General features: G+C 44.8%; 1 long non-coding RNA gene across 1 annotated transcript; it reads left to right on the forward strand.

The window, feature by feature from the left end:
- The first annotated feature begins 32,476 nt into the window (after nt 1-32,476).
- On the forward strand, nt 32,477-40,800 carry LOC141086130 (uncharacterized). The gene is made up of 2 exons (XR_012231513.1): nt 32,477-33,103; nt 38,616-40,800. It is a non-coding gene; the product is annotated as an uncharacterized lncRNA (long non-coding RNA).
- The last annotated feature ends 31,289 nt before the right edge of the window (nt 40,801-72,089 follow it).

Here is a 72,089-nt window from a genome sequence, read left to right on the forward strand (position 1 = left end):
CCTCCGTTTTTCGGAGCGCGGATTGGAGCGTGCTTACTCCAAGCAGAGAGCTAGTCCGCCTCTCAAATTTTTTTGAGCCTCTTGAGCTGTCTGAGCCAGAGGTTCTACCCCCAGAGCCAATGGAGGTGTCTTGTACTAGTTTTGATACAGCTCCGGCTCAAGAGTCCATTTGCGGTTGTCATCATGTGTCTGCTGCTTCTTAGGAGGCCAGCTCCCCGCAATGGTCGTACTCTGAGCCGGTCGATGAGTCCTTTGTTCCTCCTCATCTTAGGGCTCAGGTCCTTGACTGGGCACACGCGTCCAATGCGCACAACCATCGGGGCTATATGCAAACCACGAAGCTATTGGCCAGCGCGTATTGGTGGCCCCACAGGGCTCGGGACATCAAAAAATGTATTCAGGCCTGCGCCTCATGTGCTCAGGATAGCCTTCCTAGGTGCAGAGTGGTGACGGCCATCGACTCATGGCAGCGCTCTGTTGCATCGCCTGCTCCTGCTATCTCCCAGGTGTCCCTTCTGAAACCTGGTGACCTTGCCTCCACTGACGCCTTCAATGTGTCCCGATTCACTGTATCACCCACCAGGACACCAAGCTCGCCTTTGGGTGAGTTTGAGCCCTATGCCACTGTAGGGCACAGGCTGATGGTCCGGAAGGCTCAGGACGGGGCCCTAGGAGGGGGGGTAATGTTAGGAGTCAGATTTCTGCCTCTCCTTTGCTGAAATCTAGATCCTCACATTCTGCAGTCTCCTGCTCCTCATCTGCTGTAGAGGAGACTGCAGAGGAGATTGCCTTGTGGCAACTCTCTCCAGAGGCTAAGTCCTCTACTCCTTCGTCTGAGCATACTCATGGGACAAACTCCCATTGGAGTTCGGGAGTCAGGTGTTCAGGTCCTGTGTCGGATCCCATTGGCTCCTCTTGGAGACCTGGAGATTTCCGGAAGGTCCCATTCGCTATAAAAAGCGCTCATGGCTGTTCCGCCATGCACTAGTATAGCCATACTGCTGCTGTATGTTTGTTTGATGGATGCATGGACTGGTGAATGACTCATTGGAAACCCCTTCCCTCTGATACTACGTTTGTGAGAGTGCCTGAGTTATTGCCAGTATCAGCAATAACCTTGAAATGCTTCTTACGAAGCCACTCCTTCGTTGCCCTGGCGGTGTGCTTTGGATCATTGTCATGTTGAAAGACCCAGCCACGTTTCATCTTCAATGCCCTTGCTGATGGAAGGAGGTTTGCACTCAAAATCTCACGATACATGGCCCCATTCATTCTTTCATGTACCCAGATCAGTCGTCCTGGCCCCTTTGCAGAGAAACAGCCCCAAAGCATGATGTTTCCACCACCATGCTTTACAGTAGGTATGGTGTTTGATGGATGCAACTCAGTATTCTTTTTCCTCCAAACACGACAAGTTGTGTTTCTACCAAACAGTTCCAGTTTGGTTTCATCAGACCATAGGACATTCTCCCAAAACTCCTCTGGATCATCCAAATGCTCTCTAGCAAACTTCAGACGGGCCCGGACATGTACAGGCTTAAGCAGTGGGACACGTCTGGCACTGCAGGATCTGAGTCCATGGTGGCGTAGTGTGTTACTTATGGTAGGCCTTGTTACATTGGTCCCAGCTCTCTGCAGTTCATTCACTAGGTCCCCCCGCGTGGTTCTGGGATTTTTGCTCACCGTTCTTGTGATCATTCTGACCCCACGGGGTGGGATTTTGCATGGAGCACCAGATCGAGGGAGATTATCAGTGGTCTTGTATGTCTTCCATTTTCTAATTATTGCTCCCACAGTTGATTTCTTCACTCCAAGCTGGTTGGCTATTGCAGATTCAGTCTTCCCAGCCTGGTGCAGGGCTACAATTTTTTTTCTGGTGTCCTTTGACAGCTCTTTGGTCTTCACCATAGTGGAGTTTGGAGTCAGACTGTTTGAGGGTGTGCACAGGTGTCTTTTTATACTGATAACAAGTTTAAACAGGTGCCATTACTACAGGTAATGAGTGGAGGAAAGAGGAGACTCTTAAAGAAGAAGTTACAGGTCTGTGAGAGCCAGAAATCTTGATTGCTTGTTTCTGACCAAATACTTATTTTCCACCATAATATGCAAATAAAATGAAAAAAAAACAGACAATGTGATTTTCTGGATTTTTTTTTCTCAGTTTGTCTCCCATAGTTGAGGTCTACCTATGATGTAAATTACAGACGCCTCTCATCTTTTTAAGTGGTGGAACTTGCACTATTGCTGACTGACTAAATACTTTTTTTCCCCACTGTGTATATATATATATATATATATATATATATAAACAGATAGCAGCACAAACTTGAGCAGATTTTGGGTGCAATACTTCCTGAGTAATGCGATTGTGCAACTCAAAAATATAAATGGAAAAAAATCAGGCAGCACTCCGGTTCAAAGAAAAATTGTGGACTTTAATCCAGCACCAAGTGCTGCAACGTTTCGACCTCACAGCACGGTCTTTGTCAAGCACCTTCTCAAAGGTGCTCCTTCTCTATACTTCTCAAAAAATAAAAGGAACACTAAATACAATGTATTGTTTACTGTTCACTTTATTTTTTGAGCAGTATATATATATGTATTCTATGTGTATATATCTATTCTTTCATTTCTATTTTAACCTGTCATTGGGCTCCATTATATGTCTATTTTGCACGCCAGGGAGAAAATCTCGCCATACATATGTCATACGGATGTCACACAGATGCTTAGATGCGAGAAAATTGCATCCTTGCATTGCACACGGATGACATACGGATCACTGTTCATGAAACATTTGTGCGATTCTTGTCCGTGAAAAATGGACCGATTTTTTTATACGTTGTGTGCGACTCCGGCCTAAGTGCAGTGATACTATGGAAATGTCTGCCACATCTCTTCTTTCTTTCAATGCTCTTTTTACTGAAAAGATTTAAATGTAACAAACAGTGCTGAGAAAGAAATCGTATCATTAGTATGAACAGTAATAAGTACTTCGATTCCAATTTAAGAGGGCAAATTTGCGTACAAAACTCGATCACTGCTAACAAGAGAGTTACGGTAATTTTCAGCATTTGTCAGAGAGAAAGAGAAAAATAGACCAAAGGAAAACAGAAGAAAAAAGAGGGAGGGGAGGCAGAAGAAAAGAGAGGGGTGGGGCGAGCCAGGGTAGGAATAGCACCTTGGGATATGTGCTTAGTGAGGACGGAGTTATTATGTAGTTGGAGAGTAGTAGGATGGATGAGATCTAAGATTAGTCCAGCGCCTCCAGATGCTATTAAAATTATTGGAGCAATGATTTAATCTTGGTGCTAATTCTTCTATGTGAAAAATTTGTTCAATTTTAGAGTAGAGCTGTTGAGTAGTGGGTGGTGTTGAGGAATTCCAGTTAATAGGTATCAAGGATTTTCCAGCTGCTAGGATATATTATGCAAGTTTAGAATCACCTTTATCGTTCTGCCTTAGTGGAAGGTTTAAAAAAATATTTTCTGGTTTCAAGATGACATGTTTGCCCAGCACCTTATTTATGATTGTGGATACCTCTTCCCAAAAGGGCAGAAGAATCTGGCAGGACCTCCAGATGTGAATATAGCTGCCATCTATCTCTCCACATCTCCAACAGTTTGCTGCCCTAGAATGATGCCATTTATGAGTCTGTTCGGGCGTAATATACCATCTAGTGACAATTTTGAACAAATTTTCCTGAATTTGTACACAGTGGGAGGGACCATAGGAATTCCTATAGATGTGTTTAATTTGCATTTCAGAGAAGGAGGTATCTATGTCTTTTTCCCATTGAGATAGATATGCCCGTTTTAGAGGTACATCTATGTTAAGTAGAGAATGATAAATTGTTGAAAGCATTTTGGTGGGTGCTTTTTTTGGTGCATAAGACTTCATAGGGGGTTAAGGATTTGTCAAGGTCAATCGAACGGTGTTGTTAACATATGAGATAGGAAAGTTTTCCATGCTGTAAGAATGTAGGGCCAGATAACCCAGGCATCTTACGCATTTCTTGTAGGGGGAGGAGAGTTCCATCCGCAAGGAGTTGCTCGATCGGGATGTGTGTAGCTTGGTGGGATGGGGTTTCTAACAAATCAGTGATTCTAGTTAATGGTGAGAGAGGGGGAGCCAGAGCAATGCTCAACTTTCTCCAAATTTTAATTGTGGCCAGTGTGTGAATATTTTCGCAGTCAGCTCTGATTGGGTCATCAGTGTGACCTAATAAGATAGATCGCAGGGGAAGTGGAGATATTGATCCTTCTATTCTAAGCCATTGTTTATCCACTGAGCCTCTGATCCAATCCACTGTTCTGGCGAGGTCTGCAGCCTGGTAGTATTTTGCAATGTCTGGCGCCCCCATCCCGCCCATATCTAGTCTGCCACATCTCTAAAGCCCCCGTTACAAATAGCGATGTCCCAGCGATCCCACAAATGATCCGACATGATGGGATCGCTGGGACATCGTTAGGTGGTGACCTGTCACATAGACAGCCCCAGCGATCAGGACCAGCGACGCTGGACGCTGGTTTCTAATGTAAACATCAGGTATCCAGGAGTCACAGCTCCTGGATACCCACTGTTTACCTTGGAAACCAGCATGTACGCCAGTTTCCAAGGTAAACAGCGGGTATCCAAGAGCCGCGGCTCCTGGATACCCGATGTTTACATTAGAAACCAGTGTCCAGCGTCGCTGATCGCTGGTCTCTCGCTGCCACATGCAGCGATGAGCGCTGGCCGGCGGGAGACCAGCGATCGAATAATGGCCCAGGCTGATGCTGCATGATCAGCGATAACCGGCAGGGGGGCCGGTCACTAATCCCCATCACACACAGCGATCTCAATGGCGAGATCGCTGATGTGTCACAAAATCAGCGATCTCGCTAGCAAGATCGCTGTGTGTGACAGGGCCTTAAGTGATGGATAGTTGATTAACCAAGTTGAAGAATACCCTTTCTTCAAAGATATAATGTAAAAAACTGTGCTCTAATTATAATTTTTTTTTGAGCTTTTCTTCTGTTTTAAACTTCTTTTTATTAATTTTAAACAAGGAGAAATTACATTACATGCGACAAGTAAGATTCATTTCCATCAGATTCATAATTAATATGACCAATCTCACTGAACAATTATCAGCATTTTTCTAATTACTGCTTATTACAATTTGCTTTTGATTGATCAAGTAGTTGCAATGCTTCAGAACCTTCTGTGAATAAGTCCAATACAAGTTCATTGACATAAATTTCGAGTAAATATGTCTGCAGGGCCGGCCCGAACGTATAGGCGAACTAGGCGGCCGCCTAGGGCGCCGACCCAAATGGGGCGCCAGAGAAAAAATAGAAAAAATTATAAAAAATCTTTTCACAAGGCAAAAAGTTTTAGGGATGGAAAGAAAAGTGTACATATTTAAGGGCAAATATGACGCAAGAGAGGTTGGTTGGGTTGGCAACAATTTCGATAGAATCTGAAGTTGCTAAACAAATTAATCTCGGTGACTTATTGTCATCCTTTTAAAAAAAAAGGCAAGGAAACAAAAATTGTAATTACCTATGGTCATTTTTGCTTTGTGTTGTTGATTACTTTGTATATATTTGTCCTATACAACTTCTCAGAAGATTAAAGAGTTAGGAGAGAGTTAATTAATCATTGTTGTTGTGGTTTATTTTGCTCCTAAATTTATATCCCAAGTTTTCATCTACTGCCAAGAATAGTAGGGGCGCAACAAAATAGTTTCGCCTAGGGCGCCGTAATCTCTCGGGCCGGCCCTGTATGTCTGTAGCTGTTGCATTAAAATATGAACTTTTAACTAAATAGACAGGATAGAAGAAAGGGATAGTGCAAAATCTAGAAAGGAAAAGATTTTGGGGGTAGGGTAGGGTGGGGAGAACAGTGGGGAGTAATGTCCAGTCAGCCACGAATTTACTTTATTCGCTCGAAAGAACAACCCAGTGCTACTTTCCGTTTGTTTCACCTTAAGATAAATTGAAGATATTTTACTGAGAGTTTAGTAGTTTTAAGCACTCATCTGTTTCTCTAAAGAGTATCCATGGCGCCCAGATCAAGTTGAACTTACTTGTCCCAAAGGTCGTGCTAGCTATTATTTCTTCAATATGGTATATGTGATTGACTTTCTGTAGCCATTCTGCCAGAGAAGGACGGTTCTGAGATAGCCAATATAAAGGAATTAGCATTTTAACTGCTGCTAATAAATACATAAGAAGTTTTTTATGTTTAAATTGTGCCAATTCACCAGACCAATTCAAAAAAATCAATTTCATGGATGGGGGGTTTGGGAGTTGACAAAGTTTTGTCAAAATTTTAAGCAAATCTCTCCAAAATGGCTGAATTTTATCGCACTGCCACCAAATGTGCATATACGATCCAGTCTCTCCAAGGCATCTCCAACAATTAGAGGATGCCTCAGGTTGCCACTTTTTTTTTGTGTCAGGGGTGGCATACCACCTAGTAAGGACTTTATAAGAGTTTTCTTGGACCTTCACACAGCCAGAAGGATCATGCAAATTTTTATATATCTTGTCAACCTCCCATTCTTACAATTCAACCTCAAGTTCTCTTTCCCACTTTAATATGAACGCTCTTTTAGCTGAGGTAGAGTGGGTCAAGAGCATTTGATAAAGCTTACCCAGCACGCCCTTTGGTTTATTTGTCTGGGTTTACAAGTTTTCGAAAGCAGTCAACTCTCTAAATGGGAATCCAGATTGTAAATATGACCTGAACGAATTTTTAAGCCTATTGTAATGAAGAAAGTTAATATGGTAGTGCGGGAATTTCATTTGCAAATCTTGCAAAGGGAGGATCGCTCCATCTTCCATAAAATCGTCTAGACTTTCGCTTATTTTATGTAATGAGTCTGTGTCTTTAATATAGGGACGGTCTAAATAGAGGCCCGGTAGGTCTCTTACTTTTATCAGAGGAGATGGGAGCGGCATCAGTGAGGATGAGAATTTAGACCAGGATTTAATCAAGTTCTTTGTTATTGCATTTTGGGAGAAAACTTTTTTTTAAAAAGACCGTAGATGAATGGAGTATAGTAGAGATTGGTACTGATAATGACTCATTCGCTATTCCTATCCAGAGTTGTGATTACTGTCCCTCATTCAGTCAACTAGTAGTGATAAAGTTGCTGCTGTGTGGTATTTTTGTGGATCTGGAATTCCCATACCCCCTTTGTGTTTAGGCAGGGAAAGTGTGTTATTGTTCTAATTATAATTATCTGTGAATAGGCCATTCATCCAGAGATTTCTTCTGATTTCCGTTTTTTGTTGTTGAGAAAGGAATTTTTCACTCTAACATGAGGAAAAATTACCTCATGAGTTTTTGCCGTCCTAAAAACACTATTGGGTGTGAAATTGGATTTTTTTAGCTTCATCAACTATTTTGCTCCAACTTAATGATTATTAAGACAGCCAGCATTGTGAAAAACATTTAATCAAAACTAGGAAACAATAATAGGACTGTTTCTGACTAGTAACAGCTAGGACATCGTTATTGAAACACTTTTACCCAGGTAAAGTAGGTAATTGTGGTTCCATTTGTGATATTTAAATAAATCATACAAATAGAAAATGCAAGTCAACTTTTTATTTTTCTGATTTTGATGACGATACAAGTTCAGAACTTGCCGGAAAAATATAAAAAATGTAAAAAATAAATAAATGTGATTTAAACAATTTAAAAGAGTTGTGTAGCACATCTCTCTGACATCAGGGGTAGAAAGATGCTCCTATATTCCAGGAGGGACAGTTGTGGTTGACAACCACTTTGGAACATGACACATAGGGTACATGATACTTGCTGCATGTCAGACAGTTACCTCGGGCAGAGGACAGAGGAACTGTACACTACTTTTAAATAAAAAGATTTCTAAAATATGGACAAAGATCAAGTTTAAAACTGATATATTGTTGCAAGATTGCACAATTGTATGGAAAACTCAGACTTGTTTATGAAATAATATTGTTACTAACCTCTTCCTTCATATTGATACCCAGATTTACCATGATTCACAATTCCGTAATGTCTCGGGGATAGCAGGAGAGTTATCCAAGGCACTGGGTATATTCCCACAGAAATTTTCTTTATTGTTGAAAACATAGAAAAGATAACAAAATTTAAATTTTTCAAGCCATAAAAATAACATTGAAATAAAAAGAGACACACAGTGCTATCTATGGGGAGAGATTAATAGGCCACTCTTCCTGTAATGTTCTAGAGTAACCATTCTTGGTAAATTATGGTGCAACCTTATTGTTTTTTAACTTGTATGCTTTCTTTGGTTGGCACCTGTTCACACTAGCTTAGATGTGCTGGTCTTTTTCTCTATTTGTATTAAGGCCTTTTTGGACATGTGCACTCCCACACCCATCAGCCACAGGTGATTTTAAGCAGTTAGTTGGTCTATTCCTGCCCCATAAATTGTAGGCTTTTTTGCCCAGGAGTGGTGACATATCAGGACAGGGACCAAATTTTCAAAGGACTCCTTGATGTGGAAATTGGGCTCACATATATTGATCGATCTATGTGCTAAGTACATTCTTTTTTTCATAGCAATTTTTGCAGATCAATATTTCATATACACATCATATAGTGCTTTTTTTCCCATTTTTCCCATTTTCTATGGCAGCAATGCAGCTTCAATGTTCTAGAGGAATTATTCTTGGTAAAATATGGTGCAACCTTACTGTTTTTCAACTTATTTGCTTCTTTGGTTTGCACCTGCTAACACTAACTTAGGCTACTTTCACACTTGCGTTTTTTTTTCGCTGCGCATCATGCGCATCATGCGTTTGTGTGCGTTTTTTTGCGGATTTGGGTGCGGGTTTTTTGCGCATACGTGCGCATTACCATGCGCACGTATGCGCACCCATAGACTATAATGGGTGTTTGGCTGTAAAAAAAACGCATTGCGTGCGCATGCGTTTTTTGGGGGCAAGTCGGACGCCAAAAAATGCAACAGGATGCATTTTGTGCGCCCGAGCGCACACTAAAAAAAAAACGCATGCGCATAGAAACGTGTACAAACGCATGTGTATGCGCACCCATGTAAAAGATAGGGGGAAAAAAACGCATGCTTTTTTTGTGCTAAATAGCAGCGCAAAAAAACGCAAGTGTGAAACCAGCCTTAGATGTGCTGGTCTTTTTCTCTATTTATATATTTTTTTAAAATAGGACATATTCACAAACACACCAGCTTTGGACAGTTGCCTTCATTTTTGTATTACCCAACATACAGAAGATGTCAGATAGTGGCTGAAGAAAGAGATGATTAATACTCCTTTTGTAACAATAACACAAATTACTCGCTAAGAGCTAACTTAGATTATATTGCTAAGGTGAAAATAAGAGAGTGCTAAATATTGTGCATCACATATCTCAAAAATAGAGTGAACACATTTACCAGTTATTCCTAGGATAAGTGATACATTTCTGGTCATTGGGGCCCTTAAAATCTCTTGTCTGCAGTCAGGAATATGAATGAAGTGGTGATGCAGCAAGCAGCTCCATTCAAATCTATTGGATTGTAGAGAACAACCAGACATTTTTCAGTGACAAATAACTGTTGCTATTATGAATTAACTCGCATCCAAGAAGAGATGCTAGGTATCCATCCTTGACCACTGTGCATCAGAATAGTTCAGTAGATTCAATGTTAAAGCAAAACTTAAAGTGGATATTGTAACATAGTAACATAGTTTTGAAGGCTGAAGGAAGACCTTATGTCCATCTAGTTCAGCCTATTTTTAGTGCAGCTGTTCTGCATTGTTGATCCTGGGGAAGGCAAAAAACCCACAGAGTAGAAGCCAATTTTCTCCATAGGGAAAAAAAATTCCTTCCCCAAAGCTAGGTCAATCATCTACCTATAGTATTATGTTATTCGTAACCTTCTATACTGTGCTAACAAAGTACACTTTAATCAATAGGTGTCACTAATGTGTTGTGTCTAGTGTTGAGCATTCCAATACCACAAGTATCGGGTATCGGCCGATATTCGCGGTAACGGAATTCCGATACTGAGTTCCGATACTTATATCGGAATACCGGAATCGGAAGTTCCCATAATGCTATGAGCCAGTTTGATTTGATTCAGCCAATGACAATCCTCAGAAGTGTGGGCACATCCTGTTAGGCATGTAGGCATGTTAACTAATGGCATGGCTGTGATTGGCTGCTGAAATGATGTCATGATGCACTATAAAAGCCGCCGCCACCATTTCGGGTTCACTCTGCTGTGAATTCAGTTAGTGACAGGCTGCTGTTCAAGACTGTGAGGGACAGTTAGACATTGCGATTGTCAAAGTCATATTGTGCTTTACCCAGGCTACATAATCAACCACTGTAGCCTTTTTTTGCCTTGCAGCAGTGTTCACAGCTGTCTGCAAGGTCTGTGTGAGTGCAGTTCACGCTGTGTAGTGTGTCCTGCAGACACGTCTGGTTGTAGGCCGCTCACCATGCGCCACTGCCTCAGACATATTTTTCTTTTATTGCTGCTGATATTTCACTCTCCTATTAGTGTGCATCCATCCGTATCCATATACGTTGGTTGCAAACACTATAGGAGTAGATAGCAGAGCCTCTCTGCAGCATTTCAGTGCTAGTGCCCAGTTATCTGCACTGTTAATGGCTGTCTGAGAGGTCTCTGTGTGTGAGCGCAACTCACGCTGTAGTGTGTCCTGCAGCTACGTCTGGTTGTAGGCTGCTCAGCGTGCGTCACTGCCTCATACATATTTTTCTTTAATTGCAGCTCATTTTTCATTCTCCTATTAGTGTGCATCCATATGTATCCATCTACATTGGTTGGTTGCACACACTATATAGGCGTAGATAGAGGAGCCTTTTTTCTGGCTTGTGCCCTTCAGCCGCAGCCAGAATAGTATTACCTTATTTTTTGGAACCTCATCTTTTGCATTGTAGGTTACCTTCCTGCATTGTAATAGCTCCAAAAAGTTTGTGATACTATTGCTTTCAAATCTTTGGTCACATACTTTTTGTTTTTTTGACAAAAAAAACCCAAAATAAAGTTCACCAAACACTCCACTTGACAGTTGTGTAGGCCACATTAGCTCATATTAAAGTGTAGTCCATACACTTTATAAAATTAGTGTTTCTTATACCTGTTAACAGCTGTTCAGGAATAAGCACACTAAGCCCCCCCCCTTTGTACTTTTCTGCCTATCTTTATCAGTCTACCAAGATGAAGAAGGCAGGGAGTAAGGCACGTGGTCATGGGCGTGGAGTTTCAGCAGGGAGAGGACGTGGGGATTCAGCAGGGAGAGGACGTGGGGATTCTGTGCCTGCTGCGGGCACCAGTGAGTCAGCATCTCCCAGTTTTACCAGGCAACAGTCCTTCATGCGCAGCTTTGTAGGACCTCGCCGTACCCCACTGCTGCGGGAGGAACAAATTGAAGCCGCTGTTGGATGGATGGCAGCTAACGCATCGACTTCAATGACTTCCACGTCCTCTCAGGGCCAGAGCACTGAAGAGCAACCATCTGTCTCTTCACCACCTGCCAAATTGCCCAGGCAGTCAGAGAGCCCTGTACAGGATCCATCACCGTCTCTACTTCTGTTCTCTGAATCTGTTGGCTTGGAAAGAGAGGACCAGCCAAGCAGCATTCAAGAATGTGAAGAAGAGGGAGTATGCAGTGATGCGCAACTGCTTTGTCCCTCTGAATCTGAAGAGGCGGGTGGGCCAGTGCATATGGTCAGCACACCTCAGTATGTATCAGATGATGACGAGACTCAGGTGCCACTTTCTGGTGCGTACGGTGCTGGTGAGACTACCCAGGAGAAGAAGGTGTTTGAAGAGGGGAGTGTAGATGATGAGGTCCTTGACCCATCATGGTGTGAGGAATAGGAAGGTGGTGGGAGCAGCTCTGAGGAGGAGATTCCCCGAATGGCCAAAACAGGAGGGAGAGGGAGGGGGCAGACTTGGTTGCCTGTAGCCTCCACTTCGGCACCTGTTAGGAGCATTCCTTTTACAAAAGCCAAAACAGGCGCTCCCAGGACTTGCAGTGCGTGGTCCTTTTTTGACACAGTTGCAGATGACATTTGCTTTGTCAAATGCAAGCTGTGTCATCAGAAAGTCAAAAGAGGGAAAAGTGTCAGCAACCTCAATACCACAAATATGTGGAAACATGTGCGGACCAAGCAAGTGGTGGAGTTACAAAGGCACACTGAATATGTAGGACAAACTACAGCACCACCTGCCACCTCTTCAGCTCGTGTTGTAGCCTCTTCCTCCAGCTCACACACAGCTGGTTCGGCTTCCTCACAGGATCGCCATGGAAGAACCTCTGGCACTGTTGTCAATAGACCTTGTGACATTCCACCCACAGCACCACGTTCCCGTTCATCCTCACACTTCCAGGCCACTCTACAGCCATCGGTAGCACAGGCATGGGAGAAAAGGCGGCCATACTCGGCAAACCATCCCCGAGCACAGGCTCTGAATGCTGGCATTGCCAAATTACTGGCCCTTGAAATGCTCTCATTCGGGCTGGTGGAGACTGAAACCTTCTGGAACTTCATGGCATTGGCAGTCCCACAATACACCGTGCCCAGCTGCTTTTATTTCAGCAGGCAAGCCGTCCCTGCCCTGTAAAAGCAGGTGGAGGCAAAAATGAAACATGCGCTACTAAACGCCGTAAGTAGCAAGGTCCACCTGACCACCGATGCGTGGACCAGTACCCATGGACAGGAACGATACCTTTCCCTCACTGCCCATTGGGTCAATGTTGTGGAGCCAGGTACAGATCTGGAGAGTGGCACTGTATGTGTTCTGCCAACTCCAAGGATTGCAGGAATCCAGTCTGTACACATAGACTCCTCCTCATACTCCAGTTCCTCAAAATCAGCGCAGCAGGAGCCTGTTACGACCGATAAGAGCACAGCCGTGGCCAAACGTCAACAGGCCATACTGAAATTAATTTCTTTGGGGAATCGAAGCCACACAGCGCAGGAGCTCTGGAATGCCATCAAGCAGGAGATCTACGTGTGGATTGTGCCAGCGAATCTCCAGCCAGGCTTGGTAGTGTGTGACAATGGCCGAAATCTGGTGGCAGCTCTGGGCCTAGGCAACCTCACTCACATCCCATGTCTGGCACATGTGCTCAACTTGGTCGTGCAGAGCTTTCTGAAGGACTATCCGGATCTTGATGCACTGCTGCACAAGGTCAGCATAGAGTGCGCCCACTTGCGGCGTTCCAGCATGGCAAGATCTCGCATTGCAGATCTGCAGCGCCGATTACGCCTTTCAGAACATCGCATCATATGTGGCTTACCCACCAGGTGGAATTCAACGTTACATATGTTGGAGCGGTTGTGTGAGCAGCAGACAGCAGTAATGGAGTACCAGCTGCATCAGGCGCAAACAAGTCGCACTGCGCGCCGGTCACACTTCAGCACCAGTGAGTGGGCCTCTATGAAGGACATCTGCTCCATTTTGCGTGCCTTTGATGATTCCACATGGATGGCGAGTGCAGATGATGCACTAGTCAGCATGACTGTCCCCCTTATCTGCCTGCTCCAAAAAGCACTGCAAGCACTAAGGGAGGAGATTTTGGAAGAGGTGGAGGATGAGGAGTCACAAATGCCATCTGCTTCTGGACAGTCTGCGCTATGTTGTTCCTCACAAAGGTCTAGGCAGGGGACACTTTGTGAGGAGGAGTCAATGGAGGAGGAAGACATTTCTCCAGAGGAGGGAGGTAAACAATGCTCTTGTCAGTATTTACAGCGAGGGTGGGGTGATGCAGAGCAGGCAGAGATGACGCCTCAAGCAGGGGACAGCGCTCCTTAGGCAGTTGGGAGTCTGCAGCACATGGTTGATTTCATGCTGCAGTGCCTGAGAAATGGCCGCCGCATCGCCCACATTCTCAACTCGCCTGATTATTGGGTGTACACCCTCCTAGATCCTCGCTACAGGGACAAATTACAAAGCCTCATAACACCGTTGAACCGGGAGCGTAAAATGCGGGAGTACCAAGAGACACTGATGCATTCCATCATGTTCTCCATTCCACCCGAGAGCAGTGCTGCTAGTGCTTTACATAGCAGCTCTGTGCGTCGAGGCATTGGAGGAAGCTCTGCACAAAGAGGGAGCAGAGGCAGCGCCTCAGCACAAGGCAAGACCAGTATGGCCCAAATGTGTCAAAGTTTTGTGTGCCCGCCACAAATGTCTACACCATCACAGACGGCTCCAGTCAGCAGGAGGCAACGTTTCCGTCAGATGGTGACAGACTAGATGTCTTGCCCTGTCAGTGTACTCCCAGACGGGTCTTCCCCCTTCAAGTTTTGGGTCTCTAAGCTGGATACATGGCCAGAGCTTAGCCAGTATGCATTGGAGGTGCTGGCTTGCCCTGCTGCCGGTGTGTTATTGAAACGCGTCTTTAGTGCCGCAGGTGGTGTACAAACAGACCATCACACGTGACTATCCACCGATATCATTGACCGGCTTACTTTTCTGAAAATGAACAAGGCCAGGATCTTGCCAGAATTTGCCAGTCCTTTTCCAGAATAAATAACTGGCTGGCAACAGTATCCAGGTCTCCTGTTGTGTTCATGTTTCTACCACCTGAACTGTAATCCCTGGGCTTCAACACAGCCAGTTGTTTCTCAGAAGTGCCGTTTGCACAGAGAAAAACACTAGCTCCTGTGTTAGTGGGGTTCAGTAACGCCAGCTGCTCCCCTGCTGTGTGGAAGGCAAAGTCTCCTGCTCCCTACACATTCACACTACTAATGATTTTTAACCGTGCTACACTTAGGCATCTGCATGCTGCATGATTGATCCTGGGCTTCAACACAGCCAGTTGTTGCTCGGAAGTGCCATCCGCACAGAGAAAAACACTAGCTCCTGTATCAGTGGGGTTCAGTAATGCCAGATGCTCCCCTGCTGTGTGGACAGCAAAGTCTCCTGCTGCCTACACATTCAAAATACATCCGATTTTCTACTTGCTCCAAGTAGGCCTCAGCATGCTGCATGATTGATCCTGGGCTTCATCACAGCCAGTTGTTGCTAGGAAGTGCCGTCCGCACAGAGAAAAACCCTAGCTCCTTGTCAGTGGGGTTCAGTAACGCCAGCTGCTACCCTGCTGTGTGGAAGGCAAAGTCTCCTGCTACCTACACATTCAAAATACATCCGATTTTCTATTTGCTCCAAGTAGGCCTCAGTCTGCTGCATGATTGATCCTGGGCTTCAACACAGCCAGTTGTTGCTCGGAAGTGCCGTCCGCACAAAGAAAAACACTAGCTCCTGTGTCAGTGGGGTTCAGTAACGCCAGCTGCTCCCCTGCTGTGTGGACGGCAAAGTCTCCTGCTGCCTACACATTCAAAATACATCTGATTTTCTACTTGCTCCAAGTAGGCCTCAGCCTGCTGCATGATTGATCCTGGGCTTCAACACAGCCAGTTGTTTCTCGGACGTGCTGTCCGCACAGAGAAAAACACTAGCTCCTGTGTCAGTGGGGTTCAGTAACGCCAGATGCTCCCCTGCTGTGTGTCCGGCAATGTCTACTGCTGCCTCCACATTCACACTACTACTGATTTCAAGCTTGCTCCAATTAGGCCTCTGGCTCCACTCCGTCTCTAGTATTTCCCCTGGACTCCAACCCCGCCAGTTGCTGTTTAGAAGTGGCGTCTGCACAATCCACACTTGTTCCTGTATTACTGGGGTTCAGTAACATCAGCTGATCCCCTGATGTGTGTCCGGCAATGTCTCCTGCTCTGTCCACATTCCTACTAGTAGTAGAAATGTGGACAAAGCAGAATATATTGCCGGACACACATCAAGGGATCAGCTGACATTACTGAACCCCTGTAACACTGGAACAAGTGTTGATAGTGCAGACGCCACTTCTGAGCAGCAACTGGCGGGGTTGGAGGCCAGGGAAAATACTAGAGACAGAGTGGAGCCAGAGGCCTAATTAGAGCAAGTTTGAAATCAGTAGTAGTCTACAACAGATATTAAACTTTATGAAATTAGGCCTCAGCCTATACCCTGATTTACCCTGGGCTCCAACATTGCCAGTTGCTGCTCAGAAGTGTCTTTGGCCGAGGTGCCTCCTTCTCGGTATCCGAGTTCCAGCAACGTCTACTGGTCCTTGGTAGTGCTTTGTAGCACAGGTACCTCCTGCTTAGACTCCGGGTTCCAGCACCGTCAGCTGGTCCTCGGTAGTGCCATTGGCTCTTGTTCCTTCTGCTGCCACTCCGAGTTCCAGCACCGTCAGCTGGTTCTCATTAGCTCCATTGATTCTTGCAGCTCCTGCTACCCCTCCGGGTTCCAGCACCGTCAGCTGGTTCTCGGCAGTGTCTTTGGCACGGGTACTCCTTCCTGCCCAGCCTGGTTCCAGCACGCCTGCTGTTTCCGGATAGTGTCAACGTCACTTTGCCACCAATACGTTGTCCGGTCGTGGTTCCGTAGTGCCAATAGGACAAGCACCCCCTGTAGGACTGTGGGTTTCAGTAACTGCGGCTGGCTCGCAGCCTTGCAACTTGGTTTTTCATGGGTAGCTTCTGCTACCTATCCGGGTTCCAGCACCGTCAACTGGTTCCAGGCAGAGCCTTTGGCCTAGGTGCCTCCTTCTCGGTATCCGAGTTCCAGCAAAGTCTGCTGGTCCTTGGTAGTGCTTTGTAGCACAGGTACCTCCTGCTTAGACTCCGGGTTCCAGCACCATCAGCTAGTCCTCGGTAGTGCCATTGGCTCTTGTTCCTTCTGCTGCCACTTCGGGTTCCTGCACCGTCAGCTGGTTCTCGGCAGTGCCTTTGGCCGAGGTGCCTCCTTCTCGGTATCCGAGTTCCAGCAACGTCTGCTGGTCCTTGGTAGTGCTTTGTAGCACAGGTACCTCCTGCTTAGACTCCGGGTTCCAGCACCGTCAGCTAGTCCTCGGTAGTGCCATTGGCTCTTGTTCCTTCTGCTGCCACTACGGGTTCCACCTGTAGGACTGTGGTTTTCGGTAACTGCGGCTGGCTCGCGGCCTTGCAACTTGGTTTTTCATGGGTAGCTCCTGCTACCCATCCGGGTTCCAGCACCATCAGCTGGTTCTCGGCTGTGCCTTTGGCCAAGGTGCCTCCTTCTCGGTATCCGAGTTCCAGCAACGTCTGCTGGTCCTTGGTTGTGCTTTGTAGCACAGGTACCTCCTGCTTAGACTCTGGGTTCCAGCACCGTCAGCTAGTCCTCGGTAGTGCCATTGGCTCTTGTTCCTTCTGCTGCCACTACGGGTTCCAGCACCGTCAGCTGGTTCTCAGTAGTTCCAATGACTCTTGCAGCTTCTGCTACCCCTCCAGGCTCCAGCACCGTCAGCTGGTTCTCGGCAGTGTCTTTGGCACCGGTACTCCCTCCTGCCCAGCCTGGTTCCAGCACGCCTGCTGTTTCCGGGTAGTGTCAACGTCACTTTGCCACCAATACGTTGTCCGGTCGTGTTGCAGTCGGGTTAGCCGAGTCTATGGTGCCTGTAGATTAGGTGCTTCCTATGTGGGCTGCGGGTTCTGGTAATAAAGGCTGATTCCGTAGTGCCAATAGGACAAGTACCCCCTGTAGGACTGTGGGATTCGGTAACTGCGTCCTGCTCGCAGTCTTGCAACTTGGTTTTTCATGGGTAGCTTCTGCTACCCATCCGGGTTCCAGCACTGTCAGCTGGTTCCAGGCAGAGCCTTTGGCCTAGGTGCCTCCTTCTCGGTATCCAAGATCCAGCAATGTCTGCTGGTCCTTGGTAGTGCTTTCTAGCACAGGTACCTCCTGCTTAGTAACCATGTTCCAGCACCATCAGCTGGTCCACGGTTGTGCCATTGGCGCTTGTTCCTTCTGCTGCCCCTCCGGGTTGCAGCACCGTCAGCTGGTCCTCGCTAATTCCATTTGCTCTTGCAGCTTCTGCTACCCATCCAGGTTCCAGCACCGTCAGCTGGTTCCAGGCAGAGCCTTTGGCCTAGGTGCCTCCTTCTCGGTATCCGAGTTCCAGCAAAGTCTGCTGGTCCTTGGTAGTGCTTTCTAGCACAGGTACCTCCTGCTTAGTAACCGTGTTCCAGCACCATCAGCTGGTCCACGGTTGTGCCATTGGCTCTTTCTCCTTCTGCTGCCCCACCGGGTTCCTGCACCGTCAGCTGGTCCTCGCTAGGTCTATTTGCTCTTGCAGCTTCTGCTACCCATCCGGGTTCCGGTACCGTCAGCTGGTTCTCGGCAGTTCCTCAGCCTTCTTGTACCTTCTGCTACTTTTCCAAGTTCAAGCTTGTGGAAATGGTTTTTGGTTCTCACTCTGGTTCTCCCTGACGATGACCCTGAAGACGACGACCCTGAAGACCACACTGAAGAAGACCAAAAAGATGACCCTGAAGAAGATGACCAAGAGGTCAAAGAACATGAAGTTAACCACCAAGATACAGAACAACAAGAGACATAAGACCAAGAAGCAGAAGACCAAGAAGCAGAAGAACAAAAAGCAGAAGAACATTAAGCATAAGACTAAAAATCAGAGCAAAAGATATTATCTAAATTATAAGCAGAAGAAGACTAAGCAGTGTATGGGGGTGAGTCCATTCCTCCTCGTGGTGCCCCTGGAAAATGCCTGCTGCTGCAGGCCAAACTGAACGCGGACAAATACTGTTGTAAATCTTTTGTGACAGGCAGAACGGAAGGTGTAATCTTCAAACTTTTATAGCTAACAACTACAGGAATGCCTGTCATAAATAAGAATATGGTGAAGAAGAAGACTAGGAAGAAGATGAAGAAGTAGAATATGAAGAAGAATAATAGTTGAATAAGAAGAATATGAATAATGTCCAAAAAAAGAATAATAGGAAGAAGGTAAAGAAGAAGATGAATAAGGTGAAGAAGAAGAAGTTGATGAAAATGATGCTGCTGAGGATCATGAAGGAGAAAGTGTGGGAGAAGTAAAAAAGAAGGTGAAGAGCATGGATGTTGTGAAACATACATATCTGACAAAATTTAAAAAAGGTTAACATAGTCAACATCTTTGTAACTCCGAACGTCTTTAAAAATAAAAAAAAATATTCCTGTTATTCCATTTGATTGGGCTAAACCTCTTTGCCTTTAATGTCTCCTCCACCTCCCCCAATACATTCTACATTATTCTTAGTTGTTTTTCTTCATGGAGAATTAACCTACAAGGAAAGAAAGGTCTTTTTTTTAATTCCGATATTTCTGTCCCATTGATTTGAATGGGACTTCCGGGATCGGAATCGGCGATACCCGATACTTTTTGGGTATCGGTCCGATCCAATCCGATCCGATATTTCACGATATCGGATGGTATCGCTCAACACTAATTGTGTCACGTCCTCCTTTGAGATCTCTGGTTAGGTGATCATTACCTATTGTGAATCACAGGTCTTCCATTTAGTCTGTGTGTTTTGTTCCTAATATTAAATGGACTTTGTTTCCTTTTGTGCTGAAGAGGTTAATGACTATTTGTATGCTAATTAGAAACATGCAGCTCCATCTCACAGCTGTTCCTGACCTGCTCTTTTCTCTCTCTATAAAACCTGGCTAGACCTTCTCACCCCTGCCTGTGAATGTTCACTTCCTGGCTTGCTGGAGTTAGTGTGCTGAAGTTGCAGTTCGTAGTTGCTGCTGGAGATTGTTGTATGCTGGTTTTGAGTGTATGCTTTCTCCATTATCCTATTCCCATTTGGTTTGTACATTCCTATCCTTCCCTTTGTTCCTCGCTAGCCTTGGTGAATATTTTTGTACATAAGTTGCTTTATGTGATCCCTGTTTCTCTTACGTGTTTATACACTAACATATCTGTACCAAGCCTCCTGGGAGAGGGGCAGGGGATGGCTTAGGACATTAACAGGAGCACAGTAAGGTCGGAGACTCAGGCCTCTCTAACTGCAAGAGAACCCCCGGGACAGGGCTAGTTAGGGTGCCAGAAACAGTTTGAGACCCTCTATTCCTTACCGAAGACTGTCATAGCGTGACAATAGGTCTTAGAAAAAAAATTTCACCTTTGAATGTGTAAGAAAATTTCCTGTGCTGAGATAATCTTTATAAATTTGCTGCTGCTATGTGTTGTTTAATGGCTGTGTCTGACTGTGCAGGGACAGTGCAAAAGAGTGTAGAGACATTACAGCATGTGATCACTGCTGCTGGTTTCAGTTAGGAAAAACATTTCACTGCCTGTTTTTAAAAACTTATTTTACATCACAGAAAGAATCAGCTGTGATACCATGCTGTCCTGTTTGTATACAGTTTTGCTTCTTCCCCTCCACTAGAGCAGTGGCAGGATCAGACCATGTTCCTGTATGATCAAACACAGCCATTAAACAGTACACAGCAGGGGCACATGTACAAGTTTATTGTGGGAAAATACTTTTTTTAACGCATCCAATTGTGGAACTTAATTTATTTTAAGATATATCAATTAAAATGCACTTTGTAGGACAACACCTTTACGTTTGTTTCCATGTGAAAAAGTTCAACATTTTATTTGATAAGGAAAAATGTCCTCAGTTGTACACATTGTTATATAAATATCAAGTTTGCCCAACAACGTTTTCCAAGTTTTTTATTTTAGCCCTGTGTGTATTTGAGTTTGACATCACTGCACTAATGATATGTCCCTCCATCTTCATGTACCCACAAATAGCACATTAATCTGAAAAGTTACCTGAAAGCATTGTGGCACTTTAATTAAGGGTCTTGCATTAACCCCTTAATCCCATGTGACGTACAATCCCGTCCATGTGCCCTGGGACTTAATTCCCAGGGACGGGATAGTACGTCACAGCGATCAGCGACGCCCACGTGGTGAGTGCCGCTGATCGCGGCCGGGTGTCAGCTAATTATCACAGCTGACACCCTGCACACCACGATCAAACATGATCGCGGTGTACCGGGGGTTAAAGGGAAGCATCGGCAGGGAGGGGGCTCCCTATGTGCTTCCCTGAGCCCCCCACCACAGCGCAATGTGCAGCGCTGCTGCAGGGGTCTCCTTCCCTACAGGTCCCCGGATCCAAGATGGCGACGGGGACCTTCGGGGGCCTGTAGGGAGCTGACTTCCTCAGTGCCTGCAAAGCGCAGGCATGAGGAAGTCTGCATCTATGCCTGTGACAGATCGCTGATCTGTCACAGTGATATGTGATGTGACAGATCAGCGATCTGTCACAGGACAGTGATGTCCCCCCTGGGACAACTTAATAAAGTTAAAAAAAGTGTAAAAATAATTTTAAAAAATTTGCTAAATAAATTAGAAAAAAAAAATATTCCCCAATAAATTCATTTTTTGGAAATAAAAAAAGAAAAAAAAATAGAAGTACACATATTTGGTATTGCCGCGTCTGTAACGACCTGCCCTATAAAACTGTCCCATTAGTTAACCCTTTTAGCGAACCCCTTAAAAAATAAAAATGAAAAACGAAGCAAAAAATAATGATTTATTATCATACCGCCGAACAAAAAGTGCAATAACGCATATAAATATCCATGGTACCGCTGAAAACGTCATCTTGTCCCATAAAAAACGAGCTGCGACACAGCGTTATCAGTGAAAAAACAAAAAAGTTATAGGTCGCAGAATAAAGCGATGCAAAAATAATTATTTTTTATATAAAATAGTTTTCATTGCATAAAACCACCAAACATAAAAAATGACATAAATGAGGTATCGCTGTAACCGTACTGACCCAAAGAATAAAAGCACTTTATCAATTTTACCGCACGCGGAACGGTGTAAACGCACACCCCAAAAGAAATTCATGAAACGCTGGTTTTTGTTCATTCTGCGTCCCAAAAATCGGAATAAAAAGCGATCAAAAAATGTCACGTGCCCGAACATGATACCAATAAAAACGTCAAATTGTCCCACAAAGAATAAGACCTCACATGACTCGGTGGGTCAAAATATGGAAAAATTATAGCTCTCAATATGTGGTGATGCAAAAACTATTTTTACAATGAAAAGCGCCTTTTAGCGTGCGACAGCTGCCAAAAATAAAAAATAGTAAATCAAACCCCCCGTTATCACCCCCTTAGTTAGGGAAAAATAATAAAATTAAAAGAAAATGTATTTATTTCCATTTTTTCATTAGGGTTAGGGCTAGGGTTAGGGCTGAGATTAGGGTTAGGGGTGTGTTGGGGTTAGGGTTGGAGTTAGAATTGGGGGGTTTCCACTGTTTGGGCACATCAGGGGCTCTCCAAATGCAACATGGCGTCTGATCTCAATTCCAGCCAATTCTGCGTTGAAAAAGTCAAATGGTGCTCCTTCCATTCCAAGCTCTGCAATGCGCCCAAACAGTGTTTTACCCCCACATATAGGGTTAAGCCTACTCAGGACAAATTGCAAAACAACTTTTGGGGTCCAATTTCCAAAAAATTGGGGGCAAAAATATCATTTTTGTGGAAAAAATTCACAGAAGTTTATAACGCCCGGGCGTGAAAATAAAAAAAATCACATTTTTCATGCCCAGGTCTTATAAACTTCTGTGAATCATTTGGAGGTTCAAAGTGCTCACCACACATCTAGATAAGTTCCGTGGGGGGTCTAGTTTCCAAAATGGGGTCACTTGTGGGGAGTTTCAATAGTTTAGGTACATCAACGGCTCTCCAAACGCACATGACACCTGCAGACCATTCCATCAAAGTCTGCATTCCAAAACGTCACTACTTCCCTTCCGAGCCCCGACGTGTGCACATACAGTAGTTTTCTCCCACATATGATGTATCAGCGTACTCAAGACAAATTGGACAACAACTTTTGGCATCCAATTTCTCTTGTTACCCTTGGGAAAATAAAAAAATTGGGGACTAATTGATCATGTTTGTGGAAAAAATATGATTTTTATATTTTCATGCCCGGGCATTATAAACTTCTGTGAAGCCCTTGGGGGTTCAAAGTGCTCACCTCACATCTAGATAAGTTCCTTAGGGGGTCTAGTTTCCAAAATGGGGTCAGTTGTGGGGGGTTTCCACTGTTTAGGTACATCAGGGGCTCTCCAAATGCAACATGACACCCGCAGACCATTCCATCAAAGTCTGCATTCCAAAACATCACTACTTCCCTTCCGAGCCCCGACGTGTGCCCATACAGTAGTTTTTTCCCACATATAAGGTATCAGCGTACTCAGGACAAATTGGACAACAACTTTTGGGGTCCAATTTCTCCTTTTACTCTTGGGAAAATAAAAAAATTGGTGACTAAAAGTTCATGTTTGTGGAAAAAATACGATTTTTTTATTTTCACGTGCAGGCATTATAAGCTTCTGTGAAGCACTGGGGGGTTCAAAGTTCTCATCACACATCTAGATAAGTTCCTTGGTGGGTCTAGTTTCCAAAATGGTGTCATTTGTGGGGGGTTTCCACTGTTTTGGAACATCAGGGGCTTTCCAAACGCGACATGGTGTCCGATCTCAATTCCAGCCAAAAACGTCAAATGGCGCTACTTCCCTTCCGAGCTCTGTCATGCGCCCAAATAGTGGTTTACCCCCACATGTTGGGTGTCAGTGTACTCAGGACAAATTGCACAATAACTTTTATATTCCTGTTACCCTTGGGAAAATAAAAATTGGGGGTGAAAAGATCATTTTTTTGGAAAAAATATGATTTTTTAATTGTACCGCTGTACGCTATAAACTTCTGTGAAGCCCTTGTAGGTTCAAAGTTCTCACCATATATCTAGATAAGTTCCTTGGGGGGTCTAGTTTCCAAAATGGGGTCACTTGTGGGGGATTTCCACTGTTTAGGTACATCAGGAGCTCTCCAAACACGACTTGGTGTCCGACCTGAATTCCAGCCAATTTTGCTTTGAAAAAGTCAAACGACGCTCCTTCCCTTCTGAGCTCTGCCATGCGCAGAAACAGTGGTTCCCCCCCACATATCTGGTATCAGCGTACTCAGGACAAATTGCACAATAAATTTTGCAGTCCAATTTCTGCTGTTACCCTTGGTAAAATAAAAAAAATTGAACCTGAAGTATTTTTTTTGTGAAAAAAAGTTAAATGTTCATTTTTTTTTAAATATTCAAAAAATTCCTGTGACGCACCTAAAGGGTTAATAAACTTCTTGTTTGTGGTTTTGTGCACCTTAAGGGGTGCAGTTTTTAGAATGGTGTCACTTTTGGGTATTTTCTATCATATAGACCCCGCAAAGTGGCTTCAAATGTGATGTGGTCCGTAAAAATAAAATGGTGTTGCAAAAATGAGAATTCGCTGGTCAAATTTTGACCCTTATAACTTCCTAACAAAAATAAATTTTGGTTCCAAAATTGTGCTGATGTAAAGTAAACATGTGGGAAATGTTACTTATTAAGTTTTTTGTGTGCTGTATCTCTGTGATTTAAGAGTATATAAAAATTCAAAGTTGGAAAATTGCGAAATTTTTGCCAAATTTCCATTTTTTTCACAAATAAACGCAAGTTATTTGAATGAAATTTTACCACTATCGTGAAATACAATATGTCACGAGAAAACATTGTCAGAATCACCGGGATCCATGGAAGCGTTTCAGAGTTATTACTTCATAAAGGGACAGTGGTCAGAATTGTAAAAATTGGCTCGGTCATGAACGTGCAAACCACCCTTGGGGCTAAAGGGGTTAAAGAAAATTTGTCAGTTTTTAGCACATGTAGAAAGCTTAGACCTCATTGAAAATTTTAAGCAAGTGCAAAATTATCCTATCTTGGGTGTTAAAAATAAAATTGAAGTATATGATTTTAGTTATGTTTGTCACATACAACCCTCACATGGACATCTTAAGGAAAATTGGCGTTGACCTCCAACCCATATTCTACAGAGACCACTGACTAAAAGCAATATTCCCAGAACTGCCACTGCTCTCCTACAAACAGCCTCCCAACCTAAGAAATGTTCTCACATCATAATCAGAGATGGGCACAGTCCCCTGTAACAGTAAGAAATGCAAGACCTGCACCCACACATCACCAACAGATAAAGTCTCCATACCCAACACAAATCAGGACTATAAGATCATGGACTCTTTTTCATGTATGTCCTCCAATGCAGTGTACATGATACAGTGCACAAGGTGCAATGCAGAGACATACATCGTGGGAAACAATGCAAAAACTACAAAAATGGATGAATCTGCATAGACATACATACACAGTATGGCAGGTCTAAAAATCCTAATGTGGAAAGGTCATTTTAATAGTGACAGAGAAACAAAAATCTGGGAGTTCAAGTTGATAAATATGTTTCAATCTCTAACAATAGGACTCAATTTGACACCTGGATTCATTACTCATTACATGGACATAGTTCACACCTCCACAAAAAGGTCTTCAGATCTCTAATAGAACACTTACACCTTATCTACATGTATAGCAAAAACCTTAATTTTATTTCCTTGGCCCATCTCTAGCAAGCATCATGTCCTTGTGTAATTTCTATTTAAATGTTGCCATCTTTTCTCAGTAATTCACTTGTAATATGTATTTAACATGAATATGCAAATATAATGTCTCTGGTTAGCCAATAAAGGTATCACTCCTTGAATACTTTTCTCATTTTTTTGGGACATAAGCATTTACATCGATTTTTCTGGCTAACACTATACCACAGTATTATTTTGTATTGTACATCATAGTTATGTTTAGGAAACATTCAAAATCATATTTATTTTACAAAAGATTTTTTAGTTTAAATCTCATTATTGAAAACTATGCTTCAAATATTTGTGCCAATGCATTTACTGATTAGTTATTTCTATGAGGAAACAATATCGTACTTTACAGTGGGTACGGAAAGTATTCAGACCCCTTTAAATTTATCACTCTCTTTTTCATTGCAGCCATTTGGTAAAATCTAAAAAAGTTCATTTTTTTCTTCATTAATGTACACTCTGCACCCCATCTTGATTGAAAAAAACAGAAATGTAGAATTTTTGCAAATTTATTAAAAAAGAAAAACTGAAATATCACATGGTCATAAGTATTCACACCCTTTACCCAGTAATGAGTAGAAGCACCCTTTTGAGCTAGTACAGCCATGAGTCTTCTTGGGAATGATGCAACAAGTTTTTCACACCTGGATTTGGGGATCCTTTGCCAATATTCCCTGCAGATCCTCTCCAATTCCGTCAGGTTGGATGGTAAACGTTGGTGGACAGACATTTTCAGGTCTCTCCAGAGATGCTCAATTGGGTTTAGATCAGGGCTCTGGCTGGGCCAGTCAAGAATGGTCACAGAGTTGTTCAGAAGCCACTCCTTTGTTATTTTAGCTTTGTGCTTAGGGTTATTGTCTTGTTGGAAGGTGAACCTTCAGCCAAGTCTGAGGTCCAGAGCACTCTGGAAGAGTTTTTCATCCAGGATATCTCTGTACTTGGCCGCATTCATGTTTCCTTCAATTGCAACCAGTCGTCCTGTCCCAGCAGCTGAAAAACACCCCCATAGCATGATACTGCCATCTCCTTATTTCTCTGTTGGGATTGTATTGGACAGGTGATGAGCAGTGCTTGGTTTTCTCCACTCATACCGCTTAGAATTATCACCAAAGAGTTCTATTTTCATCTTATCAGACCAGGGAATCTTATTTCTCATAGTCTTGGAGTTCTTCATGTGCTTTTTAGCAAATGTTATGTGTGCCTTCATATGTCTGATACTGAGGAGAGGCTTCCGTCTTGCCACTCTGCCATAAAGGCCTGACTGGTGGAGGGCTGCAATGATAGTTGACTTTGTGGAACTTTCTCCCATCTCCCTATTGCATCTGTGGAGCTCAGCCACAGTGATCTTGGGGTTATTCTTTCCCTCTCTCACCAAGGCTCTTTTCACATGATTGCTCAGTTTGAATGGATGGCCAGCCCTAGGAAGACTTCTGGTGGCCCCAAACTTCTTCCATTTAAGGATTATGTAAGCCACTGTGCTCTTTGGAACCTTGAGTACTCCAGAAATTGTTTTGTAACCTTGGCCAGATCTTTGCCTTGCCACAATTCTGTCTCTGAGCTCTTTGGCCAGTTCCTTTGACCTCATGATTCTCATTTGATCTGACATGCACTGTGAGCTGTGAGGTCTTATATAGACAGGTGTGTGCCTTTACAAATTAAGCCCTATCAGTTTAATTAAACACAGCTGGACTCCAATGAATGAATAGAACCATCTCAAGGCGGATCACAAGGAAATGGACAGCATGCGATTGAAATATGAGTGTCTGAGCAAAAGTTCTGAATACTTGTGACCATGTGATATTTCGGCTTTTCTTTTTTAATAAATTTGCAAATTTTCTACATTTCTGTTTTTTTTTTTCAGTCAAGATGGGGTGCAGAGTGTACATTAATGAGAAAAAAATGAGCTTTTTTGAATTTACCAAATGGCTGCAATGAAAAATAGAGTGAAAAATTTAAAGGGGTCTGAATACTTTCTGCAACCACTGTATATCAATGTGTATTCATTTATTGTGTTTCAATTAGTTTGCATCATACATGTTGCCATTTTTGATGCTTCCTATTATTTTATCAAGTCCCAGCCATATACTAGCCTTGTATCTTTTTTTTTTATTATTTAATAGCTTGCATCTTTCTTTTTTATGCTTCCAAAGGAGAAAAGAGAGAGAATAAACTTTTTCATTACACTTTCAGCTCAAGAAGCTTAGTATTTCAAATCCCAAACATGTTACAATTTTTGAAAGCACTATATAAGAATTATTGGATAAGTCAACAACAAGCTCATAATTTTTCCAAAGCACAATCACTGAGATTGAGCAAAGACCATAAACTGGGCTTTATAAATCTGCTATGCTAAGACAGATGAAAGATGTCTGGTGATGTATGGCAAGCATTGCAAATGATCTTAAAGCCGAATGCACATTGGAAAAGAACTTATAAGGTGCAGGCAGTGTATGGTAAACAATAAGTTTGTGATTTTATTTTGTTTTCGTGAGATGTTCATACTTTATTCATTGCTGTGACATATAAATATGTATATATATATATGTTTGTGTGTGTAACAGTAATGATTTATGCGTGTGTAAATATGAATGCTGCAATGAACTTTATGTGGTGCTCATGTCTTACATATTCATCTGTATGGGCTTATGACAGATCACTGATCCTTCACTGATCTGCCTCCTATTTTACATACCGCGTATAGTAGTGTTGACATTACTGTTGATATTATTCAATGTAATATTGTTGATAATGCCTATAATATTGTTTCTATTGTGAGACTTAGAAAACAAAATTCCATCCATAAAAATGGCACTGTCTGTGCCTATGCAGAAGCATCTATCTCTTACCGATAGATGGGCTGTAGCATCTATCAGCAAGAGATAGATGCTACTGAGCAGACACCACCGGTGCCATTTAATTGGATGTAATTTTTTCTAAGATTCTCTCCCGGTGTCCACAAGAGTAGATTGTGTGCTTATATCACCATCCTTCAGTTATCTAGACGTGCCATTCATGAGTCCAATGAGGGCTTTTTGTACATGCAGAAGAAAATGGTGACACACTAGGGATTGCTGACTGGGGCACTCAGAAACAGTGCTCCTAGAGGAGAAGGGCAATCACCGGAGGAGGTGAACCCAGAATATGGTGCTGGATCCCCCTTTTTAAAGGATATCAGTGGAGCAGAAGACGGCTTAGGCTCGAGTTTACCTTGCCTGGTCATCATGTAGGCCTAAACCAATCATCAGCAGCAGTCACCTACTCACCATCAACATGGACAAAGGGGAGACAGCTGTACGAGTGGCAGGAGTAGCAGCCATCTCAGCCAAAGAAACAGAGCATCTCAAGATTTCTCGATGTCCAGAGAGGATGCATTACGTATCCCAGAATAGCCTCCACATCCAGTACCCTTAAGTGTCAGCGGGTGGTAATCTTTGTGAATGTCATCATTTGTTAATAGGTCACTAGGAGAGACCTAGAGAAGCTAGCGCTAAGAGGAACAGGGAGTGTGCTCTATGTAAGAACCCACTAGCAGTGGACTGACAGAGAAATCTCTGTTTAGACTACATTCACAAGACTTTTATTGAGGAAACCCCTGACTTTGCCTTAGGTCAGTCATCAGATCTGAAGTGGAGAGCTCCCTAAAAACCCTATTAAACAGAGGGAAGAAAAAACTTAGGGAAATTTATACTGACTCTGACTCCTCTCCATTATCAGAAGCACAATACCATATTGAGTCTTCGTCCTCATCCTCCTTGGACAATGACATGGGGGGCAGATCGTATTATCCGGTGGAGCATACAGAATAAGCTACTTAAAGCCATTAGGTCAAAAATGGGGCTGAAGGAGAAGATCGCTAAATCCCTGATGTTTGGAGTTAGAGCAGAAAAAGAATATCACCTTTCTGTTTAATAGTAAAATCCAGGCACTCATTAGTAAAGAATGTAGAAAACCGGAGAAAACTGGTGCTTTGCCCTCAACCTCGAAAAGGAGATATCCTTTTGAGGAAAAAGACTCAGAGTTATGGGATAAGGTCTCAAAACCATCAAGGATATCAGCGCAACCCTTTGAGGATTCTGGGGTGCTCAGATATTCGTTAGGCAAAAAGGCAAATGCATATCTGAAACACACATGATAGGTGGCAGCAAGGGGTCTGAAGACTGTAGGAATTTGGACTGCCCATTCCCTAATGATTTGGCTGCAACAACTGGAGGAACAGATCAAAAATAAGATTTCAAGGGATAAGATTTTGGACATCCTGCCTTTGTTGCACAGAACCACAGCATTCCTAATGGAGACATCTGCAGGCTGTGTGAGACTAGTGGCTAGGTCTGTGGATTGTCAAATGCAACAAGACGAGCCTGTTGGCTCAAGGGTTGTTTTGGAGATTTACAGTCAAAAAATGAACCATGCTCTACAAACTGTGATGAACAATTTTTGTTTGGAAAAAAGTTGGGTGATATCATAGAAAGGGCCAGTGACAAGAAACAGAGCTTTTCCGCATTTTCAAGTGACACAAGGTAGACTTCCTTTTGGAGGAAAAAAATAATAGTGGAAGTCCTCCCGTAGAGAGAAAGAAGTGGGAGTTTAAGAATAAAAGGGACCGGTTTCATGTTCTGAGGTCCATCCTCTGCTTCCAAAAAATCCTCACAATGACGTCAGGCTGCAGTAGGGAGAAGAACCAGCAGAAAGAAGGCAGTGATGCTTTCCTGTTCAAGCCTTTAGTGTTAGGACTCACAAGCATGAGGACCCTTGACGCGGGTTGCGAGCTTGCATATCTTGGCCAAAATATTGACTAATACCTCACATTTTTATATGTATTTTTTCTGTATTTTATTTTTCAGGGTGCATCCAGGCCCATTTGGTCTTGCAAATGGTGGTGTTTGTTCACATGGGATGCATTTGGATAGCGCTGTGCAGCCGCCTAATCCAATAGTATGGGCGTCACTAACAGGCTATAAACCAGATGCTGTGCATTGCCATTGTGTGAACAGTGCCACATAAAAGTCTCTATTGTGCAATAACATACTAGGCAACCACCCCCTTCATGGATTGATAGGCCATGAGAGGTTGTTTCATCAGTATTTTTCCACCTGTGGTACCGCCATATTAACTACATGGGTCTGCTGCATCCTGCATTTGCCTGGAGGCCTGGGCAGGTAAACATTACTGTCTCCTTTCTGCTGGATTTTGAATTTTTGGAGGATTTTCAGTCCTCTTTTAGTTGCTTTGCTGATTAGTGTTAGGACTTGTAAGCGGGAGGACCCTTGGCACAGGTTGCAAGCTTGCATATCTTGGCCAACATATTGACTAATACCTCAAATATTTTTATATGTATTTTTCTTTACTTTATTTTTCAGGGTGCAGCCATGCCCATTTGGTCGTTCAAATGGTGGTGTCTGTTACATGGGATGCACTTGGATAGCGCTAGGCAGCCCACCTAATCTAATAGTATGAGCATCGCTAATAGGCTGTAAACGAGATGCTGTGCTGTTAGGCATCGGGTTTCTCCCTCTGCACAGGAAGAATCCCAAGCCTTGCCTTCTCCAGTCTCCCATTCAGTCCCAGCCACAGAGGAGCCTGTTGAGCAAATACGTCATTCCCGACACCTTGCTCAGGCTAGTGCTGTCAGGTTGGTTGCTGCTGCCATCCCTGGTTCAGCTATAGCAGCCTGCACTAGCCAGCGGCAAGCAGCTCTTGGGACTAAGCCTCTTTTTCGCTCCACTGAGCATGCCTGAAACTCAATCTCCCATTGGAGTTCAGGGGTCACATGCTCAGGTCCCATTCCTGTTCCCATTGGACCATCAGAAAGGTCCTGGAATGATGCTGCTATAAAAGGTTTGCATGGCCACTTGGCCATGCACTAGTATAGACTGTTATTTGTAGCTGTGTGTGTGAAGATGGATCTATGTGTTCAGGTGACTGACTCATTAAGACTCCCACTCTCTGGTTGTGTATGAGAATAGGGTATTGGAGTTAGTCAGTGCCTACCAGTGGCTGCGCTTATGTGCCATGGAGCACCCAGTCCTCAGCACCACACTTAGCGCCAGATTGTGCCATCCAGCACAAGGCACTATTGTACCTCATGTACTGCAGTGCCTGTCAGAGCGGAGCCGTGCACACTTCTGTACTATTACAGTACACTTTCCAGTCCTGAGTCTAGGCTGGTTAGTGGCTTCCGCCAGTGCGGCACTGTGTGCACGTTAGTGCGGTTTCTGTTTAGTTTCTGCCTGGCACCGCAGATGCGGCACTGAGCGCTAGTGGACTAGAAGGACTCTAATCCAGCGACTTTGGGGCTCCAATGACCCCAAACACACCTCCAGGCTGTGTAAGAGCTATTTGACCAAGAAGGAGAGTGATGGGGTGCTACGCCAGATGACCTGGCCTCCACAGTCACCAGACCTGAATCCAATCGAGATGGTTTGGGGTGAGTTGGACCACAGAGTGAAGGCAAAAGGGCCAACAAGCCCTAAGCATCTCTGGGAACTCCTTCAAGACTGTTGGAAGACCATTTCCGGTGACTACCTTTTGAAGCTCATGAAGAGAATGCCAAGAGTGTGCAAAGCAGTAATCAAAGCAAAAGGTGGCTACTTTGAAGAACCTAGAATATAAGACATATTTTCAGTTGTTTCACATTTTTTGGTAATTATATAATTCCACATGTGTTAATTCATAGTTTTGATGCCTTCAGAGTGAATCTACAATTTTCATAGTCATGAAAATAAAGAAAACACTTTGAATGAGAAAGTGTCTCCAAACTTTTGGTCTGTACTGTATATGCCCCATATGCTGCTCCATAAAGGTTGATGGCCCCATAAGATGCTCCATAGATATATATGTCCCATATGCTGCTGCTGCGATTAAAAAAAAATAAAAATGACACACTCACCTCTCATCGCTGGGTGCCAGGTGGCGGTGCCGCCGCTGGCTCAGGGCCCCGGCACCTGCAATGTTCACCTGTCCCCGTTCCACCGCCGCGCACTGCTCTGTCTGCCGACATGGGAATATTACTAGGCTCCCCCCTCCTCCCCGTCACACTCACCCCCTCCTCGTGCGCCTCTGCAGTCACTGCTTCTCTGATGGTCTCTGGCAGCTCTTTCCAGTGTTCAGAGTTAATGGTTTGCTTTTATATCCCTTTAAATGCCTTTAAGACTTCAATTGCCTTTTGCCTTATTATTGCTAGAATTATTCTTATGTAGACTAGTAGTCTCTGTCTTCAAGGAAACTATACTTGTTATCATATTTGTTCTCAACAACGTGTTCTAGGTATATTGTAAACAAGGTACGTACGACCCTGAGGTGATGGTAGGGGCCAAATGAGCTCCAGAGTCACATATTGTTGTAAATGGTATAAAAACATGTCTTATATTTCATTACGTCAGATAAAGTGATTTGACCACGACCCGTGTGTGTTGAGTCCTTTGTCTCCAAGCGCTTGTCATCAGAAGGGCGACAAAACCTCTCAATCCGGCCTCACTGGTGATCTGGAAAGATCTGACGCTTGGTCAGAACAAAAACAGCTACGACAGTTTGGCGCCCGACGGGGACCGTGGAAACCAGTCTATTCGGAATCCGTATGTGGGAGCTTCCTGGGAGGTTGAAAATGCAGAATCCAGGCTGCAGCAGGTGAGAACATTTATTCTTACATTGATTCTGCATCTGCAACCTCTCTAAGGATGTCCACATACCTCTGGGTAAGACTGTAACAGCACGGTTCAAAAGAACCCACATCACCAGTGAGGGGTGAGTATGTCTGTATGAGAGTTGAATAATAGAGTAATAAGATAATAATTGTCATCTGTATTATCTGTTAAACTGTTCTGGCAATATACTAATATACTAACTGGTTGTGTACTGGTGTACTGTGTAGCACAAAGTCTGGGATAGACTCTGTGCAGTGGTTGTTGTTTTGGATTGGCAGTAAATCATATGAGGCTGTATTTTGTATAGGGCTGTGGTTTTTTGGTTGCTCTGGTTTTCAATGTTTCTTGTTGTTTAAGAAGTTGGCTTTGGTGTTCTCGGAGTGTCAGTGGACACTGCTGTAGGTTAAAGTGTCAATCAAATCCAAAGTGCAAGATAGGCAGGCTGTGTGAATCCTTGTATGTATGTCTATGAGAACCTCTGAATAAGATGAGAGATGAGTAATTGAAAAAAAAAAAAAAAAAAAAAAAATCCGTGAATGAGCACGTATAAATGAATCATCACACATCATTTTTGTGTCAAGAGATTTGTTACCTTTCTAGTTGTGGTGGAATCCCGGACAGATGCGTTATAGATATTTCAAATCTACATCTGAGACTGAATGAATTGAGTAATGATATAGCTTGTGTTATATGTGGCATTACATTGTAAAGTTTCCTGAATGCATTTGGCCATAAAAGGGGCAAGACTCAGTTAATCTCATTATACAGTCATCTGCTCTTACAGTGAAATCCCGTGATTTTGAGTTTCTTTGTAGAAATTGATTTTGATAACTCTAAAGAGCTACAGAATTCAGTGAAGAACGCTGCATTCTGATGGGAGGGGGGAATGATACCGCTGCGCAGTTTTTTTTCTCCCTTCGCTCTTATCTCTGCTGAGTGTGAGCTGTGCTCAAAATTCTCTGTATCGTTCCAATTTTGTACACGCTGAAAGATTTGTGCATTTTAAAGCAACAGTACTTAATTGAAGTTGGAAGTTAAAAGTAAAATATGGTGCCTAATTTAGAAGGAAATTGCAAGTGATTGTTTGGTCATTAATGTGTTTGAACCTGCTTCTAGTTGTGTGATTGATTTGTATAGCAAATTGTGTATCAACAGAGGAGGTAGCCGACTGTACGGCTGATAAAGTGGGTTAGAGTCCTATCACACCTGGGAATTCTTACTTTAGTCAGCAGGTTTTATTGTTGTGGGTGAGAGGCGAGGGTGAGGAGCCCTCTGGATATACCTTGGCAGGCTCACTCTGACTTGCTAAGTGTGGCCTGTAAGACAGAGGTCCAGGCACACTGGGAGGGCATTTCAGAAGAAAGGTGAGCTGTCTAAGGTTGAAATAGCCTTCCCACAACAATCCATGGAGCTGGGCTGGAAGGATGCAGGCCTGATCCTATTCTAGCCAGCTGATCTAGCGGGTGAGAGGCAGAGAGCCTTCCCGCTACATCCTGTAGGTCTACCGGGTGAGAGGCAAGGAGCCTTCCTGCTACACCTTGGCAGGCTCTCTCTGACTTGCTAAGTGTGGCCTGTAAGACAGAAGTCCAGGCACACTGGGAGGGCATTTCAGAAGAAAAGTGAGCTGTCGGCAGAAAAAGGTTGAAGCCATGGCAACTTTTTCTGTGTACCGTCGGTGCCCCCAATGAGATCCAAGAGAGCTATGCAAATTGAAAAAGACAGAGAAGAAAGGAAGCAGTAATACAGGTTGGACCAATTTAAAAAAAAAAAAAAGGCAAAAATACCAGAGTGTGAATGTTTGGATGTACAAAAAGGCACAGACAAGGGAAGAAAATAGCAAGTGAATAAATGATGCTTGAGAATGAATGTGCAGCAGTGTGGAAGGTGTATTATGAATGTTTTGATTGACAAAGAGTAACCAGAGACTCAGACAAAACAGATGGACTTGTAAACACTGTGATCAGACTCAGACAAACCCAGACTGAATAGCTACTTGTGTGACCTGTGCTACTGACCTAAGCGAGTTGCGCTAAATCCTGTCCAGACAAGATCATATGTAGTGACATAAGAAGCTGACATAATAGAGTGGGTAGTGGGGACATTGACCTTTGAGGAGTAAGCTGACAGTAGACATCAGACGACCAACCCCATCAGTGCGACTAGAATAAGAAAGATGCAGGTGTATTATCCCTGGAGCCCCTCTGACCAGCTAGCTTTGTTGAAACAGTTGCCTGACCCTGAAGACCAACCATTCCCATTTTACAGACACATACAGGAAATACAGCAGACATATAAGTGTACCTGGGCAGACCTAGAGAGGTTGGTGAGTTTAAAGGCAGGTGACGCACTAGGACATATAATTAAGACACACATAGATGTGACAAAGAATCAGGCTTGGGGCATGGATGATAAATCTGCACTGTCTGGGGAGACATACTGTGAGTCACTAAGACAATGGGCTACAGTGGAACAATCAGAGCAGTCTGTACTCCTGATTAACGTGACACAGCAAAGAGGAGAGAGTGTAGAGATGTACTTTGGACGGTTACAGCTGAAATGGGCAGACATGGGGTACATTTGCATAAACCCACTTGATGTTAGAATACTGGTGAATACAATCATTTACGGTATGAACAAAGACTTGCGAGACGCAGTACAGACAGCCAGACCTGAATGGAGACATGTAGATCCGAAAGACCTCCTTAAGGTAGCTAAAGAAATTGAGCAAACAAGGACAATAAGACGACCTGTCATGTATGCTGGAGCACAAGGAAAACAGTGGAGACGTAGTAAGGTACCAAGGGACCTAGAAACAGTGAGGTGCTGGAATTGTGGTACTTACAAAACTTATTGTTAGTGACAATACCCCTATGAATTTACTGGGAGCAGATGTGCTGAGTGCGATCCAGGCCACCATACAGTACTCTCCTGAGGGTATTACAGTCACAAGTCCCCTCTCAGATAAACATTTGTGTAAGATTGCGGCAATGGTGTATATGACAAAAGCGGTGAAACTAACACCTGACACCAAAATGCCTGAGGATGAGGAAATGGGACAGGTGCCAGACACTGTTTGGGCAAGGGGAAAAACGGATGTGGGTCAGTTGCCCATTCCCCCTGTCATGGTTAAAATGAAAGAAGGAACCACTCCCCCTTGTTTAAAGCAATACCCCTTGAGCCTAGCAATATCAATAGCCAAATCAATTGCCCCGAGCAGAGATATTAGAGAGTATGTTAAGGCAGGGGTTCTGGTGCAAAGAAACCCCCCCTTTGGACTGCAAAGATCTTCCCCCTGTGACACCACTTTGTATCCCATTAGGAAAAAAGAGAAAAAAAAAAAAAAGGAACTCAAGGGTTTGCTGACACTTACAGAAAGGTTCATGACTTAAGGGCTATTAATGATGATACAGTGAGTGTGACCTCAATCGTCCCTAACACACACACACAATATTGTCACAGATCCCAGTAATGTCAAAATGTTTCACAGTCATTGATTTAGCAGGTGCATTTTTCTCTGTACCCCTGCACACAGACTGTCAGTATCTTTCTCCTTTACTCATAGAGGTGAACAATATTGTTGGACAGTCCACCCACAAAAGGGGGAAAGAAACCCCCTGCCATCTATTCAGCAGCGATGGCAGGGATCCTTGAGTAGTGGCAATCACCTCATCCGCTGATTGTACTATTACAGTACGTGGATGACCCTAAGGGTTGCAAGGTCTCACGTGACAAATTACAGTATTACAAACAAAAGGTGACATTTGTTGGGACATTATATTGCCGAAGGTACCAGACACCTGACAGGAAACAGGCAATTCAAGATCTCCCTCTACCCAGGTCACCTAAGCATCTATGCATCTTCCTAGGTTTAGTGACCCGGGACCTCACACAAAATTGATTGTGTCTGTGCGGTAGGAGCAGCCGCACTACTAGGAAAGGCATGTGAGATCACACTGACGTTTCTTTTGACAATCTATTCCCCACATGACATCTATGCCATACTCCTACAAGTTCAACCAAAACATCTGTCTATGGCCAGACAGCTCCGACTTGAGTGTGCTCTACTAATTCCTGAGTATGTCACCCCTCAAAAGATGTAACGTTCTGAATCCAGCCACCCTCCTGCCTGTGGATTCAGAAAAGGGGGAATTGGTGACCGTATTAGCAAGTGAGGAAGGATACTTTGACATGACGCATGAACATGTCTGCATAGAACTGATGAGTCAGGAGACAGTTGGGTTTGCACACATTCATGAAAAACCTGTTCCTAATGCAGACTTTGAGTTTCTTTTTTGTAGATGGCCCCAGATACCACCAGGATGGACGATTCTACAGTGGATATGCAGTAGTATCCTCACATGAGGTAATCCGAGCGGAACCACTCTCTCCTCACATGTCGGCCCAGGAGGCAGAGTTGAAGGCACTCACTGAGGCGTGTAGAGCCGCTGCAGGTAAAGTCGCTAATATTTTCACAGATTCGAAGCCCATTAAAAATGCAGAGCTGGTGAAACAATTGATGGAGGCATTGATGTTACCAGTCCAGGTTGGCATTGTCAAGGTAAAAGCACACACAAAGGTGACTCCGTGGAGGTAGAGGGCAATAGAAGGGCGAACGAGGCTGCTAAAATAGCACAAGGCGGCCTAGAGAGAGCAGTGGACGGTGGCAGGGAGTCAGCGTATTCCAGCCACATTGGGTCTAGATGTCCTGAAATCCCTCCAGTAAAAGGCTGCCCAAACAGAGAAGGTACACCGGGGGAGACTGGGAGCTGAGCTGAACTCAAATGGAGTATGGGAGAATAAGGATAAAATGTGCCCACCAAAGTCCCTGTTCCCAATCATGGCGCAAGCAGCACATGGCCCCAATCACACCTCAAAAAGTCACATGTGTGCCATGGTAGATGCCTTCTGGATCGCTCCTGGTTTCAGTTACGCAGCCGCGAAACTTGTACAATCATGCCTCATCTGTGCACAGCACAACCCAGGTAAAACAGTAAAAGTCCCTAAGAAAGCGACACCTAGGCCTCTCTACCCGTTTCAGAGACGGCAGATTGACTACATACAGCTACCAAGGTAGGAGTGTATGCAAATATCCCAGTATGTGTAGATCTCTTCTCTGGTTGGCCGGAAGCCTATCCGGTAGAACGTGCAAATGCTAAAATGACTACAGACAAACTGATGAAAGAACTGATCTGCAGGTATGGTGTCCCAGAAACCACAGAAACAGATAGGGGTGCACACTTCACGGGAGAAATAATGAGGGAAGTCATGCAGGCCCCGGGTGTACAGCAAGCATTTCATACACCATATAGGCCACAAGGTAGTGGGAAAGTGGAAAGACTAAATGGGACACAAACTGAAAATTCAAAAGGCCATGGCAGACACAGGAAAGAGCTGGGTGGAGTGCTTGCCTCTTGCACTCTTTTCAGTCAGACACACTCCAAATAGAAACACAGGCTTGTCTCCCTTTGAAGTCCTGTTTGGTAGTGCACCAAAGACTGGTCTGTACTTCCCACAGGTGCTACAAATGCAACACGGTGCTATGACAGCCTACGTCCAGGCCTTGCAGGAAAGACTTAATGTGGTGCATAAACATGTGTTCTCATACATTCCAGATCCTAATGCCAGTGCAGATGTGCATCAGCTGAATCCAGGTGATTGGGTGGTTATACGCAGACACGTGAGAAGGATCCGGGACCCACGATTTGACGGCCCCTTCCACGTCCAGCTGACCACATCCACTTCAGTAAAACTTGAGGGAAAGTCCACCTGGATCCACGCCTTTCACTGCAAGAAGGTCCTGTCAACAGCAGAATGACTGTTCTCCTCATCACCTTGCTGGCAGTGACAGGGTTACTGCACTCTACAGAGACACAGGACAAACTCTTAAATGCTGATTGGGACAACAAACTTGTTCGGCATCATGCTCTTCTTATAAAGGACATGGAAGGACAGAAACTGAAAGACTGTTGGATCTGTACACACAGCCCTGTATCCGTGAGGACTATGCCGTTCTTAGCCTTACCTCTGGAGACATGGGAGGTATTAACCCCACACTGCATACACAATGAGACTTGGACTCAACCTAGGTGTGCCCCGTGATATATCTGCCTCATTGGCTATAGTCGAATGGGCCGCTAATCCCTGGTTTCAGTTTAATATAACGCGGCCTAAAGGTACAAATGTGGTGGCGGGAATATGATTCAGATGTCGGAAATATGGTCGCCAGGAGGAGGACTGAGATCCCTCACTCAGACCCTATTCCCAATGATGGACGGTGGTTCAGTCTTCAACACACTGGAGCAGACACCTGTGGTGAGGACAATAATTACACTCATGATCAAACACAGGTTAATAAGACGATGTACCAGGATGGTATTGAAGGCTGTAGAGCATCTACGGGTAAAATAATAAGGAAAGAAAGGGGTAAATGTACATCTGGTATAAGGGGAAAACCAATGAATAATACTTGGTGTGCCCATAAGCCTGCAGTAGGTCAGGACTTTTGAGTTTATACCAATGTATACAGACCCCTGGTCACGTTTGTGTTCTCCCTGAAGGAGTATTCTTGGTTTGCGGACATCGTGCCTACAGGTGGGTGAGCCCAGACATAAGAGGGGTCTGCACTCTTGCTAAACTGACACCAGCCACTTTCATAGTTCCTCATAGTAAAATAGACACAGCAGCAGTCCCAATTCACACTTTGTATAGAAGGGCTGCAGACAATAAGCCCCAGCCAAATGGTAGGCCGCATCTAGTAGAGATGGGGATAACAAAATATTCAGTAGTATGCTAATATACCCCTTCATAACACAACTGTGGGATAAATTAGTGGAAGGTACCGACTACCTGGACGATCAGATTTTCCAGATTCTTGAAGTTCTAAATGAGACTAATACAATACAGAGACAATTAATCATAGTTACTAACCAACATACTATAGTACTAGATTACCTGACAGCAAAAGAAGGAGGAATGTGTCAAATAATTGGTCCCACCTGTTGTAATTATATCGACCCTGCTGGCAATCTCCAGATCAAGGCCAGTATGGACAACGTAGGTGAACTTAGAGACCAATGGTTAAAACAACACAGTGCAAACAGAGACTCCTGGTAAGGTAACACATTCTCTTTCCTAAATCCAGTAAATTGGTTTAATGGCTTAGTAGGATGGATTTTTGGCATTATATAGACTTGTATGCAAATTTTGTTGGTTTGCTTATTGCTTTATGTAGCCGTAAAAGCGCTAATATATGTATTACTTAAGCTACTGAATAATGTATGCATAAAAAAAGAATCTAAGGCTGAACCTTCTGTAGTGTATCATAGACCCCAGGTAGCCATTGCTGATGGGGAAGGTGAGTGTCCACACTGAGGGTGGATGGGTGAAGCAGGTAGGAAGCCCCCTTATGGGTACTAGACCCATGAGAGAGTAGCTCCTTTGTGGACATCACCTGACCCTGTGGCAAAGGTTATACCATTTACAAAAGGGGGAAATTGATATAGAAGAGTTAATGGTTTGCTTTTATATCCCTTTAAATGCCTTTAAGACTTCAATTGCCTTTTGCCTTATTATTGCTAGAATTATTCTTATGTAGACTAGTAGTCTCTGTCTTCAAGGAAACTATACTTGTTATCATATTTGTTCTCAACAACGTGTTCTGGGTATATTGTAAACAAGGTACGTACGACCCTGAGGTGATGGTGGGGGCCAAATGAGCTCCAGAGTCACATATTGTTGTAAATGGTATAAAAACATGTCTTATATTTCATTACGTCAGATAAAGTGATTTGACCACGACCCGTGTGTGTTGAGTCCTTTGTCTCCAAGCGCTTGTCATCAGAAGGGCGACAAAACCTCTCAATCCGGCCTCACTGGTGATCTGGAAAGATCTGACGCTTGGTCAGAACAAAAACAGCTACGACAGTCACGTGGTACCACTCATTAAAGTAATGAATATGTGCATATTCATTACTTTAACGAGCGGTACCGCATGACTGCTGAACACAGGAAGAGCTGCAGTGCCGGAGACCATCTGAGAAGCGGATCGCCCGCCAGGGCCGTGGGGTACTCGGCATCGGGCCCGTTGGTTTCAATGGGAGTTGTCACAAAGGCAGTGACCCGGTCCGTGGCCCTGGGCGTCCATGTAAAAGGGGGGGTAGAGTGATGGGGATAAAGCTATTAAGATGATTCGTGACGCCACCTGTGGTTTCTGGTCAGTTTGACCAGCGCTGCAGGGTTGCTCCTCTGGGACGGATGGTGTGGTGCAGCAATGATGTTGTAGCCCTCCACAGGTAGGGCTGTAGTCCCAGGGCAGAGTAGATGAGGTTGGCAAATGAGGAGATAGTGAGGAGAAGTAGATGGTGCAGTGTTAGGCACAGAGATGTAGCAGTGCTGAGTGGGTTGGCGCAGGAAGAAGGCAAGGAGACAGATAAATACAGTTCCAGTTCTTTTACTCACGTTCTTGGCACAGACAGGTGCCAGCTTCAATGGTGCAGTCTCCAGATCAGGGGCTCAGCCAACTCCCAGGCAGATGGAATTAACCGCTCCCTTTCGTGTGCCTGTTCTGCATGTCTCAACACTAACGGTTATTTGAGGTACTCACAGTACTGAGTTACATTGAAGTTCCTCCTTTCTGATGTTCTTTTGAACTCTACTTGTACGGCAGATAGCTGTAGCCTGCTTCGGGGACTCCTTGCTACCAAGTCCTGGCTCACTCACGTTGCTGTTGTGCCCCCATGTCTTAAGTGGGAATAAAGTAGTGACAACTTCTATTCCTCCGGTGTCTGCTGCAGGACCATTAGTAACCAGCTTTTCCAATCTCTGCTCTGAATCCACTCCTGTGTCTCCATTCAATGTCAGCAAGCAGTTAATCCTGAATGCTATCTATGTGTTTTCATCTCTGCAAGCTTATATCTGGTATATAGTTTTTTTTTCAACTTACTCTGCTTGTCCCCTTATGTTGTGAGGTCAATAAACTTTTCAAAGTGCTTTATGATCCATGTAGTGCTGGACATGTGTTTATTTGACCACAACACTTTATTGGGTCCTGGTGTCTCAATTTAGTGTGATTGATTAACGAGAAGAGAGAGAGCAAAAAAAAAAAAAAATCTTAGCCTTAACCTCCTATATATTCAGACCTAGCTAAGGGGAGCATTTATGCAGGGGTGGCATTTATGCACATGTAATCTAAGTACATGTATCAAAGTACTACTGGCAGTTATAACATGGCAGTTAGACAGGGCAGGAGACAGGTAAGACATTTATATACAACTACTCCCTGTACATTAGGAGTACAACAAATATATACCATATGCATTTGTGTAATTTTTATCCTGGCCGCTGCATTCACACACATCCACCGCCCTGGCATTAACTCTCTACACTCCATCCATATCGGCCCCTCGCTCCTTTCCTCTCCTATGTATAGCACTCACGCTCTTTTCACATTGTTAATTTGCACAGATCTAGTCAGTCCAACCATTCAACATCAGAGACGCTCTCACAAATCACTTAACCATCTGCTCACTCTTTCTATCCTCCTTCTCCTAGTCGCAGGAGACATTGCTCCCAACCCTGGTCCCCCATGTTATAGAAGGTCAAACCCCCCAACTGCTACACTTAGAAACCCCTCTAATCTTATTAATATTCCCTGCATGCCATCTGTCTCTCTTAATTGTGCACTTTGGAATTCTCGCTCAGTGTGTAACAAACTCTCCTTCTGTCATGTCGGACGCTATTCACACCACAGCATCCGGCAGGCAGAGGTAGTTCCACCTCCGTCCACTATAGCCTCAGTGGCGCCGGCTTGAGTTTCTCAGGCTATCGGGGGTTAATCTAGCTGAAGATCAGGTTGGATGTTTGGTCACGCCCACGGTCTTTAAATAGTCGTGCTGGCCTATGGGCGTCGCCGATTATAGCTTGTGTTTCATACCAAGTGGTTCCGGTCTGGAGTGGAGGTGTTGGAGAGAGAGAGAGATTCATATCTGGTGTCGTATGATCCATTGTTACCTTCTCGCCTTCCCATATTTGTGTTTTGTTGTGCCCTGTTCACATTACTGTATAGTCCTGTGTGTGTGCGGCGCGGTGCAGTTTAAGTTCTCCCTGTCTGTCTTTATTGTTTGGGGCTTTGGTGGTTTGTCTCCTCACTGGGTGGAGGGTGGAGGGTTAAGCTTAGGGCTGAGCAGGAGATAAGGAAAGGGTGGAGGCTCAGGCATTTGCACCTTCAGCAAAAACCCTGGGTTGAGGGTCAGACAGGGTTTCCCCTAGTTAAAGGGACATCACAGGGGCCCCGGGTATTTCTGCCTTAGTTGACCTAAGCCCCGCGTGACACCTTCATCCATGACTTCTTCCTTTCTAATTCTCTTAACCTCCTGGCTCTTACGGAAATCTGGATCCAGCAGTCAGACACTACCGCTGCTGCTGCTCTTTCATACGGGGGACTACACTTTTCTCATACCTCAAGATCAGACAGTAGAGCAGGTGGAGGCGTTGGTCTGCTCCTATCACCAAAATGTACCTTTCAGGTTATCCCTCAAGTACCCTCACTAGTCTTCCCTTCTTTTGAGGTCCATGCCGTCAGACTCTACACCCCCTTCTCCATGCGAGTGGCGGTGGTGTATCGTCCTCCCGGCCCCTCACATCAGTTCCTGGATCATTTTGCCACTTGGCTTCCACATTTTCTCTCCTGTGACATCCCTACCCTCATCATGGGAGATTTCAACATTCCCATTGCTCTTCCCCTCTCCCCATCTGCTACTCACCTTTTATCTCTAACCTCCTCATTTGGCCTTTCGCAGCTTACTAATTCTCCAACGCATGAAGACGGAAACTCCCTCAACTTGGTCTTCTCTCGGCTTTGTGCAGTGGATGATTTTGCAAACTCCCCTCTCCCGCTCTCTGACCACAATCTTCTTTCATTCTCTATCAAGAACTGCCAGGCCGCTCAGGTCACCCCCACTGTCCAGACTTATATACATACAGGCCATTAACACTCAGAAACTTATGAAGAACTTGCAGTCTTTATTGGCCCCATCTCCTCCCTCTCATGTCCTGATTCTGCATTGAAGCATTACAATGAAACACTTCAAAGTGCCCTGGATGAATTTGCACCCCCTATAAATGGAACACCACAACGCAGACGGCGACAGCCCTGGCACACGGTGCAAACACGTTTCCTGCAGCGGTGCTCCAGGTGCGCCGAATGTCTGTGGAGAAAATCCAATCTACACGAAGATTTCATCCATTTTAAGTTTATGCTTAGAACATACAACACTGCCCTTCACCTCTCCAAACAAATCTGTTTCAACACCCTTATCACCTCACTGTCCAAAAACCCGAAATGTCTCTTTGACACTTTTCATTCTCTACTAAGTCCAAGAGTACAGGTCCCAACCACGGAGCTCCGAGCTGACGATCTGGCCAATTACTTCAAAGAAAAAATTGACCAGATTCGACAGGAAATTATCTCCCAATCACCTCATACCATGCACTGTCCTCCCTCCCCCACTGCATCTAGATCACTCTCTGATTTTGAACCAGTCACAGAAGAAGAAGTAAGCAGGCTCCTTGCATCTTCTCGCCCAACTACTTGCACCAGTGACCCATTTCCGTCACATCTCCTCCAGTCCATGTCCCCTGCTGTCACCCCTCACCTAACTAAATTATTTAACCTCTCTCTCTCTTCTGGTATTTTTCCCTCCTCATTTAAGCATGCCATCATACATCCACTACTTAAAAAACCATCCCTCGACCAAAACTGTGCCGCTAACCATAGACCTGTCTCTAATCTTCCCTTCATCTCTAAACTCCTGGAACGTCTGGTCCACTCCCATCTTATCCTCTATCTCTCAGAAAACTCTGTTCTCGACCCTCTCCAATCCGGTTTCCGCTCTTTACACTCCACTGAAACTGCCCTCACTAAAGTCTCTAATGATCTGCTAACAGCTAAATCAAATGGTCATTACTCCATGCTAATTCTCTTGGATCTCTCTGCAGCATTCGACACTGTGGATCATCAGCTCCTCCTCACTATGCTCCGTTCCATTGGCCTCAAGGACACCGTTCTCTCCTGGTTCTCCTCCTATCTCTCCGACAGCTCCTTTACTGTATCTTTTGCTGGTTCCTCCTCCTCTCACCTTCCCCTTACTGTTGGGGTCCCCCAAGGATCGGTTCTAGGCCCCCTCCTCTTCTCCTTGTACACTGCCCCTATTGGTCAAACAATCAGTAGATTTGGTTTCCAGTACCATCTCTATGCTGATGACACCCAATTATACGCTTCTTCTCCTGACATCACGCCAGCCTTTCTAGAAAACACCGGCGATTGTCTAAACGCTGTGTCTAACATCATGTCCTGATGACACCACGTCTACCTTGAACTGTCCTCCCATCTCTCTTCTTGCTCCCTCTTCGACGCTTACAATCTGGCTTCCGGTCACACCACTCCACCGAAACTGCCCTTACTAAGGTCACCAATGACCTCTTAACCGCCAAGAGAAAGCGACACTACTCTGTCCTCCTCCTCCTGGACCTGTCGGCTGCCTTTGACACAGTGGACCATTCCCTACTATTACAGACCCTCTCATGCCTTGGCATCACAGACTTGGCCTTGTCCTGGATCTCCTCATACCTAACAGACCGGACATTCAGCGTCTCCCACTCACACACCACCTCCTCACCTCACCCCCTATCTATCGGAGTCCCACAAGGTTCAGTCCTAGGACCCCTGCTCTTCTCCATTTACACCTTTGGCCTGGGACAGCTTATAGAATCTCATGGCTTTCAGTATCACCTCTATGCTGATGACACACAGATCTACATCTCTGGACCAGATATCACCTCCCTGCTAACCAGAATCCCTCAATGTCTGTCCACTATTTCATCATTCTTCTCTACCAGATTTCTGAAACTTAACATGGACAAAACAGAATTCATCATCTTTCCCCCATCTCACGTGACCACCCCAACGAACCTATCCATTACAGTAAATGGCTGCCCACTCTCCCCAGTCCCACAAGCTCGCTGCCTCGGGGTAATCCTTGATGCTGATCTCTCCTTCAAACCACATATCCAAGCCCTTTCCACTTCTTGCCGACTTCAACTCAAAAATATTTCACGAATTCGTTCATTCCTCAACCAAGAATCTGCAAGAACCCTAGTCCATGCCCTCATTATCTCTCGCCTTGACTACTGCAACCTCCTGCTCAGTGGCCTCCCCTCGAACACTCTCGCACCCCTCCAATCTATTCTAAACTCCGCTGCCCGACTAATACACCTGTCCCCCCCGCTATTCCCCAGCTTCTCCCCTCTGTCAATCCCTTCACTGGCTCCCCATTGCCCAGAGACTCCAGTACAAAACCCTAACCATGACATATAAAGCCATCCACAACCTGTCTCCTCCATACATCTGTGACCTTGTCTCCCGGTACTTCCCTGCACGCAACCTCCGATCCTCACAAGATCTCCTTCTCTACTCCCCTCTTATCTCCTCTTCCCACAATCGCATACAAGATTTCTCTCGTGCATCACCCCTACTCTGGAACTCTCTACCACAACATATCAGACTCTCACCTACCATCGCAACCTTCAAAAAGAGCCTGAAGACCCACCTCTTCCGACAAGCCTATAACCTGCAGTAACCACCGATCGACCAAACCGCTGCATGACCAGCTCTACCCTCGCCTACTGTATTTTCACCCATCCCTTGTAGATTGTGAGCCTTCGCGGGCAGGGTCCTCTCTCCTCCTGTACCAGTTATGACTTGTATTGTTCAACATTATTGCACTTGTTTTTATGTATACCCATCCCTACATGTAAAGCTCCATGGAATAAATGGCGCTATAACAATAAATAATAATAATAATAATAATAATGTCCTCACTATATCTGAAACTGAACCTGTCAAAGACTGAACTCCTGGTGTTTCCTCCCTCTACTAATGTTCCTATACCCAACATTGCTATTTCTGTGTGTGGTTCCACTATTACTCCCCAGCAACAGGCCCGCTGTCTTGGGGTCATACTTGATTCCGAGCTTTCCTTTGCCCCCCACATTCGATCACTGGCTCACTCTTGTCATCTGCACCTCAAAAACATTTCTAGAATTTGACCTTTTCTTATTTTAGTATAAGCCTGAGAGGGGCACTTTCAGCCTAAAAAAATGGGCTGAAAATCTCGGCTTATACTCGAGTATACACAATATTTGTTTTTTTGCTTGTTTTATCACAATTTCTTCACAAAAAGAACTGAACAAAAAATTGTAGATAAATTACAAAAACTTAACATCAGCAAAATGTTGCACTATTGGAGTGGCCTGTATGTATGTTAAGTTAGACCAATAAACTAGATGTGTAGAAAATGAGTACTATTTGTGTCATGCCTAATTTGTATGGCAAAAAAAATCACAGTTAGATGCTATTATTATTTTTTTTAAAACACGATTTCCCTCTTCCCAAAAAAGTGACCAAAAAATTCTAAGTTAATGGCAAAAAAAAAAAAAACAAAATTCAGTGACAACAGACAAAAGTTTTGCTATTTTGTGTTTTATGTTAAACTAGCTGAAGAGCCCGGCGCTGCCCGGGCATGGTAACTAACTGTGGTTAGTTGTAGCAAATTATAATTATCCTCCATCCCTTAGTCCCATGCCCATATACCCATCACACATCCTCCATCCCATAGTCCCATGCCCATATACCCATCACACATCCTCCATCCCATAGTCCCATGCCCATACACCCATCATACATATTCGCCATCCCATAGTCGAGTGCCCATATACCCATCATACATATCCACCATCCCATAGGCCCGTGCCCATATACCCATCATACATATCCTCCATCCCATAGTCCAGTGCCCATATACCCATCACACATCCTCCATCCCATAGTCCCATGCCCATATACCCATCATACATATTCTCCATCCCATAGTCCCATGCCCATATACCCATCACACATCCTTCATCTCATAGTCCCATGCCCATATACCCATCATACATATCCTCCATCCCATAGTCCCATAGTCCCGTGCCCATATACCCATCATACATATCCTCCATCCCATAGGCCCGTGCCCATATACCCATCATACATATCCTCCATCCCATAGTTGAGTGCCCATATACCCATCACATCCTCCATCCTATAGTCCCATGCCCATATACCCATCATACATATTCTCCATCCCATAGTCCCATGCCCATATACCCATCATACATATTGTCCATCCCATAGTCCCATGCCCATATACCCATCATACATATTCGCCATTCCATAGTCGAGTGCCCATATACCCATCACACATCCTTCATCTCATAGTCCCATGCCCATATACCCATCATACATATCCTACATCCCATAGTCCCGTGCCCATATACCCATCATACATATCCGCCATCCCATAGTCCCGTGCCCATATACCCGTCATACATAACCTCCATCCTATAGTCCAGTGCCCATATACCCATCACACATCCTCCATCCCATAGTCCCATGCCCATATACATATCCGTCATCCCATAGTTCCATGCCCATATACCCGTCAAACATATCCTCTATCCCATAGTCCAGTGTCCATATACCCATCACACATCCTCCATCCCATAGTCCCGTGCCCATATACATATCCGCCATCCCATAGTCCCGTGCCCATATACCCGTCATACATATCCTCCATCCCATAGTCCAGTGCCCATATACCCATCACACATCCTCCATCCCATAGTTCCGTTCCCATATACCCATCATACATACCCTCCATCCCATAGTCAGGTGCCCATATACTCATCACACATCCTCCATTCCATAGTCAACCATTATGACATCATAATGAGTGGCGGCGGGGCTTGCGACCTATGATGACATCAGTGTCGCCATGGCAACCGTTGTGACATCATAATGAGGGGCGGGGCTTGATATGCACACACTTTTTCCCCCAGTATGTAGATAGGGGCAAAATTGTTTGGTGAATTGGAATGCGCGGGGTTAAAATTTTGCCTCACAACATAGCTTAGTACGCTCTTGGGGTCCAGACGTGTGACTGTGCCAAATTTTGTGGCTGTAGCTGCGACGGTGCAGTTGCCTATCCCGGACATACACACACACACACATACATACATACATACACACTTTGAGCTTTATATATTAGATTAGACTAATAAAACAGATGTGCACATTTTTCATACTGAATATGACATTCACATTGCATTGTTTTCTTTCAGAAAAATTGGTGGCTTGCTTCTGAATAAATGCAAAAAAGTAACTTAATTGTAGCAGTTGCACTCTAGTCATACGGATAATTAAAGCAGCAGCAGCTGCCAGATATGGTGCCCTTCAGGCCCTCCCTCACAAATACAGTGACTAGCCTATCTTTGTTTCCCTGTGAATTAAACCTGTACTAGTCTCCTTTCCTTGCATACTAATGCTATTCACTGATTTTATGGCTCTCTCTTAATTTTTATGGCTAAGATGTAAAATATGACCTCCTCTCACAAATAAGATTTATTATGAATGGGCTGCTTCAATTACTGCTTCAACTTTTTATAGGCCTTGATAATCTCTCTTAATTGTTTATATTGCCCTGTGTGTTGTGAAGTCTGCAAGACACATCCAGCTGTGTCTAGAGTATGTGATCCTGTTCTGCATGATGATGCAATCTTCACTAATGTTAACATTTAATAAAGTTTGTTCAATATAATGTATTTCTTTTAGTTTGTCTCTCTGCCTACAAGATAACCATTTCATGCAGTTTTTTAATATTGAACTATTAACACTTAACAATAATTATTCAAGCAATTGTTTTAAGTTCATTTATTTTTGCAAACAACATATTTTATAAATAGTGTATGAGATTTATAACTTTTCCACTTCTAATTTACAACATTTTGTCCACAGTAAGTGAAAAATGTCATACACAGAGAAATAAACATCATAGGGGTCAATTTTCTTCTCGCCTCATCATAAAATAAATGTTTGCTTCCACATTCCCAGACTAGTCTATTTATCTGAGATATAAAAGTTCAGACTCCAGCTAAATAACTAATATGTTTTATATGTTGGAGTAGGTCAAGAGTTATAAAAGAATTAAATTATTATAGCACTAAGTAGATGTGTATATCATGGTTTTCATAGATTGAAAAATATTTTTGCAGTTATTTATTGAAAGAACAAATTTACTCTTTGATTATATAAGCAGAGATTATTGTTTTTCCAGTAATGATTGGAACAAGAGCTTTATAATCGACCACAGTTCATCATTACCATTACACTGGGTTTGTAGCTTTCTAATTGCAAATTAAATCCACATACTAAATCATGACACAGATGCTGCTGCCACTTTCCATAACACCACAAAAATGGCAACACTTGATTCGGCCAGCCCCCTCACGCATAGCAAAACTCATACAATCAACAGGCAGCCCTGGCTGACCAGTCTGACCAAAGAACTGAGACGGGCTTCCAGGGTTGCTGAGCGGAGATGGGAGAGTTTGAATTCTGCACAGCACTTTATCGCATATAAGCAGTCTCTTACCAGCTTCAAGTTCATGCTCACTGCTGCAAAACAAACTTACCTCTCATCTCTCATATCCTCCGTCTCACAATCCTAAACTGCTTTTCAACACTTTCAATTCTCTACTCCATCCCCCAGCACCTCCTCCCTCTCCTCTCATTTCTGCTGAAGACTTTGACTCTTTCTTTCAGCAGAAGATCGATACGATCAGAGAAAACTTTGGCCTGCAGCCCCCAATCTAAGCTGCTCAGCCCTGTTCCTCCAAAACCAGCTTCTCCACCATGACAGAAGATCAGTAGTGATGAGCAAAAGTGCTCACCACTACTCGTTACTCATCCGAGTATCACGGAACTCGGTGTACTCGGCGAGCACTGAGTATTTCCAGGATTACTCACTGGAAACGTTGGTCTCTACCCAGCATTTTTGGAGGACTTTAGAGACTCAATCATGCTGCAGGGATTGTCTGCCAGGAAATGAAATGCAGCAGCCATCTTTCTTGTGGTAGTGCAGTGATTTGCTGGCCACACAGCATCATCAGGGGTATAAGAAACCGGATTCCACCCTGCTCGGCGCATTCAGCTCCGGATTGAGATAGTGTAGGGAGAGGTGCTGCCGATATAGGGTCAGAATTGGGGATTTATTAGTTAGTGTGGGGTCTACCATCCTAAACTACTCACATCCAGCTAAAGCAACAGTCCTTCTAAGGAGTAATTCCGGCCAGTTTACGGCAGTTTTCTTTTTTTGGCCTGGCTGCCACTGAAGTTAAATACAGCAGTATTTAGCCCCCCCAAAAAAACAGGGCACACATTTGTCGTAGTGGTATCTCCATGGCAGCTCATATCTGTGTGCTCAAAATTTGGCCAGTTTACGGCGTTTTTCTTCTTTATTTTTTTACATAGAAACATATTTTACAGTTTGGTATATCTGTGAGACGCCTCATACATCCGTGTGATACAAATTTGTTGATTTTAGGCCGGTACTCCAGTGTTTTCCTGTCTCGTACTCAAGTTATATACAGCACTATGTTGCATTATTTTAAAAAAACACACCATATTTTATAGTGGGGTCTATCTCTGACACACCTCATATATCCGTGCGACAAAAATTGAGGCATTTTAGGCCTAAATTCCCTTTTTTGGGAAGTCTGTCACTCTCGTTATAGCCAGCACTATTTTTTATCAAAAAAATTAATATTTTTTTTTACAGTGGGGTATGTCGGTAAAATGATTTCTGTTTGTTGTTATGGCAGCTTCATGACTGTGTTAAATACTCCAACTACTACCACCATCATTATCTTCTGTCTAGAGGCAGTCACTGCACAGAAAGAATTAGCAGAGGGTGAACGCTTCGGCCGTGTTGTACTCTGCATTGTACTATGTCTCTGTATAATGAAGGCTAAATCTTCTTGATGAAATTATGCCTGGAAGAACCATAGCAAGATAATGTTGAAGATCACGGGGACAGGACTCACAACTACTGAAGCCTGGTGATCCTGGGCAGGATTCTGACAAGTCCTCACCTACTAATACTGAACTGGTTGGACTATGATGTTTAAAAGGAGCCCATGCATTTTCTATAACTGAAGCTAGAGATTTTGACATTTCAGATGCATTCCCAGAGATGTCAATTGGAGAGCGTGGTGGTCGTAGATGTGAATTCTACACCACCACACGACCTGCCGCCTCTCCACCACCCGAGGTGTCGCACCCACCACCTTCTGTCTCTTTCCCATTCTCCCACAGAAGGAAAGTCGGCAAGGACAAGGTCCACTCCCCTCTGTAACAGTCTGTCATTGTAATTTTTTGGGGGGGTAAACAATATCTATTACTATGTGTGTAACCCCTTGTCATGAACAGCACCGTGGGATTAATGGCCCTATAAAAATAACTAAATAATAATAATACTATATGGGTGTTTCCACTAGACAGTCTATTAAACATGTTATTGAAGGATTTTTTTTTCTGACAACTCTGTTAAGCTGTGCACAGACTAGATCAACTTGGTAGCTATACCCCAGTGGGTTTTGGCACAGTGCCATGTTGACTACAGTCCCCAGATGTTGTGTAGGTCCATAATTTCACCTCTACTTCAGCAGCATGATGAATTAATAGGAAAAGCACATGGTGTTGGTGTAGCTGTTTTCTTGACAAATAAACTCAATAACATCAATGAGGTGGTTAACTGCACATGGAATGGAGAAATAGTGAAGGTGACGATTGACAAGTAGTTTCACATTTGAGGTAAAACACACTTCAACAAGTTGCTTTAACTCTCACAACATTATATTCAAAAACCTTGAAGAAAAAGATGAATATATTGTGAATCAAATAGGTATGAATAATTAAAATTAATTACACAAATGATGTAACATAATTCTAAACATACACAAGCTATCAGTGGGGAAATTATTTTCCACCAAAAATTTTAAGTGTGAGACTAGTGTCATTTTGTGGAATGTTACGAGCCACAAAGTCCTTCAAATTGAAACTGTTCTGGATGTACTGTACAATTTTCTCTAGAAAATTGGAAGTACATGCCTTCTATGCTTCTTGCATTAAGGAACTGATTTGCCAGTTATTTGCGGAGTCAAGATGACCGGGCTGCAGGTACCTGTGCTGCGCCATTTCCAGAACTGTCAATGCTGCGTCCCCTGTTTCCCAGAGGAAGGAATAGGGTAACTAACAGGCCCCATTACACAGAAAGAAGTGTCATGTTTAGTCAGGGAACCTTGCTGGAAGCTGAAGGAAAAAAAAGCAAAGCAGGAGTGAGTCCCCAGCTGTGACTGTGTGAGCAGCAAGGGGGGCAGTGCACTATGCCCCCGAAGCGCTGACGCTGTGGAAAAATGCAGCGGACAGACCCAGTGACATAGAGGCATGGTGCCAGCGTAAGAGAAATCGATCAAGACATCAAAGATTTTTGGTGTGGACAAGCAGCGCATAGGAGGCTATGGCGGGAGACAATTCCCATTGTCTCCCACCACTAAAATCAGTATTGCCATTTACCAAGGCGCTGTTTGCCCAGTAACCACCAGAGAGCGAGATACTGTGCGCTCCTTGATCGTGAGTACAGTGCATGTGAGCAGTAGAAAGAACCAGTTCATGCCACGTGTTCAGCGTGGATAACCAATAATTAGAAGGCACAGAGGAATGACAGAGGACGTTGGTATGGTCAGCAAGGTACTCCCTCAGCATTTTCAAACACATACACTCTGTGTGAGAATCCCCTGCGCCTCATGCGCCTCAAGCACAGGGCGATAGGAGGGTCTGAGAAAACTCTCCCCAAACTTTGCCAGTGTTCCACTGCCTTTGCTGGCTTGGAGTTGAGTCTCTCTCACATGTACTCCTTTCTTGGCCAACAAACTTTGACCTCTGCTGACGTTTTCAGATGTGATTTTTTTGCAATAATTCCGCAAGAAGGGCCCTCTGTTCCTCCAAGATTTTAGTACACCTGTCTGCCTCTGGAATAAAGTTTCCTTGTAGCGCGGGTCTAGAAGTTCACCAATCAGTATTGCCCATCACTAGAGTTGAGCGAAACGGGTCGAAAAATTTCAAAAGTCGCCGACTTTTGGCAAAGTCGGGTTTCATGAAACGAAACCCGACCCTAGGATGAGGTCGGCCACGAGGTCGGCAACTTAAGCGCCAAAGTCGCGTTTCAAAAGTTTGTTTTGCGCTCTTTTTCAGCCAATCAGGATCCACGGACACTGTGGGCAGCGTGATGACATAGGCAGGGGTCACCACCATCTTTCAGAAGGGCATGCAAGTGATTGGCTTGCTTTGGTGGGCGTCACAGGGGGTATAAAAGGGCATGCACACCGACCGCCATGTTACTCATGCTGATCTCAGAATAGGGAGAGCTGCTGCTGATGATGATGATTTTGTAGGGAAAGCGTTAGGCAGGGAAGAAGACACCAAAAACTGCTTCTGCTGCTAGCAATTTTGCCTGTACAACACACCAGTCACTGTGTGTGCAGTGCAAGTGGAGGCTATATTTTGCTGGATCAGCGGTGTTGGTTGTTAGGCTGCCTTCTAAGGCTTCCTGACGGCTGCATTGCTGTTTACCCACTGCACTGCAAACTGCTTTTTTAAAAGCAATCCCAATTTTTTTTTTGTGTCCTGTGAGGTACTGAGCGTGCATTTTTTCACACCAGAGAGCGGTGCACACTCCTCACACAGTACCGTGTAACGGCTGTTATCACAGCCACAGTGAAGCTATCTGTGTGTCACTCTGTAAGGATAAGTCAAGGACATGTTCCGTTCTTACAGACCTGCACCTTCTAGTTTTGTCTAGTTTTCAAACAGTTAAATATATTTGCTGTTTGATCACATTCAAAACTATAGAGAGACAGCGTGTGTCAGTCCGTAAACTTAAAAAACACGGAGCTTGACAATTTTACGTACACCGGGCAGCCGTGTACGTGCACGCTCCTCTCTCAGTACGTGTAACGGCTGTTATCACGGCCACAGTGAAGCTATCTGTGTGTCGCTCTGTAAGGATAAGTCGAGGACTTGTTCCGTTCTTACAGACCTACACTCTAGGGAGATTCCTATTCTGCCCAATTCTATATACACCTTGTAGTTTGTCATACACTAGCCAATTTCTGCCTGTGACATAGCACTGTGATATTCACTGGGCCTCACACAATCCAAAAGTGTCCAGTGTCCACAAGTGTGTGCTGAAATTCAAAATCTCCGTTATCCTCTAGTCACATTTTTCACACCTGCGACATCAAGCCTGTGACATAACGCTGTGATATTCAGTGTGCCTCACACAATCCAAAAGTGTCCAGTGTCCACAAGTGTGTGTGTGCAGAAATTCAAAATCTCCGTTATCCTCTAGTGACATTTTTCACACCTGCGACATCGAGCTTGTGACATAGCGCTGTGATATTCAGTGGGCCTCACACAATCCAAAAGTGTCCAGTGTCCACAAGTGTGTGCAGAAATTCAAAATCTCCATTATCCTCTAGTGACATTTTTCACACCTGCGACATCGAGCCTGTGACATAGCGCTGTGATATTCAGTGGGCCTCACACAATCCAAAAGTGTCCAGTGTCCACAAGTGTGTGCAGAAATTCAAAATCTCCGTTATCCTCTAGTGACATTTTTCACACCTGCGACATCGAGCCTGTGACATAGCGCTGTGATATTCAGTGTGCCTCACACAATCCAAAAGTGTCCAGTGTCCACAAGTGTGTGTGTGCAGAAATTCAAAATCTCCGTTATCCTCTAGTGACATTTTTCACACCTGCGACATCAAGCTTGTGACATAGCGCTGTGATATTCAGTGGGCCTCACACAATCCAAAAGTGTCCAGTGTCCACAAGTGTGTGCAGAAATTCAAAATCTCCGTTATCCTCTAGTGACATTTTTCACACCTGCGACATCGAGCCTGTGACATAGCGCTGTGATATTCAGTGGGCCTCACACAATCCAAAACTGTCCAGTGTCCACAAGTGTGTGTGTGCAGAAATTCAAAATCTCCGTTATCCTCTAGTGACATTTTTCACACCTGCGACATCGAGCTTGTGACATAGCGCTGTGATATTCAGTGGGCCTCACACAATCCAAAAGTGTCCAGTGTCCACAAGTGTGTGCAGAAATTCAAAATCTCCCCTGTCCTATAGACACCTTGTAACTTGTTTTACATTACTATATAGTTTGCTGGATTGTCTACATTTCTACCAAAAATGAGGAAGGCTGGTGGAAGAGGCCGTGGAATTGGGCGGGGGTTGGCAGCTGGTAATGATGGTGTTGGTGATGGATCTGATGGTAGTGGCAAAAGCAAAATAGGACCGAATGCAGGAAGTGTTGAGTCTGCGTCATCGTCTGGCTCCACAAGGCCTCGAAAGCTTAGTTTTCTAGGAGTTGGCAAACCGCTTTTAAAGCCAGAGCTTCAGGAAAAAGTTTTGGCTTACATTGCTGACTCAGCCTCCAGCTCTATCGCCTCCTCTTCTGAAGTTGTAAAAAATAAAAGCACTGAGTCGTCATTGGAGGCTCATGTTCATGAACCACACCTTTCCTTGTGTCCTTCACCCCAACCAAGATTGAAGGATGACGCAGGCCATACTACTGATTACTCCATGGAGCTGTTTTCACATACCATGCCTGGATTATCAAGTGAAATGGTGAATTACCCAGGCCAAGATGAATCTGACATGGAGTGCACTGATGCACAGCCACTGATAGATGATTCTGCTGGTACATTCACTCAGAGCACTACATTGTCCTCGCAGTGTACAGAGCCAGATTCTGACCCTGATGAGACTTAGGTGCCCCTTCCCGCACACTATGCCACCATACACGGTGACACAGAGGAAGGTGCACATGACATAGAAGAGGAGGTGATGGATGACCCAGTTGTTGACCCAGATTGGCATCCATTGGGGGAAGAGGGTGCTGCTTCCAATAGCTCAGATGAGGAGGAGGAGCATCCACAGCAGACATCGACATCGAAACAGCTGTTATCTGGCAGGCCCATAGCACTCCAAAGACAGGTTCCAAAAATCAAAAGAGTTGCTGGACAGCTTGTCCAGAGGGTCAAAATATCACAGCGTGCTAGGCCGCAAAATGTCTGCCAAAGTAGGAAGAGTGCAGTGTGGCACTTTTTTGAACAAAATCCTCATGATCAGGCCAAGGTTATCTGTAAGAAGTGCGCAAAGAACTTTAGCTGAGGGAAAAATCTGAAAAATTTGAATACCAGTTGCATGCTTAGACATTTAACCAGCATGCACTTGCAAGCGTGGACACACCAAACCTCAAGTACCACATGTGCAACTGATCACAAAGAAGGTAGTCAGCAACGCTCGCTACATTGTTTCCCCCACTGTAAGCCCACCGGTTAGCACAGCAGCAAATGTTGAGGTGTCGTTGCAAGGCCACAGCAGTCAGGGAATCCCACTGTTATATCAACGAAAGACTGAATCTAGGCCATCAGAAAGAACACCAACTCCATCACCATCATCAACCCTCTCTCAGTCTGCCCTGTCCACCGCTACTTCCATCATATGCAGCTCTCAAGTCCAGCTCACCCTCCCAGACACTATGAGTAGGTCAAGAAAGTACTCAGTCTCTTATCCGCGTACACTGGGTTTGAACGCCCACATTGCCAAACTAATCTCGTTAGAGATGATACCCTATCGTTTGGTGGAAAGCGCAGCTTTCCGCGAACTCATGGCCTATGCAGTGCCATGCTATGACCTACCCAGTCGCCGCTTCTTCTCTCACAAAGCAATCCCAGCCCTCCACCATCATGTGAAAGACCGCATTGTCCATGCACTCAAGCAGTCAGTGAGTGGAAAGGTGCACCTCACAACAGATGCATGGTCCAGTCGGCATGGCCAGGGCCGTTACGTGTCCATCACTGTGCACTGGGTTAATGTGGTGGATGCAGGGTCCACAGGGGACAGCGGTGGTGGGACAGTGCTGCCTAGCCCACGGTATAGGAAACAGTTAGCTGTAGGCGTTCGACCCTCCTCCTCCTCCAGAAGCGAAAGCTCGTCCACAGAGCGCAGTCATACGAGCACTCCATCTGCAGCTGCCACTGTTGCACACGAGGTGTCCCCCTATCGAGCAGCTAGTGGAAAGCGTCAGCAGGCTGTGTTGCAGATGATGTGTTTGGGCGACAGACACACCGCCGAGGTGCTGGCCGTGTACTTTCAGCGACAAACTGAGTCATGGCTGGGCAGTGTACATCTTGAGGCAGGCAACGTAGTTAGTGATAACGGCCGTAATTTTGTGGCAACCATAGCCCTTTCAAAACTCAGCCACATACCTTGCTTGGCTCACACCTTGAACCTGGTGGTGCAGTGCTTCCTCAATAATTATCCGGAGTTAACAGCCCTGCTCCAGAAGGTGCGAAGACTGTGCGCGCACATCCGCCGGTCGCCTGTACATTCCATTCGTATGCAGAAGCTGCAGCGATTGCTCCACCTTCCCAACCACCGCCTCATTATCGACATTGCAACAAGGTGGAACTCCACCCTGCACATGGTTGAGTAGCTGTGCGAGCAGAGGCAGGCCATAATGCATTTGTGGGAGGATACACGGCCAGGCACTTTGAGAGCAGACATGGAGTTGACAGGTGTGCAGTGGTCGAAGCTGAAAGACCTCTGTAAAGTCCTTCAGTGTTTTGAGGAATGCACACGGCTGGTAAGCGCAGACGACGCCATCCTAAGCATGAGCATCCCACTTATGCGTCTGCTCATGCAAACTTTGACGCACCTTAAGGAGCAGGCATCTGCAGCCAATGTTGACGAGGAGAAAGAGGTGGAGGGAATCCTTGATGACATTCAGCCATTGTCTGCTCAGGGACCTCTCCTGGACGAGGTGGAGGAAGAAGAGGAGGAGGATCATGATGGGGATGATTACTTAGGGGAGGAGGATGCATCTCGTGGGGCAAGTGAAAATGTTGGCGTGGCAAATGCTGGTACAGGTTTTGTGCGTGACTGGAGGGATGTCGATTTGCCAGAAAGTGCTCCTCCACCCAGCACTCGCAGTGCATCATTGACACCGGGAACATTGGCCCACATGTCAGATTATGCCTTGCAGATCCTAAAAAGGGACCCACGCATTGCCAAAATGATGAACGATGACGACTACTGGTTGGCCAGCATCCTGGATCCACGCTATAAAGGCAAATTACAAAACATCATGCCACAGGAGAACCTTGACCTAATATTGGCTACTAAATAAGCAACTCTGTTTAACCGGTTGGTTGAGGCATTCCCAGCACACAGCAGCGGTGATGGTTCTCACATGAGCCGTACGGGCCGGGGGCAGCTTGGCAGAGGTGTTCATGGTGCACACAGCAGAAGTGGATTTGGAGACAGGGGTTTCATGACAATGTTGTGGACTGATTTTTCACGGACCGCTCACACAACTGGTAATACTGCATCGATGGAAAGTGACAGGAGACAGCAGTTGTCAACTATGGTTAACAACTACTTTTCCTCCCATATCGATGTTCTCCCGCACAGGTCATTCCCCTTTGACTATTGGGCCGCTAAACTGGACACCTGGCCTGAATTGGCACAATATGCCTTACAGGAGCTCGCTTGCCCAGCTGCAAGTGTGCTATCGGAAAGAGTCTTCAGTGCAGCTGGATCAATCCTGACAGAAAAAAGGACCCGTCTGTCAACCCAAAATGTGGATGATCTAACCTTCATTAAAATGAACCATGCATGGGTTTCCAAGGATTTTGTCTCACCTTCCCTTGATGACACATAGGTTGCCAGAAAAATGGCTTGCTTTGGTCCTCCTCCTATTCCGCGAACTTGACCTATTTCGCCATTTGCAGCAGCTGAATGACCCACATCTACATATGCCACTTTGTAAACCTCCCTAAGTGGGCGGCCCCCCCATGGCCGGGGTCACCACCTAGCGCACAAAACCGTGCGAGTGCCGTTGCCCTGGACAGGTGGGTAGGCCGACTCTTGGGCGCGGGCACTGGAATAGGGTCCCTCATAGTGCAATGAAGTGTCTCTGACAGTGGTGGTGCACACCCGCCGTCAGACACACCGCCGTACTATGAGGGGCCCAGTGCCAGTACCGACGCCCACGAGTGTGCCCCCCTTGCTTGGGCAGGGCCCCAGCATTTGCAATGTTTACCTCTCCCTGCTCCTCCGCTGTGTAGTCTGGGCTGTCAAATCCTTCACTGGGACTGCCACTACAAATTGATTGAACTGAAAGATGATGGTTAAGATGTAGCTATGCCCTGTCCTGCTGGCCGGGCTCTAGCTCCAGATGATCAGTGGCTTCCATTTCTTATGGACGTCGACTCACAATGACATGCAGTGGTGGTTTATCATCAGCTTTCACAGTTTTCCTACTCACAAACGTGTGACATTCCGGCGCACATTTCAAAATGTGCCCTCTCTTGCCAATCAGATAGAATCGCCTTCAGCCTGTGGCTTCTGTCTTTTGCACTCCAAAGTTACGTGACAGATCATGATAGCCAGTGAGCACCATGTTTACATCGCTCCCTGTGATAAAAATTGGATTGAGATGAGTAACAGTGATGGAATCAACGGAAGTGCGATACAGCAAGACTTTATTCACAAAAAAATGTTTTCACTGTCTCAACACACAAATTAATTGAGGGTCAGCATCGCCTATGAGAATTGTGATGGAAGTTTTTCCCGTGAATAATAATTCCTAGATTTCTGCAATCAATAGCCTTTATGTCACTAATTGTATGCATCTCATTTCCTACTGCGGAGAGGCTGGACTGTATTACTGAGACAGAAATATATATGAAGATTTAAAAATAACACCAAAAGTATATAGTTGTGTACGCCTCAAATGCATTTCCTTTTTTCCACTTTTTAGATTGCTGTGTAATCCATACTGAGAACACGGAGATTTTACATGTTTAAACTATGCTATATATACCTGCTATCCAGTGATAAAGTACCCTTTCTCAACTTTGTACAATCTGGTCAAATCCATACTGGGCCTGAGAACATCTGAGTCTGCCTCCTGATCTATAGACATATATTTTTAATGTGTAAACTAGGCTACATATATACATGTTATCCAGTGAAACTGTACCCTTTATCAACTTTCTACAATGTTGTTGAATCCATACTGGGCCTGAGTACGGCTGCCGAGCTGTTAAGCAAGCTACACACCTGTGGTTTGGACACGTAATTTTTTCAGGAATGACGGTTAGGCCTAACTCCGGAATTGCGGTTGACCTGAACTTACTGGGAAATCATCGTTCTTGGGGAATAATCTGAATCCCAGATCCCCATCACTAACGGAGTTCAGCAGGTTATCTGCTCCTGTAAGTGACAAAAGCTGGTCCTTTCAGTGTAGCGTGCATGCAGCCCTGGACATGTAAGGGAATGCTAGACCTGTTATTGCTCGATCTCACGTGCCAGAGCCTCGCTTATCCCTCTAGTAAGCTTGACGCGTACTGCGGGGGCATACCGGAGTCTCGGTTGTTAGCGGAAAAAAGCTGAGAAATCGCTAGCACAACTACAAACGGACATACCACACCACACACAGAATTGACAAAGCGTGCAATCTGTCCATCTTTTCTGTAGCTTGTATGGTAGTGGTTTCCCGGGTGCAGTCCAATTAAGCCACAGGCTCCACTTCTGGTGGTGCCCTTTAGGACATTCCTTTAAGGTTCAGCTTTGCAATCATACTGCCCCCGGAAACCAAAAACTTTGCCTTCAGGGACGCTGTTTGGAGGTTCGTGGGAATAACGCCGCCCGATCAGCAGTTGGCATATGGGTCGCCCTCCCAGGGCTGTGGGGTACTCGGTACCGGGCCGGTGTCAGTGGGATGTGTCACAGCAGCGGTGACCCGGACGGTGGCCCTGGGCGCTCATGTAAATTGCGTGGTATAATGGTAAAGAGTTTATATAGATAGTTTGATGCCACCTGTGGTGTTCGGCAACATAGATGTTAGGCCCACGCTGCATGCAGATCCTCTGGGACTGATGGTGTTGTGCAGCAAAGATGGTGAAGCTCCCCACAGGTGGAGCTGGAGTCCCAGGGAAGTGTAAATGTAGTGATGGGGGAAAGGCACAGGCAGTGTAGGTGCTGGTACCCAGATGTAGTGGTGCTGGAATAACTGTAGGACACCAGAGGGTGCAGTTCCAAAGCTTTACTCACAGTCTGCAGGTTACACAGATGCCTGCCTCCGTGCTGTGTCCTCCGGGTCAGGACCTCTGCCAACCTCCGGGACCAGAATGGAAAGCTCCCTTCCAACACTCCGCCAACATGTACCTTCCTGAACGTCTCCTTTCTAGCGCTTGTGGGGGAAGCACTCACAGGACCGTGGATCACTGAAACGCCTCCTGTCTAACAGATGTTCCTCAGACTTTACTTGTATGGCAGACAGCTGTAGCCTTTTCCTTCTGCCTTGCACACGTCGATGCTGGGGCCTCCGAGCCTTAGTTGGGTACAGAGCATTTATAGCTGCTACTTCCCCCGGTTTCTGCTGCAGGAACGTCAGTGTCCCTACAAACTCGGAGACCGGAATCCGGACCATGCGCTCCAGCTAGGAGTGAGCCTTAACTCTGCTCATCCTCCAGCTCCCCTTCTCACGTCCACACACTTCCCCTTCCCTGCACAGAGTGCCCTAACTTACCTCCTCCCGACTACAGAGAGCAGCTCCTCAGCAGTCAGGTTCAGAGGTCTCCCTGCTGGCCTGGAGTGGGAAATGTGTTGTGTGTTGGTTTCACTGCTAGAGAGATCCTTCGTTGCTCCCAAGCTTGACAACACACTCCCTAGGAGGAAGGCAATGCCACAGTGGCGACCGTACTCTTGGGGACGCCACAAGTGCACTGAGGCCCAGCCACTGCTGGATGATGCTGCTGGTACATTGACCCAGACCACTACATTCCCCTCGCACTCTACACAGCCAGAATCTGACCCAGAGGAAGCTCAGGTTCCCCTTCCCGCATACTAGACCACCTTACATGGTGACAAAGAGGAAGGTGCAGATGAAAGTGCAGTTTCCTTGAGCAGGTGGGGGGGCATACTCATGGGCGATGGCACTGGCACAGGGCACCGCATAGTACGCAAAAGTGTCTCTGCCGGTGGGAGGGCCTAAACAGCCAAGTGCAGTGAGATGGAAGATGGGGACGACAAGGAGTTCAGAGTAGTGCAGGGATTCCCTAGCAAGGAGACTTATGTAATTGTTTTCAATGTTGGGACAGCAATTTTTGGGGAGCACTATACTCTGGTGAATGATATATGGGGCCCACCATACACTGGAGCATTCCAAAGGTGGACATCAGACACTGGAGAAGCATTTACAGGGCCCATTATACACTAGAGCAGTAGAAATGGGGCCCATTATATATGGAGCATTATTTGGGTCCATAAGACAGTGGAGCTTCATCCATTGGGACCAACATATACTGTAGCATTATGTGGAGCTCATCTTATACGGTTTGAAACATTATATGGGAATAATGATTCCGTATGGAGAAATATATGGGCCTCATTACTCTGTATAGCGCACTAAGCGCTGGCCATAATACTGTATGGAGTTATATACTGTCCGTTTTTGGAGGTATTGGAGAATTTAAAATGGATATCAGTCATGAGATGTAAGAAGTGAAGTATTTTTCATTGTACTATACTGCTATTTCTCTGCCGTATCGGAGCATCATGAGTTGTGGTATGTGTTAAAGGGGCGCTCTTTGGCCCTGGGCCCACGAAAACCTGGAGCCAGCCCTACCCCCCCACAACTGTAGCCAAATAACCCCCATTTTTCAGTGCGTAACTAGTATTATGAAGTTAATTAAGGTTGACAAGCTTCAGTAACAAGAATTTATGCTTTTGGCATTCAAATGGGCACTGTTGGTGTGTTTCCTGTCCTCCTCTCACTGCCGACTTTAATTCTCCATTGACTTACATTGGGTTTCGTGTTTCGGGACGACCCCGACTTTTCCCTATAGTCTGCCGATTTTGCTCGACCCGACTTTTGGAAAAGTCGGGTTTCATGAAACGAAACTCGACCCTAAAAAACCAAAAGTCACTCAACACTACCCATCACCCAAAATTTTGATAACGTGAGGGTGACAGGAAAGGCAGCGTAACATAAACTCAGCCATGCGTGCAAGACTACTAGCAGTCAATACTTACGGGTCCTCACCAAGAGGACAATTGACCATGCGCTCCTCCTCCTCCTTGTCCTCAATTCTCCAACGCTTAGAACTAACCTCTGTAACAACCCTGCTGGCATCACTGCATGGCCTCCCATCCCCCGCACTCCAACTTACTTTCTGCTTCAAGCCATGCTGTGATATCTCTCTGTTGCCAGTCCTGTGCTCCGTGCTTCTGCTCTCCATGTTTCCTGACTGTGTGTATAGGGGGGCGGCACCAGAACTCTCTGGTTCTTATGCAGTCAGGGTGCACCTGTCTAATCTGTCCCTGACCAATCACCTAGAGCCCTTGACTATTTAGTTCCGCCACACCCACTGAAACATTGCCTGTGCAATATCTTAACTCAGCTCCTTGCTGCTGAGCTAGCCAGGCCCTGTCCTATGTCTTGCCTTCTCTGAAGGCTCTTATTACATATTCCTGTGTCTTGGTACCTTGTCTAGTACTTCTCTGTCCGCCTGTCAGGAGGCAGAATTTCCTGGTCCTTGGGTCCTTGTCCCTGTGTCTCTGTCTGAACTCAGTCTTACCTCTGTCTGTCAGTCTCCTTGTCTGTGGTTCCTTCTCTGCTGTGTCTTTCCTTGTGTACTCCCTATCTGTCTGCTCTGCTCTCTTGCAGCTCTGCCTGCTCGGCTCCCTTGCAGCTCTGCCTGCTCGGCTCTCTAGCCGCTCTGCCTGCCCGGCTCCCTTGCTGCTCTGCCTGCCCGACTCCCTTGCCGCTCTTCCTGACCGGCTCCCTTGCCGCTCTGCCTGCCCTGCTCCCTTGCCGCTCTGCCTGCCTGGCTCCCTTGCCGCTCTGCCTGCCCGGCTCCCTTGCCGCTCCGCCTACTCCACACTCCTGCAGCTCCACCTACTCCACACTCCTGTGGCTCCGCCTACTCCACACTCCTGCGGCTCCGCCTATGCCGTACTCCTGTGGCTCAGTTTCTAATCTGTTCCAACATACTCCATTTCTTCCTTCCTAAACCTAGACCTGCCCCTGCTGTGTGAACAGACCCCTAAATGTTCCTTTCCGAGCCGTGCCCACCTGTCCTGTGTCTCCAAGCCGTGCCCGCTTGCCCTGTGTCTCCAAGCTGAGCCTGCTTGCCCTGTGACTCCAAGCCATGCCTGCTTGCCCTGTGTCTCCAAGCCATGCCTGCTTGCCCTGCGTCTCCAAGCTGTGCCTGCTTGCCCTGTGTCTCCAAGCCGTGCCTGCTTGCCCTGTGTCTCTAAGCCGTGGCTGCCTGCCAGTGTACCAAGCTGTGCCTGCTTGCCCTGTGTCTCCAAGTCATGCCTGTCTGCCAGTGTACCAAGCCGTGCCTGCTTGCCCTGTGTCTCAGCCATGCCAGCTTGCCCAGTGTCTCAGCCTGCCTGTTAGTCACACCTGTCCAAGTGACTTGTCCCCGAGTGGGATCAGCAGCCACAGCCAGACACAACCCTGGAGTGGCACCCGACAGCTACCTGCCGCACAAGCCTGACCTCACTATCAGAGGCTCCAGTGAAGACCGAGGTAGCTGTCGTAGTCACGCCCCTTCCAGGGTAGTCTGATTTGTGGCACAGTGGGGCCACAACCCCCCGGCTCGTGCCATTCAGCCAAGGCACGAGCGTGACAACCTCAATAATATCATTGTACAAACATCATTGTAAACATTTTCTTGCAAATACACCCCTGAATTTTTTATCTCCTCCACCTCATTTTAGATTGCAAGTTGTCATGAGCAGGATCGTTTTGTTTTGGTTTAATTATTGGATTATTGTTATCGTTGTTACTTAGGACGGTTGTGTTTGAAACTGTTAAAATGTAAATATGTTTTTGCTGTATAATAACTCTCAATCTTCAAATTAGAACACAGATAAGCAGGATTGAGACCATAATTATGGTGTCATTGATGCTCACCCTCTTTGCGGATTTGTCAAAGTTTTGGAGGATGTTACATATGTCAGATATCCATGTCCACTCCTCACATGTTATGTGTGAAGACAGAACTGAATACTGACAACCTTGTTGACACTGGTAGACTATTCACCAACTGCCCTCTTCTGCTCACAAATCCTTTCCAACATCTGCAGTATAGAGTTCCAAGGCCTGGGGGTATCACACATCAGTCATTGAGCCATATGCTGCAAGCGCTGCTGAATCACGGCAAGGGCGGATGAAGCTGTAGCTGACTTTCTAAAATGGGTATTTCAAGCGTTGCACTTTTCTGAGCAGATCTGCCAGCTTCAGGTCACTTTTCAAAAAATGTTCACCAATTTGGTTAAGCTCTTGAGCCAGGCATGGCACATGAGTGAGCTCTCCTCGCCACAGAGCAGCCACCAGGTTGCAACCATTGTCACACACAACCATGCCTGACTGTGGGTTCAGCCATCTCAGCCACTATTCTGCCTGCTCTTTCAGAGCTGTCCACAGCTCTTCAGCATTTTGGGGTTTGTCACAGAAGCATATTAAATTAAGCACATCCTGTTCCCGCTTTCAATTGGCAGTGCTGCAGTGCTTCCAGCTTGAGACTGATGTGCTACCTTTTGTAGCTAGAGGCTGAAGAGGAGGTGAAAGAGGAGGAGGTGCAGGAGCTGTAGACTGTGGGGGCAACCCAGATTGATGTAGGGCCTGCAATACTCGGGGTTTGGGAGGACATGCACCATACCAAGGTTGGAGTGGGTCCCAGCTTCCACTGTGTTAACCTATTGTGCCCTCAGTAAGATGTACCATCTCTGGCCACAAGCACTTGTCCACATGTTTGTGGTTAGGTGGATTTTCCAAGTAACAGCATTGTGGAGTGCACGGGCAATGTTGTGGGACACGAGCCTGCGTAATGCCAGGTCGGCAAACCGGGACAAATATTCCCGCATGTTCGTGCCCTGGGGGTGATATTTGGCTCTGCCCTCTCTTTCAAGCTAAGATCCAAGCCCTTCCTCCTGCCCATTACATCTCAAAAAAATTCCTGGATCTGTACATTCCAAGAAAATTAAAAAAATGTTTGTGCATGCCCTCATGATCTCCCTCCTCGACTATTGTAACCTTATGCTCTCTAGCCTCCCCTCTAGCACGCTGGCACCACTCAAATCTATCCAAAACTCTGCTGTCAGAGTAATCCAACTGTCCCTCCATTATTCCCCAGCCTCTTCTCTCTGCCATACCTTTCACTGGCTTCCTATTGCCCATAGGCTACAGTTCAAAACCCTAAATATGACATACAAAGCCTTCCACAACCTGTCTCCTCCATACATCTATGACATGGTCTCCCAATATCCGATTGGGTCATGACTTCTTCTACACAAACCCAGTGTGCCATCAGCGATCTGCACCGTCTCTGCCCATAAGCACTGGTCCACGGGTTCGTGGTTTAGTGCACTTTCCCTCTAACAGCTTTGATGATGGCCTGGATAATTTTGTGGGACATGAGCTTGCTTGAGTAATGTCGTGATGACATACCAGGAGAAATAGTGGCAAGTGGGGACTGAGTACCTTGTTACTCTCACTGCCATCAGGTTGCGGAAAGCATCCGTCTCCCATGAGCCTAAAATGCAACATTTAGAGCGCAAGCAGATGAGAAATTTGTGAATTTAGTACTGTGGCCTGTGGGCCGTTGGCTGCGTCTTTCCGCTTACGGTCCAGTGACTGGGTTATGGACAAATGAAGGTTGCGCTGAGACAAGAATGTGGACGTGCTTGATAATGGTGCTGTTTGACTGTGGTCAAAGGCAGGTGCAGGGCAGGAGGCATCTTCGCATGCACTGTGGACAGGGGATTGGCTTACACGCACAACAGTGGAAGAAGCAGTGGTATCATCCGCAGACAGTGTTCATGGAGCCTGGTGTTCAACCAAAAAAGTCGGGTGCTTTGCTGCCATGTGACTTATCATGCTGGTGGTGGTAAGGCTGGTAGTTTTACTACCCCTGCTGTTGCGGTCATGGCCAGTGTTGCAAATGTCCTTTTTTGGGGTTATCGGCAGAGTGTTTAAAAAAACAACACTGGTAGGGGGACATTTATTGTCTCCCTCTCCCACACCACCTCCTCACCTTGACACCTGTCTTTTGGTGTTCCCCAAGGCCCTATTCTAGGACCCCTACTCTTCTCCATCTACACCTTTAGCATGGGACAGCTAATGTAATGGCAAGGTTTGCAATATCATCACTATCATCACTACCTATCTGTACCTGACGTCACCTCCTTACTGACCAAAATCACGCTTCTTCCCGCTATATCATTCTTCTTTTTTGCTTGCTTTCAAAAAGTGTACATGGACAAATCAGAATACATCATCTTTCAAGCATCTCACGCTGAGTACACCTGAGAGTAAGAGGTAAACTTTTCCCTAGAGAAAATTATTTTCCAGACATTCACTGCATTTTTTCACATTTTTGCAGCTGTGATCTTCATCTTATTGGTGCAGAAGTGGTAAATTTCTAAGTCATTATCAATACCATCATTGTACATATGTTGTAAAGAGGAAATCAGGTGTTTCCAAGGGTCATGGTTATGTACGTTTTGTGCCACGGGTGTGTTTATAGTTTTGAACGGTGCACTCCTCTATAAAATTAGTTTTTTATGAGCATCCATTAGTTTGATTGGTTTTCCTCCAACACTGATCTGCTTTATCTAATTCGGGATCTCACGAACATGTTGCACTTTACCATTTATACAGGCACGTGCGTCTTTGGAAACATATTTTGCGCATCTGTTACATTGATCTTCAAACAGACATGAAATCGATTTTGGGGGAATTCTCCCTTTTTCCTGCTGCACGCTGCTATTGCTTGCTTCGCTCAGCCACGCCCCTTGAAGCTAAGTGCAAAGGTTGGTCTGGTTGCTTAAGCTTTTCCCCAAACAACTGAGGCGACAGCCCCGACAGTTCTGGATTCGGCACAATGCATGTACCCCCGGCTCGTTCCTTCTTTCTACCAAGACTAAACAGACCCCATTTTAGATAAAGGGATCCAGATATGTATGATTGTTTTTAAAGAAGCACTCGCATCAAAATTGTTACCCTCTTTAGGCCATGTTCACACATTCAGCATTCTTCTATCAAATTTGTCAAAACCAGGAGTGGGTAAAAATTGTAGAAGTGACGACGTGTTATACTTTTCCTCTGATTGTTGCTCTCCTGGTTTTGGCTTAGAAATACTGTTGTAAAATATTGACCAGATACTGAATGTGTGAACGTGGCCTAAAGGGTATATCCGGGACTTTCTGAAAAAAAAAATGTGCCTGAGCATTAACAGGCAGGTAGTTACTACTTACCTGTCTGTTCTTCTTTTTACTAATTTCTAAATATAATTTATTAATTATGTTTCTTACAGTTTCTCAGCTGCAAGCAGAAGTAGCTTTTTGCCTCTGCAACAACAGAAAAGTGCAGGTGGGCTGAAGCTTGTCAGATTCAGCCTTCAGGGTGAAGTAAGCAGGCTCTATAGCATAGAGAATGCAAGCAACACATGCTTTTTGCCTAGATAACTGGCCATTCTGAGACTGCTTGGTGAAGTGCCTCTATTCTACAGAACAGATAATATTTTTTATAAGCTATAAATTGCAGTTACTTGTTTTTACAAGCACTTTGTAATTTTACTTATTTTGGAACTTGAGCCAACCACTTTTACTATGAATTGCATGATATAAATGATACCCCACACAGTTTATTTAAATGTGAATTAACTACAATACTGGAACTCACTAAATTTAAGAATTAATTCTGAAGAACTTTGCTCTTCAGAACAAATACTTCAGCATCTTTAACATATTGGCCAAATATTTTAATAAAATGTTTCAAATTAAATACATGTGCAAAACTTTCTGTCAATTATAGGACAACTAAAGATGAATTTATCTTGGAATATACATTTATCCCTATAATACATTAGTTTCATCAGAAAAATCATTACTTGGTACTTTATCAATGTCTTCTATGTAAATATATTCATGGAATAAATGTGACTCTGGTCAGGTCAAATTTGCAAGTTAATAAATGAAGGTGCTATTAAATCAATGTCTTATTGATTAGGTAGAAGGGGAGCATTGTAAGTTATTTAGATCCCGATTCCCAACATCTAAGTCTAGTAAAGCTCCAGCTCTAGTGATAAAGTTGAAATAGGCAAAGCAACATATTTACATTGTAAGCAAACTTGAAATATTTATTTAGGAGATGATAATGTGTGCAAAACTGTAAAGCGCTGTGGAATATGTTAGCGCTATATAAAAATAAAGATTATTATTATTATTGATGCTAACCACACTATTTTATATTACTCCCCTCAACTGTACCTGTCTACCTATGCTAAATAGGGATGAGTGAACATTCTCGGTGTTGCTCGGATATCAATCGGATGTGCTCGGCACTCTGTGAGCATTAGCCAGTGCTCAATTTCAAACTCGATTCACTTACTCGCATGATTGGTGAAAGTTACACAGCCGATAAGCATGCGAGGACTGCCTGTGAGTCACTGCAATGCTGTATCCTTCTTGGTAATGTCATTTCTGTGATTGGCTGACCTTTTGACATCATCAGAGGTAATAAAAGGACAGGCGCCGCCAGGCTCAGCACACTGACACCATTGCACAGCTCTAAGACAGTTGTTATTGGAGTGGGAGAGTGCTCTTAGGTAGATTTTGAAGGCATAGAACACTCCCAAAAAGAGTTGAATTTTTTTCAGCATTTAATTACTCATCTATAGAGTATTACATGCCATGTGGGCATCAAAGAAGGCAGAATCACGCGAGACTCCCGATGGAGTGTACTACCCATAGAGTATAACTTGCTTTGGGGTACATTTTGGGTTTATAAAAACACAGCATTGAAAAATATTTCTGGATTCAATTAGTTATCCATATAGTTTTACATGCTTTTTGTAAAATGTTGGTGTTTTATAATATTCCAAAAAAAGAGTTTACATTTTTTTTGCTATTCAATTACTCTTCCATAGAGTAGTACGTGCTCTGGGGTACATTTCAGTGGTATATAAGACTCCAAAAAAGTGTTTAAAAAGGTTTTGGTATTACATTACTCATCCATAGAATATTATGTGCTTTCTGTAAAATTTTGGTGGTATATAACACACATTGTGTATTAAGTGTTCTGGGGTACACTTCAGTGGCATATTACATGCCAAAAAAAGCATTCAAACATTTTTCTGTAATCAATTACTCATCCATAGAGTATTACATGCTATGGGGTACATTTTTGTGGTATATAGCACTCCAAAAAGGCTATCAAAGGTTGTTTTGATAGAATTAGTAATCCATACAGTGTAACGTGTAGTGATGAGTGAGCATATTCGCCACTACTCGGTACACCTAGCATTTCCGGGATTATTCGGTGGGAGCTCGAGTTCCTGCCCTGCAATTTTGGTGCCCTTTAGAGCGCCAATCAACATGCACAGATTTTCTGCCATACACTATAATGCCACTTCCATCTTTGTTGTGGTATTACAGTGATTGGCTGGCTGCTCAGCGTCATCAGGTCTATATCAGACCTGGTGCCGCCCTGCTTGGCCTAGTCGCCTCCGGAATCAGACAGTGTAAGGAGAGTTGCTGCTGAGATAGGTAGAGATTTGTGCTTTTAGTGTGGGTATGCCATCTTTGAATCCACATATCTAGCTAAACCAACAGTCCTTCTAAGGACTAATTACAGGGTATATAGATTGCAGTGCTAGGTGGGCAGGGAGTGCATGTGCGTATATACATATCAGTGCAAGGCATGCAGGCACTCTATGTGGCTATACAGATATCAGTAGCAGGCAGGCATTGTATGTGCCATTCTGCATTGCATACATCAAGAGGGTCCATTCCATTACTGTCTGCTTCTGCTGCTACCTATTACATATACTGTATTGACTATATATATATATATATATATATATATATATATATCCCCAGGCATCAGTAAGCAGGAATAATTTTTTTGGCATTTTAATCCTGCTTATTTTATTCCAAAGCAATCCAGAGCCCCCTTTTTTTATTCATTTGCTTGTTGACACAGCAGAATACAGCCAGA

This window comes from Dendrobates tinctorius, unplaced genomic scaffold, assembly GCF_039654945.1.
Source record: "Dendrobates tinctorius isolate UK_male_01 unplaced genomic scaffold, ASM3965494v1 ptg000030l, whole genome shotgun sequence".
NCBI lineage: Eukaryota > Metazoa > Chordata > Amphibia > Anura > Dendrobatidae > Dendrobates > Dendrobates tinctorius.